Below are 51,063 nucleotides of genomic sequence, written 5' to 3'. Positions count from 1 at the left end.
GGGGACTCTTACCCAAGATTCGTCTACCACAAAGGACCTTCTCTGTATTTTATTGTATTTTAAAACAGTCGTAGAGCAGTTACCCCAATTTTTTTGTGTTCTTGACTACCAATGTGCTGTAATGTAATGTTACTAACTCAGTAGTTTTCTAATTTTTAATTAAATCCAGAAGACAAGGGAACTCCTATGACTAGTATTGGGAGATATTTGTCTTCATGGAGGACTTTTTAATGGAACTAACCCGCATTTGCATTAGAGAGGAAAACCACGAACACCTTCGATGGTTAGCCTGACGGCAAGGGGACTCTAACCCATGATTCGTCTACCACAGAGGACCTTCTCTGTATTTTATTGTATTTTAAAACAGTCTTAGAGCAGTTACCCTAATTTTTTTGGGTTCTTGACTGCCAATGTGCTGCAATGTAATGTAACTAACTCAGTAGTTTTCTAATTTTTAATCAAATCCAGAAGACAAGGGAACTCCTATGACTAGTATTGAGAGATATTTGTCTTCGTGGAGGACTTTTTAATGGAACTATCCCGCATTTGCATTAGAGAGGAAAACCTCCGATGATTAACCTGACGGCAAGGGGACTCTAACCCATGATTCGTCTACCACAGAGGACCTTCTCTGTTTTTTATTGTATTTTAAAACAGTCGTAGAGCAGTTACCCCAATTTTTTTGTGTTCTTGACTACCAATGTGCTGTAATGTAATGTAACTTGCTCAGTAGTTTTCTAATTTTTAATCAAATCCAAAAGACAAGGTAAGTCCTATGACTAGTATTGGGAGATATTTGTCTTCGTGGAGGACTTTTTAATGGAACTAACCCGCATTTGCATTAGAGAGGAAAACCTCCGATGGTTAGCCTGACGCCAAGGGGACTCTTACCCAAGATTCGTCTACCACAGAGGACCTTCTCTGTTTTTTATTGTATTTTAAAACAGTCGTAGAGCAGTTACCCCAATTTTTTTGTGTTCTTGACTACCAATGTGCTGTAATGTAATGTTACTAACTCAGTAGTTTTCTAATTTTTAATTAAATCCAGAAGACAAGGGAACTCCTATGACTAGTATTGGGAGATATTTGTCTTCATGGAGGACTTTTTAATGGAACTAACCCGCATTTGCATTAGAGAGGAAAACCACAAAAACCTCCGATGGTTAGCCTGACGGCAAGGGGACTCTAATCCATGATTCGTCTACCACAGAGGACCTTCTCTGTATTTTATTGTATTTTAAAACAGTCGTAGTGCAGTTACCCCCATTTTTTTGGGTTCTTGACTACCAATGTGCTGTAATGTAATGTAACTAACTCAGTAGTTTTCTAATTTTTGATCAAATCCAGAAGACAAGGGAACTCCTATGACTAGTATTGGGAGATATTTGTCTTTGTGGAGAACTTTTTAATGGAACTAACCCGCATTTGCATTAGAGAGGAAGACCTCCGATGGTTAGCCTGACGGCAAGGGGACTCTTACCCAAGATTCGTCTACCACAAAGGACCTTCTCTGTATTTTATTGTATTTTAAAACAGTCGTAGAGCAGTTACCCCAATTTTTTTGGGTTCTTGACTACCAATGTGCTGTAATGTAATGTAACTAACTCAGTAGTTTTCTAATTTTTGATCAAATCCAGAAGACAAGGGAACTCCTATGACTAGTATTGGGAGATATTTGTCTTCATGGAAGACTTTTTAATGGAACTAACCCGCATTTGCATTAGAGAGGAAAACCACAAAAACCTCCGTTGGTTAGCCTGACGGCAAGGGGACTCTAATCCATGATTCGTCTACCACAGAGGACCTTCTCTGTATTTTATTGTATTTTAAAACAGTCGTAGTGCAGTTACCCCCATTTTTTTGGGTTCTTGACTACCAATGTGCTGTAATGTAATGTAACTAACTCAGTAGTTTTCTAATTTTTAATCAAATCCAGAAGACAAGGGAACTCCTATGACTAGTATTGGGGGATATTTGTCTTCGTGGTGGACTTTTTAATGGAACTAACCCGCATTTGCATTAGAGAGGAAAACCACGAAAACCTCCGATTTTTTAAAACCATAACATCGTAAGAAAAATCTTTCTCGATCAATTCGCGAACGCAGCGCTCGAGTACGCCCTCTAGCGGGAGCCTTTAAACATCACCATTTATTTATTAGCATTTCATTTAGTTCCATGCAGATCACCGAAGTCAAGCATCACTGGCTGTGGTCAGTGTGCGGGTGGGTGACCACTTGGATCAGTCTGCGTAGGGACCGAGGGTGTGCGGTATAGGTCCTCGATAAACTGTTCTACCGTAAAGTGCTCGACTTCGCGTGCAGGTCGTCGGGCTACCGAAGCGGGGGTCCATCCCCTCTGCAGAGAATCAAAATTGTGATGGCATGTCTTCGGATCATCCTTCGGGATGTTTCCCAGACCGTCGCCAATAGCCCATTGAGCAGCTCTAGTGCGACGTAAATTAACAAGAATAATCATTTAGTTCCATCAAAATCATTGACCGAATCAGACGCCATTTTTTAGCAGCAAATAAGAAGCCGAATTTCCCTAAGGAGACGGCCGAAGAACTTGAACAAACTCTCCAGAATATCAGTAAATCTTTCAGAAACAGAACACGCCAAACATATGAAGAAAAATTCCTCAATAATTTTTAATTTCTAATATCAACAAACTTGCAACTGATGGCTTCCGATTTCGGATACTGCTACATACGTATGTTATTTTCATTTCATGAATATAGACAGATGTTTTTGATATATGATTAATTATATTAATTTATAAATGATAGCAAATAGTTAAAAAATAAGCAACAGTGTGGTCTATTCAAAGTGTTTTTACGGTAAATGAAGAACAGTGCTTAAAAGGTGTTAAAATTTATATTTATGAAGTTTTTAAAAAAAATGTGAACATTTCCTATTGGCTCTATGATCTTATACAATGTACAAAAATATTTTAATAATTAAGTGTCATTGTATTTAATCTTTAAAAAAAATTAAAAAGTATTGAATTTGATATATTTTTGTAACTGTATATATACTTGAATATTCACTTCAATTGAAAATGGCTTAAGCATTTTGAACTATAATTTCTTCTTTTTTTAAAAAATAATAATTAAGAAAAAATAAAATTCTTCTTTGAAAGCAGTTTTAAGTGAATTATTTTTCTATTCTTGCTTGGTGATACTGAGATTTTTTGGTGCAGGTATTGTTATGGAAATCTATCCATTAAATTGTAAACATTTTCAAATGAAATGATTTAAGTTTTAAAGAAATATTCAATGTTTATTAGTTTTAAATTTACTTTAACTAATTTAATGTTTTCAATATAAAGTAATGTAGAGGTTCAAATTTAGTGTTTTCAATGTAAAGTTTACTTTTTTCTCTTATAATTTTATCTTCGTCTTCTGGATTTGAGATTTTTTGGTGCAGGTATTGTTACGGAAATCTATCCAAAAACATTTTTAAATGAAATGATTTAAGTTTTAAAGAAATATTCAATGTTTATTAGTTTTAAATTTACTTTAACTAATTTAATGTTTTCAATATAAAGTAATGTAGAGGTTTAAATTTAGTGTTTTCAATGTAAAATTTACTTTTTTCTCTTATAATTTTAGCTTCGTCTGCTGGATAAACAAGCGTATCTACCAGGAAGGAGCCATTCATTTTTGAGCTTGGGTGCTGTACAATGCAAATGGAAATTAATTTCTGGTAGAAAACTGGGAGCCATATGTTCGATCCTGACAGAAAACAAAATGACTGGAGGTTCTCTTTAAATCTGCCGGAGCTGAAAGTTTGAAGAAAAGTGCATCCCTGTGCGATTCATCCCTGCTGTGTGTTTGTGTGATATGCAGAAATGTTACTGACCATTTTATAAAATCTTTCAATAAAAGAAAGATTTTCAGTTTATTGCTCTGAAATATAGTTGAGTTGCACAAAAAGTAATTGAATTGAAGAAAAACTTTAAACTGTACGAAATGACTGTAAAGTTTTGGAATCTTTTTTAATTTAAAAATAATAATAATTAAAATGATAACTCATGGTCCTACTGTTGCTTTTTGAAATAAAAATAAAAATAATTTTATTTAATTACAAATATGTGTTCTTAACTCATATTTTAACAAAAGAATATCGATAAGCTTTATATTAAACAATGATGGTAAGAGTGTATTGCTTTTATAGTTGAGTGAATCCAAGTGGTCACCCACCTGCACACTGGCCGTAGCCAGTGATGCTTGATCTGCTGGGAACCGTGTCTTAACGATGAGTCCACTGAGGGACTTTTTGCTTGCAAAAAATGATAACTGGGACCAGGGCCGTAACTACGCCGGGGCAGTCGGGGCACCGCCCCGGGGCCCCGACGGTCAAGGGGGCCCCATATGAAGGGACCACGCGACATTTTTTCTATTTAGTTTATATATATATATGAAAGAGATTGTGTGAAGATTTGCTAAAATCTTCTTTTTCGTAGTTACAATCGACTTTAACATAGGGTGAAAGACTCTTTCCGAGAATTATTTCCCTTCCTCAAAAGAGCAAAAACGCTTCACAGAAAAGAGGAACGGAAAGGCATTTTTGAAGCTATACCCCTAATAAGAAACTTTATGTTGTTCTGAAATTAACTTGAATGGGTAAATAAGGTGCCTTTTGAAATTTGGGAAAGTAAAGTGAAAGTGGAAAAATATCTTTATTTTCACTCTATTTTTTGAGGGTAGAAAACTTTATTTTGTTTCAAAAGTGTAAAGAAGTGCTTCACCCCTTCTGAAATTTAGACATTCTCAAAAGTAAGTTCTAGTAGAATTAGTACATTCAGAAAGAGAAAAAAGCTATTTTTTTCAACATTTAAGTTATTTTCCGAATAGAAAACTTAATTTTCCTCCAAATAAAAAAGAGAAATCTGCTTAAATTTTTTTTTTAAGGAAAAGCAAATTTAAAGATATTTTCCAAGTCGAAAATTTTATTTTCCTCTTAAATAAAAACGAGGGAGCTAAGAAAGTACTTTGCTTCACAAAAATAAAGTAAAATTGCTATTTAACTCATTTTTTCCTACTTTTAAGCTTTTTTTCAAGTAACAAACTTTATTTTCCTCGTAAATTTAATTGATGAGCGTCATTCCTTCTGAAACATTGACATTCACTACAATAAAGTAATTTTTGTTTATAAAATAGAATTAGCAATTTCAGAAAAAGAAACTACTATTTGTTTCACCTTTTGAAGCTATTTTTTAAATAAAAAAATAAAATAAAACTCCCCCTCCCCAACCGAGACAAATACGTCTGTTTTGTTTGAATTTTCTTCCACATATGACAATTTCTAATTTATTAAGAAAAAATTTTAAAATTTAACCAAAAGAAGGGCTCAGCATAAAAAAATAAAACAAGTGTTTAGGAAACTAAAATAGTTGCCTCTCTTTTACCCTTCCCTGGTGTAATAAAATGCATCCTTCACTGACATATATTTTAAAGCATTCCTTGACTCTCAACACCTGCAGATCACCAACCGAGACAGTTATCTGACCCCTCAAAATATAGGCATCTCCTTTTACACCATGGGAAAATGTCCTTCCTTTGACTTCTTTAAATTGCCCTGGGCTTTACGACCCTAGGCTTTTTGTCCTTTTATAAAATATCATATATTTCCAGAACCAGGCATTTGTCGGTTAGTCACAGTTGTCTTAAACAAGCAATTATCTAGATGTTCAAGGAAAACAGAATCAAGCTTTTAAGGGATCGCAGGGGATTACTTTTGTTGACATATTTTTTCTGAAAGAAACGCGGGAATCACTCTCTGTTAAACTTCAATTTTTAGCTACTTTAATTGCTTCATTGAAATTGACTATTTTTAATTCAAATATAGATTTTTTGTTAACTTTTATTTTCTTCCATCTTTCAAATTAAAATTTAACTTTAATTGATACTAATTAAAATTATTTGCAACTTTTTTTTAAAAATATAAATGTCATTACTTTGGTTTACAACAAAACGAAAAGGAAATTGATTTCTAAGGAGGTAAGCAATTGTTTACATTAAATTATTTAATACATTCAAAACTGCGTATTAATGTACTGTTGGAATTGTTTTTTTTATATTCCTATATCAAATTGCTTTTATGTAATACATTTTGTTCTTATTTTATATTTTTAAAATTAAGACCATTAAATTTTTAAAATTGGAAATTCGATTTTTTATGCTTTTTAACAATTTTGCTTTCATTCAAAATTAAAAAGCAAACTTTGATTTTGTTTAAAAAAATCATATTTAATTTAATTAAAAAATCGCATTTAATTTAATAAAACGCTATAAACATTGTTTCGTTGAGAATAACTGAAAATATGTCATCATTTAAAGTATTTTGGTTTAAATAAACCATTGTTTTTCAATCAATAAAAGAAAGTTCTTCGAAGAAAATATTTTATTAGGTTGTTTTGATAATTCTTTCTACTTTTATGAGAGACTTTAGTCTTTAGTAGATTCTTTGAGATCAGCATTATCTACATTGCATTAAAATTAAACTAATTTCAAATTCCTTGGTTTCACTGACAAAAATGGTACATGTTGTAGTTTTATATACTTAAGAGAGAAAAAAAAAGAAAATATGTTAATTCAAAAAGCAAGGAAATATCACGATTGGGTTGAGAATGCAATTAATCTTCTTTTAAATTTACTATTTCATTCTTATCTTATATGATAACCACATTATATTGAGCGGAACTAAGACATCAAACCCATTGCACATTTATTCTGTCTTATTTATTTGACTATCTCTGTTGTTTTTGCAGCACTAATTTATATAAACAAAAGTAATCTTTATTCTAATACAAAAAATTAACCTTAACTGATACTTCAAATATTAAAATAACGAATAAATATATTTGATACAAACGTTTAACTAAAATATTATTATTAAAAACAGCTTTAATTAGAAAAAAAAATCTTATTTTCAAAAATGGCACAATTTTTTTCCATAACAATTGAGGAAGGAGGTAGTGTTGAGCGCAATGAGCGTTTTAAATAAAACTGTTATAGGATCATCAAAGTAATTATCTTGTGATAACTTTCTGAGAACTTTTTTCATGCATTATTTTTCTCAGTTTATAGTATACATTTTTGAAAATTTTAATACTGAAACTATAAATATTGCTGATGTAGGAAAGGAATTTATCCGACCATCAGAATTACATTTAATCATTTCTTTAAAATGTGCGAACATTTCTGTTTATCAATGAATTACTTTATTTTCCGTTTTCAATATTGGAACAAGACGTGTAATACATTACACTTAAGATTCTAGTTTTGAGACTTATTATTTTTTTTTTCCATTGTGAATATGATTTTCACTGCAACCAATGTTTAAGATATTCATTGAAATATTTTCAAAGCTATTGTATTTTTCAATATAGAAATCCAAATCACATAAAATTCAGTGTCATTACAAACCATTTAAAAGGTTTTCTTCTTATTTTTTGTTTTGGAAAAATTAGAAAAAAACTTTTTGAAATATTAAAAAATATTAGTTTCTTATCATAATTTTTTTATCATATATAATTACATGCCATCATAAATACATATATTTATTTGCCATTTTGTCTGTTCAGAAGTTTCGATAGGCAAAATATTCATGAATGAATTCTGCTCTAAATATTACTATATTTTTAGGACCCTGTACAACAAGTACAATTTTTACTTGAACTTATTTATCTTACATTGCTATGCTATACAGACAAATGAGGTAGTATTTCGTCTGTATTTTAAATCACTGAACCAAATAAGACAAAATACGAAACACAGTGCTTATATTTGAAAAGTTGAAATGTTTCTTTTTTTCATGTGTGTGTACAAAAAGTACTGTCTTCGAAATGCACTCATTATGAAGAAGACCATCATAACTTCAAAACTATTTATCCTATCAGCTTGAATTACATCTCATTTAATTATGTATTAAAACTTTGATCGAAAATCTTTCCTTACGTGATCTACTACTTAATTCTAGAAATATCTACAAGCTTTTCTTGAAACATTCGAAATGTAAATTAATTTGCATTGCATCACAAAAGTTTATTTTTTAATTCGATAAAACAAATGTTATCAAGCAATTTTGCATAAATATATCAATAAATAATCGTCAAAATGAAACTATCCATTTAAAACTATCTAGCTTGTTATGTATGAAGGAATACATGTGAACTTAAATTATGTAATGAAAAAATATTTTAACTTATTAATTAAAGATGATCGAAATTCATGATACGTTATTGAAATAACCAAAAATAAATTATAAAAGTTTTATTTCCTTGTAATCATATGTTTAAAATCTTGGTTACAATAAATTAGATGACAAGAATATGTAAAAAGCGAAAATACGTAAAAATGTCTTAATATGCAGACAAAACGTTAAAATTCAAACTTAGGATCTTTTTCTAAAAGCCCTGTTTGTTCGTTTCTCAAAATGTAAAAAATCTTAGTCAAATCGAGATATTTTGTTTCTTCTTTCTTTTCCTCATTTTAATAATGTCTTAAAATTAATATATCCTACCCTTTAACATTTGAAAGAAAATTCTAAAGTAACTATACTATACTAGTATATCATAAAAATTTCTTGTTATGCTTATTCCTAGTATTCTAATGTAACACTTGAAAAAATTGACTTTTACACTTGGAAGTTCTGAAACTTTATTTTATATCTAAAATGATGAACCTATATGATGATAAACGACTGGTTTAGGAGGAAAGGAAAGTCTAAAATATAAATAGTTGTTAAACATCTCTTTTAAATGTAATTGCTTATCTATAAAATGTGTATGAGATTATTAATTGTTCGCCCCTTGGTCATTGTTCACCCCTTGGCTCGCCAAGGTTCGCCCATTTGAACTAAAATTGAAAGAAATTTTTGTATGAAAATCTCACTGAATTAAGAAATTAACAGAGAAGTTAATGATTTTGAGTATTTACATTTAGATTACGACAATAAAATTTGAAATAAGAAAAGAAAAAACATTAAAAATTGTCAGTTACTAACAAAAATCACTATAATGGATTAAGGATGTATGTGTGACAGTGTGTAGAGATTATACTTGTTGTTATACTTTCTCAAAATTGAAACTTATAAAAAATTATTTGAGAAGTTCGATGAAACAGGATCGATTGAATGGACTTGCTCTACTGTCTATTGAAAACGAAAGAGCACGAAATATTGATTTCAGCGATATAATTGATGAATTTGAGGCAACAAAGGCCAGGAGAAATTAATTTTAAGTTTTGAAATTTTTTATTTCTGATTTTAGAAAGATTTATGTTCAGCAATTTTAAAATTGTTATAATTTATTATTTAATTTTTATTAATTAATAATAGATTAGCAAATTTAGTGGACTGTGTTTCAAATTATGGATGGATTTATATTTTGTACTAATAATTATAAATATTAATTTTATGACTTTTTTTTTATTTTACATAAAAAAAAATTTTCTTTTCACCTTTTTTAAAAAAATTTTTTACTATGAAATCTATTTTACAATTAACTTTAAATATTTTTCAAAAACTGAAAATAATCTAAAATTTTAAATATGAAATCTTTATTCTAGACATTTATTTTAATGCAAACTGATGTAAATCTCTCTCAACAAACTTAAGTGTATAAATCTATCTACCAAACTAGAACCATTAAATACATTTAAAATCTGTATTTAGTATGCGTTTTTTAATTATTTTTAGATGTCTTGAAGTCTTAAACACTTATTTGTGTTTTGTAATTAAAAATTAATTTTTTTAAATATAACATTTTACATTCTAGTGTTAAATTTACAACTTACAATATTTTGTAATCCCATTTCTATGTGAACAAGTGGGTTATTTTCGTAAATATATTAATCAACATGATACATAAATAGCTAAAATGACGATTAGAGATGGAGTACACAAAGTTTTAGAAAGGGCCCCGGCAAAAATTTGAGCCCCAGGGCCCCGAAGGGTGAAGTTACGGCACTGACTGGGACTTGATGAGAACTGGGTCAGAGCAAAATTTTCTCATATGGAAAACCTGCTGATCTTTTTCGTATACAGCGAGAATGACCTTTAAACATCTGCAAGCGTGTTTGCAGCAATCATGTAGAATGTGATCCAATTAAGAGCCATTCTCACTGTATGTGATTCATAAACTAATCAATTTTGAGAAAAATAAAGAAACAGATTTGTGAATTTCTCAAAAGAAAACATTTTCCACTAATCAGATTCTTATTCTCCTTTGAAAGCGATCAGGCGTAAAACACATACAGTGAGAACTACCCGAAAAGTACAGAAAAAAAGCCCTAACTACCGGTTTACAGTCTATTAAAGTCCCGCAGTGGACTGATCGTTAAGACACGGTTCCCATCAGATCACCGAAGTCAAGCATCACTGGCTACGGTCAGTGTGCGGGTGGGTGACCACTTGGATCAGTCTGCGTAGGGACCGAGGGTGTACGGTATTGGTCCTCGTTAAACTGTGCTACCGTAAAGTGCTCGACTTCGCACGCAGGTCGTCGGGCTACCAAAGCGGGGGTGCCATCCCCTCCGCAGAGGATCAAAATTGTGATGGCATGTCTTCGGATCATCCTCCGGGAAGTTTCCCAGACCGTCGCCAATAGCCCATTGTGCAGCTCTAGTGCGACGTAAATTAACAGCAACAATCCATTAAATCTACATTATAAATTGAGTTTGGCAACAGACATTCTACCCAATGAACGTTATGCATAAACATTTGATTTGAAACTTTTTAGCGGTGAAGTATAACAGTTTTTATAAATAAATCATTATTAATTGTTTTTGTTTGGTAAGTTGGGCTGAAAATAAACGATGAACTCTTTAAATGAGGAGTCTCTTCGAAAATTATCTAACTCTGAACTGAAGAAAGGAGCCAAAAGAAAGAGTGTCAAAGTTAATATGACGGTAAATAGTATTATTTAATTTCAACGCGATCTCACAATAAGTTTATAAAATAATTACCATTAATCAAATGCCTTTAAATACCAAATCAGTGCTCATTGTAATATGTACAAAGCATTAATTCAACTTGGAATTTATTTTCGGTTACTATATATTATAATACATATTTTTAGATTTCTTTTTGCTGTAATTTTACCTTTATTAACTGAGTTATTATGTTATAATTAACTACATTGTCACTGTAAAATCGTTGATAAAATGTGTGTTACTTAAAAATGTTAATACGAATGGAATTTCGAAATAACATGATAGTTTTCCCTCATGGAAACAGTTTTCTAGTTTATCATCGTTACCGTTTATCATCGGTCTCCCATATAATTTTAAAACTAACGCAAAGGCTAAATTCTTAGTAATTCGTATTCATTCAAGAATTTCTTTTTTTATCATAAGCTAAACAATAGACTTGAATGCTAAATTTCAGATTTCTACAATATAAAAACCCATTTCGGTGTTACAAAATATGATTAAAATATTACATACAACATTAAAAAATATATATTTCCATAAAATGAAATTTTCAAAAATGTACTAAACATTTTTTGCTCAGCTTTTTAGCATGTAATCAAGATTCTATTCTTTAAAATGATATAATATTAAAAAATGTGTTCAGTTATATTAACTGGGAAAAAGTAAAAAGGTTGGCAAACCATTTTTTTTTTTGTCATCTCTTAAAAAATCTGGGGTACTTTTCTCACCAGTTATTGCTTAACATGCCTCACTACTCAACTAGAGGAAAAAAATTATCTTTCCCCTCCTGCAAACTATATTAATAGTCTGAGGCTGTTTTGTGAACAGGCATCGTTTATGAACAAAGAAGAAACTGAATTCTACCAAAAATCGCTAAACAATTACTATTTTTGCATCACAATTTATTGATTTTCAAAACTGGCAACATTTCTTGAAGTTTTTTATTTAAACAGTTTCTCCATGCTTTCTATACAATTGATATAGTTAGAAGTTAAGTTGATTTAACGACATTGTTATTTAATAATCAGAATCATAATTGCATAGAATATAAGATCATGATTAAAATATTTTTTATTATTAGACCCATGTGCAGGGGTCTGTCCAAGTCAAATTTACTATTGTTTAGCGGTACCTTCACAAATTCAACTTTGGAAAAAACGGTATTATCACAAAATAATTTTTCTTAAAATTTTATTTTTGTATCCTGTAAGAAACAATGAATCAATATTTTTGCCACATTTTTGTGTTGATTTTTTAATACACTGCCCGCCGTTTATTAAAATCACTTTCGTTTTATGCTCTTTTGATTTTATTAAGCGGCTGATTTTATTAAGAGGTGATTCAACATTTGAAAAAAAAAATAATAATAATATTACGATATATTCTAAATGCACACACTTTAAAAGGTGAAATAATGACCACATTAATGCTTTATTTTAACTAATTTAATTATTTTAATAAAGTAAAACCCTACATAAAATTAAATTTACAAAAGTTTTGCAAAAAACCGATCAATGGTTGCTTGAGTTGCGGTATTTAAAATTAACTTTTCCACTTCATTTGAGAGTTTATAGAAGTTTTTAAAGTTTTCGATATTCCTCCTCTTTGTTCTAAAGCTTGCCGCAATACATTAAGTGCTTTTCTGACTTCCATTGAAGATGGCACTGATGAGTTTATTTCATCTTCTGAGTCTGATACCTCCATTTCTTGATGGGAAAATAACTTTGCAATTTTTGATGTCTGTAACAATTTTAGAATCAGATTTTTCTCCTGATGTTTGCAGGTTATCGTCAATAGCTACGTAACGTGAAAAATTCTCGTCCATTTCATTTTCTTCATTGCTGATCATTTCTTCGAAACAGTTAGGAGCCCCATCTCCATTGAAGCTTCACATTGACTACTTTTAGAAAGCTTATCATAATTTTGCGTCACAAAACCTTCCTTTTCGGCATTCTGAGAGAATTTAACACCAAACGAACTTAAAAATGATATGTGCAGGGCTGATTGTGCTCCGGAAAAAATCTGGATTTCCGGAATTTTCACTAACAGTGATCCGGAAGTTTCCGGAAATCGAAGGCCCTGACGTTTCAAAAAACCATTGATCACAGAAGTTTCCGGAAATCAAATTTTCAAAGGTGGAACTTAGAAACAAAGTTTATTTTATTTGTTTGTAAGGGAGAGCCAGAGAGATACTTTAAAACTTATATTCATGATTAATATTAATTTTCTATCAGTAAATAGTTGTTATAATCATAAACTGAAGAAAGAAAGAAATATTTGTAAATTTTAATTACTTCCCCAGGTTATCCTAGGTATGTTAAAATGGTATAGGTATGTGTAAAATTTTAAATATAGTTTAAGTAAACTAAGAAATATTGAGAAAAAGGAAAAAAAAACCTTGTTTAAATTTTTTTCTAACTTTTCAATTTAAACTTTTTTTTTTAACTCAAGAAATTTTCCGGAATTTTAACTTGGGCTCACAATCACCCCTGTATGTGCTCTAACTATAATTTACTCAAACGGCTTAAATAATATGGAACATGTGCACAGACAGTTTTTGGAGATCTATTCATGTTCTCTGTTAAGATAGATAACAAAGGAAACTTCTCTCCCTTCTATGGTTCATTCAATGAAAAGTAAGATAAGAATTCGACCCCCTGTTGAGTGAGATAGGTTTCTCCAAACTTCATTCAAGTCAAGGAATTAACATTGATTTCTATGAACTCGCCGCTTACCACCCACATTTTCCCTTAACTCTTACACTATGTGTGTAGCAGGAAAGTGCTAACCACACCTGTTTCACAAGTTTGTGAGTAACTGTTGCTTCTTCTAAAAATATCTTTAAACTTTGAAAAAATAAAATTTTATAAATAAGAACAAAAAAAGCTGAAATAGTGCACCTTTGATTTATTATGTAGTCAAAATTTTGATTTTAAAAACCGGCGGCATTGATTTTATTAAAGGATGTTTTTAACATGTATTAATATTGTAACGATTCGGTTCTTGCCGATTTGATTTTATAAAGCGGCTGATTTTATTATCCGGTGATTTTATTAGTGGCGGGCACTGTATAATTTTTAATATTCACATTTTAATTTTAATTAGGTACCTCATAGAAAAACCTAGACAGACCCCTGATGTGTAATTTAATTTTTAAATTTCCCCTGTACAAGAATTGTAGAAAATGCACAAAAATATATTGTTATTCAAATAAATTTGATATTTATCACATTTGATATCAGTCTCAGTAATTTGTTATATTGGTATAGCTATAAAAATTTCCTTACTGCAATATTTGTGTGATGACATAACTGCCAACCATGCTGATTTTTCTTGTAATGAAATTAAATAAATGCGTGTAATTATAATTATTTCTTAGTAAATAAATTTTTATTTGATAAGATTTCTGATTTTATTTAAGTACCACAATAGTAGACCGTAAGTACCACAATATGGTTTTCAAAAATATAATATAAATAGCAATATGATTTTCAAAGGTTTTGACTTCTTAATATTGATTTTACTTTTTGTGTGTTAGACCATATCTTGGGAGTTTTTAAGGGAATTGAAACATTTATCTTACGATCATAAAATTCGTTTATCAAAATATAATTAATAATAATGTATATCAATATTGTATATAAACTAAATATAGTAAATAAATAGTTTATATTTATTAATAATATTTTTTAATTATTATTTTTTTACAAATTATATTTTATTTAATATTAGTTTTAAAAGTTTAATAGTAAGGAATGCAAATTTTTACATAATTTTAAAGAATATAATATTGTCAGGCAAAATAAATAAATTTGAATGAAATAGGTCGAATAAAAAAATCTAAATTGTATGCATTACTCTTTTTTTTCTCCAGGCTGAAAAAGTTATAGCTTCACTGTTGGAGAAATCTAATGCTGGTGAAGATAGTTTTGTTGCTATGGAACGAAGTATTTTGAATTCTTGTAAAAAGGTTGGTCAGTTTTTCCAATTTGTTTTTATTGCAACAGTGTTTTCAATACAGTGCGAGAATTTCACATATTTTTTTCTTTTCTCACAATAAAAAATTATTAACACGAGAAGTTCACGCACTCTATTAATCAATTTCAAAATGCACGAATTTTGGAAAAAATTTCGTTTTTTTGCCATTTTGAATAAAATCCATTTCACTCTTCTTCCTTGATCTTTCATTATTTTGAACATTGATCCTTATTATCTAGCTTCCCTATATATCAGTATTGTTCAGAACCGGTGCAAACAGCAAAACACATTTCTCTGGAACCCGTGTTTCTTCCTGTAAGACGTTTACATTTTTTGTGCATGAATGTAAGATGGACAAATACCTTGTTAAGGTGACATCTTCTACTCCGTAACGGACAAATGAAAATGAAACAAATGTTGGTAGAAACGGTCAAAACAATGTGCATAATACTTAATTAGAAGATGTGAAAAATGTATTATAATTAAAGAAATAATTTTTTTCCAAGTCTATTCATGTTTTTTTTTTTTTTTTAATTTTTAGAAATCTCACTTAACATTTTGAAATCTCACCCTGTTTTTGAGAAAGGGTGAGAAATTCTCTCCCATTTTTTTTCTGTAATGAATACACTGTTACAATATTTAACTGTGCCAAAACTATAATTCTTATTTATTACCGAGTTTTTGTATTAATTTCACCTTTGTTTTTTGTAATATTTCAGAATAAGGAGGCGCTTTTTGATAGAGATAGCCAAATATTAAGTGAGACTCCCAAAAGAGACACATATATTGTTGATACTCCTTCATTAAACATTCAGGTATGGACACAGTCATTGATTATAAAATGGTTACTTTTTTGTTTTTTAAACTTCGTGCTAATATTTTACTGTATTTATAGCAGTCTATTATCCAAGCTGGGCTTTTTGACTCATTATTGAAGAAAATTTTGTTTATAAACTCGGAGTTCTATACTAAATTTCTAGGAACTTCAAAAATATTTCGATTTTTAAAGAATAAAATAGGTTGATTTTAAGGAAATATTAGGTGCAATCAGTGACTATAATGTTTTTTATTCAAAAATTTTTTCAATGTATATTTTATTTTTGCCTTTATATTTTGCCAAACAATGGTCGGCTTTTTATCACATTGCCAAAGAAAGTTTATGTGCTAAAAGAGTTAAGTTTTGTTAATGTATGCCCCCGTGGCAGAATCGCAGTGACATTTTCATAGAACGTTACACAGTTCTTGCAGAAGGATTTTTCTTTTGAAAAGTGAAACAAGAATTGTTTTTTCTACAGAAATTTACACACAATATTTGAACCATGCATTTAGATAATCACTTTTTGACTAGCTTAATTTACGCCAATGGTATCGTAAATCTCATGCAATGTTACAGTTGTATTTTCGACAGTTATTGATATTGATTTTTCACATGGTTTTTAAATATCTCAATATATGGAAAATTCGAATCGTGCATTTGACAGCTATTGATTTCTCAAAAAATTTTAAATCCAATTTTTTTTATACGATATTACAATTATTTATTATGCATTTGAGTAACCCCTTTTTGAGGAGTCCTATTTGCGTAATTTCGTCGTCAATCTCCCCCCCCCCATAACGTATAACATTATTTTTTTATTGTGATCAGGGTTTTTAAAAGTGCTTATTTTTGATTTACATTTTTTAAAAGCCCTTAAAGGTACTTTTTTAATTTGGGGTTTGTAAAGAGTGCTTAATTTTTTACTTTTTAGAAAGAGATTTTTTCTTTGCCATGTGGATTGTCGTTCTAAATTACAAAGAAAATGCACAATTTTCTCTGCAATATTTATCAGAAACTAGTCGCTTTATCATGATTATGATAAGTTTTTGAGTTTTATAGATTTCAGGTTTATAAATTAAGAACTTTAAACGATAGAAGAAAAAAAAATATATCACTCCACAGATCCTAATTATGAATTTTTTTTTTTTTTTTTTGAAAAGTGCCCCCCCCCCCAATGCAAGAATATTACTCATAATATTAGAATGAAAAATTTTGACATGTTCGATTTTAAGAAATTTCTTTTTTTTGAGGGGGGGGGGAAACGCTTATGCTATTTTAAATTAGTAACATGCATGCTGTTATTATTGAAAATATCTTGCAGAAAGATATTATTGCTAAACAGTTTTGTCGCAGTAAGCTCGAAAAGATTCTACCACAGGGATGTATGCAAGGGTCTTCAAAATGTTTAGGAGCCAGCTACTCAAATTTTTTTAGATTAAAAAAAAAAAAAAAAAATAGTTTCATTTTAATGATGTACTGCAAGATTTTTTGAGTAACCAGATTTAGTAGACCTTTATCTTTGGAAATGTTTTGGTTTTCTTATTTATTGTTATATTTAGGCTATCACTACTTCAATGATTATGGCATCTGCATCACCAGAGCTGAAACAATCTAAGGACGAATCTTTAAATGTCACTGTAAATCGTGGGTCTGAAAGAAAGAATCGAAAGTCCAAGAGGAAAGTCAGTTTTGTGACACCTCTTCGACGAAGTACTAGAGTAAGTGTTGCAACTCCTCAATATAACAGTGTTAAAGGCAGACCAAAAACTCCAATGCCATCTCGACTGTCATCAGCAAAGAAGCGTTTGTCTGTGACCAGTGAAGGAACAGATTCCATTTCTTGCAACTTAAATTTAGACATTTCTGAAACGTCATGCACTAAGAAAAGTGGTATGTTTTTTTTAACTTTTTTTTTTTTTTTTTTTTTTTTTTTTTTTTTTTTTTTTTTTTTTTTTTTTTTTTTTAATTGGTTTATTTTCAATTTGTGCTTATATTTCTTTTAAAAAAATTAATTAATGTATGAATCTTTCATGGTGCTTAGCGTTTTTTAAAGGTGCTTTTTTTCCGATTTTTGTATTTTAAAAACCCTTAAAGGTACTTATTGCATTGGGTGTTTTTAAAAAGTGCTTAATTTTCTCCTTTTTTTTAGTGTCTCGATTTTCGGCACATATTAAGCAAAAAGCATATTTTTAACATTGTTCTATCCAGCGTTTTCGCAATTCATTCAACCACGATCCATTTCAGCGTACCGTCGGTCCATAGCTGATGAAAGCGCCAATTATTTTACATGTTCGATGTAATACTTGCAAGTCCACTTGTGTGTCGACTGAGCTGGGTTCAGTGAGGTTCTTGCACTCTCATGTGCAGCTCTGCTGCATTTTGCAAGATATTCTCCATTTTCCACCCTCTGAAATCGAACCAATAAATATCTCTTGTTCTTTTTATGACCTTGTATAAACAAGAAAAGGGTTATTTGACGAAAACTAGTTATTTTATCAAGATCATAACTATTTTGCATTTTGTTTATGCTTAAAAAGTACTTAAAAGGTGCTTATTTTTTGTTGAAAGATTTGGCTATGCACCCTGTGTCTTTGTTATCAATTTTCAATAACCATCCCTGATTCATAAGAAAACCAACAAACGTCTCTCTTCATTTATGTAATCTGTGGTATGATTTATTTCATATTTGCCTGCTTGCATTCGTTATTGTATCTGTCTGATTTTAAGTTGTGATAAAAAGCACCATGTTACTGTTTGTCTACGATAGGTACTCTGACCGCCGCAAAGTCTGCGGCTGTCTGGTGCTATGGAAACAAGAAGAGGGCATTTTAGGGAGGGTAGCTTTGATGACTGCTTGTATGGGAAGTATACCAGATTGGCTGACTCAGCCACCAGCAGGAGACTTATTTAATCTGATTCAAGAACTTTTTTAAGATTCGCATGAATATTTCTTTCTTACTTAAAATGATTCTCTCTACTCAATCGGTTATTTTTTAGATACAAGGTGGGGGGGAAGTTAACAAATTCTGACATTAAGGGTAGTACAGGTTTTTTTAATTTTACGATATTTGTTATGAATGTTCATTGATTGTTAGATGGTTTAATTTCTAAACTTGTACATTTTTTAAAGCAGTTAATTTCTTTTATTTCTTTGAATTTTCTGGAAAAAGTAAAGAGCTTAAACTTAATAACTCCGATTTTAAAAGGAGATAAAACTTTTGCTGAATATAAAAATGGTTCATGTTATCTGTGCCAGAGAAATATTAAATATCTTTGTTTCTTTTATTTATTTTTTAATTTTTTATTTATTTTTTTGAAACTGAAAGCGAGTTACCGCAACTAGGATGAAATCTAAAACTATCAACGATGATTTTTATCAGCACCCATCAAACCATCTGAAATTATCTAAGTTTTTTTTTTGTGTGCTTAAATTACATTTTTTTATTCGTATTTTATTGTAACCTGTATAGTTTTTCTCACTATTTATTAAAAACAGTTTTTATTAGCACATTTATTTTTTTCTTAATAACCAATTTACTATGTATGATAAATTTATAGATGAGTTATTCTTATTTAAGTATAGTATTGTTTTATCCAAATTAGTTTATTAGTTTCTTAATTATGACTAATAATTTATTGCATTTTTGTTAGGATGTCTATTAACTGTGTAAAATTTAGGTTTCGCATGTAATTATTAATACAATAGCAGCCATTTGTCATGCTCTTTGAGCTGGTTGATGGAGAGGTAATTTAAGGGCTTTTTCCTTAGCTTCAGTAGCAAAACACTCAAGCACATTGTGCAGAATTTACATGCTTGTGATTTTAAAACTTCACCTTTTTTAAATATAAAAGGCATTTCTCAAAATTCAAAAACGTTAAAAGAGGAAAAATAAAATATACAATTTCCAACACAAGTAAATGTGTAGAATTTTTTTCTAAAACAGAAGCTTTTGAAAAAGAGAAAAGATTATTAAAAAAAGGAATCGAACGCTCGAAACGATGTTTCAGGCGCGAATGCTCATTTCTCTTCACTCTAGGGCTAATACAATAGACCAAAGAAAGAAGTCTCCTTTTCTCCCACCGAAACCAGTCCTAAAGTCCCCGCACCCCTATTTGAAATAATCATACCTCGTTACCATAGTCACCGCCACACCCCCAGACGAATGTCTATTAGAGTACCTATCGTAGACAAACAGTAGTTAATGTATAGTTCTAAAAGAATGTTACATGTGTTATGTAAATAAATGTTAAATGTGTTATTTTGCTAAAGTAATTTATTCATCACTTAGTTTTTTTCCATTATTATTATTATTTCAACCAGATTTGAGTTTATGATAAATTGCAGCAATAGTTTAATCGAAAATATTGGTTCAACTTAATAAAAATAAATAAAATGAGAAACAACAAAGAATAATGTAATAAAGGTGTGCCATTTTGTGCCAAAATCACCTTTAAAAAAATCTCTTTGCACTCTGTTATAACGCTGATTGGTTGTTGATCCATGTTAACCAGACCCTCTTAATTTCTGGTCCTGTTCCTATTGCTGAAGCTTTAAAAAGCAGCTTAATTTTGCTTCTTTTTTTTTGTCATTTATTTGTTTGTTTTTTATAGCTATTGAATTTAGGATAAGTCTAATAATTCATTCAATTTATTAACACTAATTAGTTTTTAATTTTCCTAGTTGGAAAGGTAAGACGACCTTCCACACCTATGCCCTTTTCCAAGCAAAAAGGAAAGAAATCAAACTCTTTTGGTAAGTTATGTAAATGTTTCTATTTAATAGCATTGATTAGTTATTTTAGTCCTTTGTTAGTTTAATTTACTATTCTGAACAATATAAATTTAAAATTGCTCTTGTTTCAATTGAGTGACTTTTTACTTAGTCAAAAAAAATTTTCTAGGTGATCCTCATGATTCCCTTAAACGACGCTCACGTCCTAGTCCGAGGATAGTTCTTCGCAGACTTAAGGAGGAGGATTTAAAGAAATTTTCTGCTAGTAAGATTTTGTCAGTTTTCTAAAATTACTGAAGAAGTGGAAAAATTACTGAAATGATCTTTTGTTCACAAAATAGTTTTAGAAACAAATCTAAGATAGAAAGCAGAACCATGATTGCGCAACTCAGTGACAGCCATCAAAAATTTTCTGGCACTTGTTTTTATCATTATTACAAATCATGTTACGTGGTTATTGCTGTGAATTTTAAGTAGCATTGATTTTTGGAATGTAGCATTGATTTTTTTCATGATATTATATCATTCTTTATAATTGAATAATAAAACGCAAATGTATCTTTTATATGTATATATATTATCGTCGCTACTTATTTTGAGTAATTTTGCTCAAAGTTTGATGGTTATTCAGAGCTCATTCTAGGCAGAAAAAAGGGCAGGGTGCAAAAGTTTAAAAAAGGGGCATTATTATTCCAAAAGGGCAATAATTTCTTTCTATGGGCCTTACACATTCTATTAAAAAGCGCCAATTAGTAAAAGAATTTTTTTTTAATTTTACTAAAAGTAGCAAAGCAATCATATTAGTTACTAATTTTTATTAATAAATTAACACATATATCGAGTAAATGAGCTAATTATCTTAGTAATTTATTTAAAATGCATGCATGCGTTTTATGTGTCTGTAGTTATGATTTAATAATTAAAATGATTAATAATTATGATTTAATGATAGTGGAAGTAACTGCAAACTTTCAAAGATAAGTGCAATAAGGGAGTGTGATGGCTATTTTTCCTTTCCCATATAAATCTATGTATTGACAAGAACGACAAACTAAATAAAAAGCGTTGAAAAGTTTAAGAAATCCATTGTAGAGTTTGGTGGAAAAATAAAGAAGGGTTGAGGAAAGAAAGGGTATGGACTCTATTACATCAGGGCACTAATTTACTTCAGGAGCAACAGGGTGGATTCTTTTGACTAAAAAGGCAGCAGGGTGCTGCGCCCTATTTATCCTGCCTAGTATGAGGTCTGGGTTATTTGTATGAAAATGTCCTAATGACAACCCAACAATTTGAATTTTCCTCCGTACCCCTCGACCTCAAGGGTTTCAGATAATCTGTTATTAATTAATTAGTACCAATACAATAAAGATTTAACATGATTTAATTAACTATATTATGTTATTTCTTTCAATAATTATTTGAATCTAAAGTTTTTGCTAGTGATTCGATTAATAATTTTTAATAAAAGGCTTATATTTGGGAAAATTCAATTTCTCGTGGGGAAAAAATCTACTTGGAAAAAAAATTATTAAAATGAGTAAGAATAGGAACTGTTTAATTAATCATTTTTTCTTATTGTACCATTATTATACTTGATTATGGTCAAAAGGTTTAGGTGTTATTGGAAGCAAGTTAGAAAATCAAAATGAAAACTTTTTGTTGATTTATATTATGATCAAATTGTAATCACTGATATTTTGGTATTACATTTATATTTTCTTGAATAATCAGTAATACACACATTTTTTCTCCAGAATCCACAACTGCCACCCCGATCGCCCTGCCAGATATCAAAAGGACACCATGTGGTAAGTTTATTACAAATATCTGTAATGGAGCTACAATAATTGATGATTTTAAAATATAAACTTAATGTTTATTAAGATGAGTATTCTTAAAGAATTTAATTAAAGTTGTGATTAAAATCTTTTAGAACAATTTAAATCTTATGATTAATAAAAATTTGGTTTTTAAACAAAATCATTTTTCTCAGTTTCTAGCTTATGTAAAAAGATATGTTAACTCACAGAAGGTTCATTCTGGACACATGGACATTAGTACCCTGTAAAAAATTTCTTTATCAAAGAAAACATATTTCTGCTCGCATATTTGCTTTTTATTCTTATCATAGCCCCTCATTAAGTAATGATTTATTAAACAAATGCCAGTCATTGACTATTAGGTCATTAGGCTTCTAGCTCTCCAGTACTTCTTAACAATACAGTCAAAGTCTTTTAGTGCAGAGCATGTGTCCAAATGCGCAGCAGTCGTGGCTTGTCCGGAGTTACATGAAAGACTGAAAAGATTAAGTAGTCAGCTCGAGGCGAAAAAAATGAGAATGTAGACAATCATGTCTGGTCAAAAGTCTAAACATGGCTACTTCAGTAGCACTGGGAGAATCCGGAACACTGTGAGTTCCACGGAGCACTTTCCAGGACTTATCTGTAGCAGCGTAAGATGCAGAATAATGAAATGATTGTTTGAAGATTCTTTTAATTTCAAGTTTTCATTAAGTAATGAAACAGATTTATTTCTGTTTGCTGTTAACACCCACCTTCAACATTTTTACTTGTTTTTAAAAAGATATTTTGTTCAATAGTGATGAAATACTTGTTTTAAATTATAAAAAATTAGGTTTGAACTAAATGTTGAATTATACTTAGCTAATAAAAAGAAATTTATCAAATTCAAGCCTGAATGAATTTTTTATTGCAAACTGCAACATTTTTAACTGCTAGTTCAGAAACAATTGTGTTTCAAAAAATTTTTTTTATTGTATCACAATTTTAGGAGGTATCTTTAAGCATATCTTTATACACTAATGCTATTGTCTTAATTTTTGTTTGTATCTGTATACCTTTCTATAATGTGAATAATCAGAATATAACTTAATATTGTTGAATTACACTAATATTTTGAATTTTTAGAAAATCACCGTTATTTTTTTAGCATTGGTTCTGAAACTTTGTTACTGTTGAATCTGTTTAATGATACTGTGTAAGAGTCCCTATTTAAAGATAGTATTTTGCAGAGTTGGAATAAAAATGATATCTCTATTTTAGGACAGCAGTGTCTCTGATTAAAGATAATTATTTTTAGGGGGAGGATTTTATTTCAATAAGGAGATTTTCTAAGAGAGAAAACATGTTTGGTTGTAATGGGGTTGTGAAAAACAAGGGAAATGTTTGTCTGAAAGATAACTTAGCTGTGATAAAGATATTTTAACTAGTGCTTTAAAAGATTCTGTTGAAATTTATGAAGACATAAATAAAAATGACAAAGAGGAAAGTGGTGTTCAAAATGAAGTTGATGAATGAATCAACACTGTCTTAAACAGGTGTAAAAACTGCTTTTGATGGAGTAAGATAATAATTTCTTTGAATATATTGGCTTGTTTAATAGGCATGCTTAAAGAAAATTCATTAAAATAAGACATCAATTGAAGTAATCAATATTTTTTTAAAAAAAGATTGATTTCATTCTTGAACTATTTTGGTAATGCTTTTTTTGTTCTTGTATTATTTATTTGTTTACATTAATTAAATTTTTTCAATGAAAAGTGTAATTTAAACGTTTTTACGCATGGTTATTTATTACAAAATGAACAAACAGTCCTAAACCTGCAAGAAAATGAGGGGAAAATATTGTCATAAGTTATTTTTTTACAAATTCTGTTTAAAAAAATAACTTTACTTGAGTGCCATTTTTTAAAAACCAATACCTTCAAAGTTGCTAAACTGTAAGCATACTGTGCTTTTAAGAAACATTTGTCCTATTGATGCTCTAAAATCAAAACTCCTTTTTAATTATGACTCATCATGTTATTTATTCCAACATTTGTGAAAATTTAGAAATAATGAACCATAATTCAATTATGTTCTAGCCAATGAAAATGCTGAAGCTACACCGATGCCATCTTCAAATAAAGCTTCTGTTTTGAGTAAGAATATTTTGCTTTACAAATTATTATTCTTTTAAAGAAATTCTAAACATCAATGTAACTTCACCACATCTGTAGTGTGGCTCTTTCCTATTTTCTTGTATTCAAAAAATTTTTGGATGTAATTTTTTTTTTTTATTATTGTTTCAGGGTTCCCACGGTCCTTGAGAGTCCTTGAAAGTCCTTGAATTTTTTTTTGCTAAATTTAGGTCCTTGAAAGTGCTTGAAAAACATCTTAGGTCCTTGAAAAACTTGATAGGTCCTTGAATTTGTCTAATACTGCCGACGGCCCTTTTTATAAAACACCCGCGGATCTTTCTCGTTCTTCCTGTTTTGTTCCCGAGCTCTCGCACGTGGTTTTTAACGCCACCGTTTCTAACCAGGCTTAGCGTCTTGGTGTCTGCCAAGCGCGCGGAGCACAGCAGACAATCAATGCGTTCGGGGCGAGACTCCACTTCATCTTCTGTCGCATATGCTTAGATCTTCTTTTTTCTTATCGAAACTGGAATACTCTCGAATTTCGTAACAATATGTACCTTGTAGTTTTCAATAAATTTGCCGTTTTACCATCCGCACTTGTCCTTATACGTTTGCGTCATTTCAAAACTTTATTGTAAAGCGTATTCGCAAAGGCACGGCTTCGTATTTGTGTTATGTAGTTTAGACTAGTTATGCCTGGGAAGTGCTATTTTAATCCCCAATGGATGGATAATCAAGCTTATAAAGAATGGATTTTATCGATGCCCGAAAAGAAGTTCAGAGCCAAGTGCCGATTATGCATGAAGGAGATCGATATCGCTAAAATGGAAGAATCTGCTCTGAAATCACACATGAAAGAAAGGTAAAACAAAAAAGCAGTCTCATGCCCTGAGTTCTCTTTTTCCAGAGACATCAACATCTAATTCATCTGGTGTAAATACTCCTTCAACATCGTGTGCCCCATGTGAAACAGAAACTTTAGTGGCCGAGGTAACATTGTCTTCTTATCTGGTCAAAAGGAATGTGCTTGATGCTGAAATTCTCTGGAGTCTGAAGTGCATCACTAGTAATTATTCATGTAACTCCTGTGAAGGGATTAGTAAATTGTTCTCCAAAATGTTTGCTGATAGCTGTATAGCGAGACAATTTTTTTGTAGTGCCACAAAGTGAGCCTATTTGGGCTCCTTTGGATTGGCACTATACTTCAAAGGGATTCTTATAAATGAGCTGAAGAATGTTGATTGCTACACTGTACTCTTTGATGAGACGTTAAATCAGTCTCTACAATCTAAGCAGATAGACATTATGGTAAGGAATTGATAATAAAGTTTGCACTAAGTATCTTACCTCCCAATTTATGGGTCATGGAACTGCAGAAAATATTTTGTCCTCTTTTTACAAATGCATGGATGATGGTTAAAAGCTCTCTAAAATACATCAATTATCCATGGATGGACCCTATGTCAATTGGAAATTCTATTAGAAGCTTCAGTGTGAATTAAAAGAGAAATATTCCCACCAGGTCATATTCATTGGCAGTTGTGGATTACACATAACGAATAATGCTTTTAAACATGGTGAAAATGGGATATGTTCCTTCTAAGTTTTATTTTCAGAAAGAATTGTTGCTGCATAACATTTAGAGAAGGTTGTGTAAAATATGGATGAATAATTTCAGAAACGATGTTTAATAGAGGAGAGGAGGGGGTTATGGAATAGTCATGGAATATGGAATACCTAAGATTTAGCTCTGTCTTTCATGCAGCCTTCACATGGAAATACACAGGATTAAAGGATTTCACCATTAACACCTCATTACCATTATAGTTATAGATTGTGCTGAAAATGATTTTGTGAATTAATATGTAAAACCAGTATGGTTGTTTTTAAAAAGATATAAATTTTAGTCCATAATACATATACTCTATTCTCTCTATATAGGCAAAGCATTTAGGTATTATATTTGAAATTAATTACTGCCACAACAAGCATTGTTGCTTCTAGTAAAATAGAAGAGAATAATTTTTAAAATTGGTCTTAGATTAAGGTCCTTGAAAATTTTGTTGAGGTCCTTGAAAAGTCCTGGAAAGTCCTTGAATTTCAATCTCATCATAGAGTGGGAACCCTGTGTTTGTAATATTTTATAACTTTGCTTTTTCTTTTAAGATCTAAGCTTTTAAAAGTGTTGAGATTAAATATAACAAAGGTGAAAAAATTTATGTCAGGGAAAACTAAGACTAGAAGCTTTGAATTTAGGTTTCGTTTCACAGATCAAAAAGAAATTGATTCTTGAATAAAGTTACAGACATATTATGCAGTTTGTAGTTGTAACTTATGGGTAATAGTCAATTTCTTCCCCACTTATAATTTAACCAGAAGCACAACTGTTCTAAGTTGTAGTAAACGTTTACAGTTTAAGTAAGGAATATGATAAATGTTCTCTGATAAATCATCTGATAGCATATGCATTATGTTAATTATGTGCATAAAATGCTTCCTAATTCAACTGAAAATGGCATAAAATTAACTGTCTACAATTTTACAAAATGCTAATTGCTTTCAAATCCTGCCTCTATCCCATGACTCTAGCTATTGGAGATGAATTTCAACAATCGTTTGGGGGTCCAAGCCTGAGTTACATAGAATTACCTAGAGCCCAAATCTGCTTGAGCCCGCAATATACTAAGGCTAAATTTTAAAAGTGCCAACTAAATCTCCAAGATGACTAAAACAAAATATATAACATTCTGAAAAAGAAATTCTATTATTCATTCTGTCAAAATCTAAGACATTCTAATTTGTACCTTTGCGATACATATCTTATTTAAGTTTTCTGTATTCAAAAATCATTTTATACATTAAAAATGTCTTAGACTATGATTAAGTTAATTGTATATGGTTCTACAATCATTAAAGCAATTAAGCATGACTATGTATAAATATGCATCTCTTTCCTATTAAGTCACTTTAAAAGCAATAATCTGTGATTTCATTATTTTCTAGCTACTGAAAGTAATGTTGAAGTTACACCAAATAAAGTTGCTGCTTTGCGTAAGAATGTTCAACTTATTTTGAAAGAAATTCTTGATATAAATTTGGAAGAAGCTAATTTATTGTTTTAAAATATTACTTTTATAGCTCCAGGATTTAAAAAGATGGTTACTCCATTTCCAGCAAGTGACAAACCCAAATCCATCTCCTCAGGTAAGGAGTTAAATTATTTTCTTTTCAACCTGTTAATTTGTAATTGTAGAGTATAAAATTTTTTACCTTAGATACAATGAATAATTACACCATTGTTGAGATGTAACTTAAAAAAAATTATATGTATTTAATTCACTCTCCTGAAGAATAACTGTAACTATTCATTCCTTTCTATTGTTTTTGTGGAATTTTTTGAAATTAGCTCGTGCTGCATTTAAATAGGAATTAATGGTCAATTATAGTAATTATTATTATTTATTTTTTAATCTTGACGCTTTCAGAATCACTCATTATGATGCAATCATTAATCAGATTTTTTTTTTTTCTTCTCTCTCTCCCTTCTCAGCAAATGTGTCTCACCTACTCTCAGGAACAATAACAAATTCTCGCAGATATGAATTTGAATTTCCATTCAAACTTTGTGTCTTTTCCTTGTTTTTTTTTTTTTTATCATTACGTGATTGTTTAAATAAAAAGCACATTTTTTTTCTGAAAACACGAATTCGTTTTATGGCAGTACCAACTAAATTGTCAAATAATGTATCCTATTTCTAATCTGCCACTAATTTTAATTAGGCTATAATTAAGCATTATTTTAGCTTAAAAATTAATGAAGTGAAATACTTTTTTCTTTAAACTTTCGCACTTCAACTGGAAAAAAATTTTGATTTTCTGTGAGTAGTTGAAACTTAGACTATGTCTTAAACTATTTTAGTAAAAGTATACCGTCTGGATCTTTGTTCTATTTTGCATAAACTCTCAAAGGCATAAATTCAATTCACGAAATCAGTAGCTAATAGTATAAGATTAACAATCATAAGATATAAGCAGGACTTGGGCTAAACATTTGACACCTTGCAATAAAATCATAAATTTGACTCAAAATTTTATTTTGGCTAATAATTTTTTCCACGGGAACGAAAAAAATTTATATTTAACTCAAAATTACATTGGCTGATGCGCTGCATAACCAATTAGAATTAGGTCGAAATAATATAAGTTCGAAACGTATTACCGTAAAACATTTTTCTATGGGCATTTGGCAAAGACTTTCAAAAATTAGCAAATACATTTGATATTTGGTTACTGTACTGTCTAATAATTTGAAATCCTTATCATAGGCTTTTATAAGTGATATCGAAACTAAACCCGCATCAAAATAAGCGTACCGGGTGACAGAGGCGTGTTTCCATTTGGCACCTGTGACATCATAACCAGTCAAATGTCATTTTTTATTGCATCACTTACTAACACTTTTTAAGACAATTGAAATGTTAAATAAATAAATAAACATTTGTAGGGGAGAATCTGACTATAAAACATAATGGCACATGCTTTTAGGAAAGAAATTAAGTCCCAAGAAAAATAACAAAAGCATTTTTGAACTCAAGTATGTAACGAAAACTATTTCTAAAAAATTTTAAGAACTGAATGTGAATCATATCTCAATGTGTAATTGATAATTTTTTTAAAAAGCAGTAACATTTCTTTAAATTCCCATTTTTAAACAGTTCTATAATAAATGCAATGTCAGTGCTTTTATTATAAATATTTTATTTTATTTTTTTAAATATTGCCACTGTATTTTAGGACAAACAATTATTATACTATTTTTAAGATCCTTAATTTAAGGCTTTTTTTTTATTTTAATAAACTCATAACTACCTTTTTAAATTCTGATTGTTTATCTTTATCTAATTAAATATTTTAATAAAGCTTATATTATGCTTAAACAGTTCGAATTACAAAAGGAATATTAATTCAATATTTATATTTTAAAATCATTGATGAAATTGAACCTAGGAAATAGCTTCTGGCTTATGAAAAGGTATGCAACAGGAAAACATCCCTGCTAATGCAATATATCCTTTACTTGCATATACTGTATGATAATATGTATTACTTGTTATTTAAATATACTTAAAAAATTATAAATTCTCTCATAGTCCACAGAAGCAACCAGAAAACACCTCGACCCCAATCTTCAAAATCTAATGCTCTTAGTAAGGTTTTTTTTTTTTAAACAAATTTAAGGAATTGCTGTGCTTGGTGTAGTTAACTTATGTTGATTTTGTACCTTTATAGCTCCAGGCTTCAAAAAGACTCCTTTTTCATCATCCACAAAGACAAACACCCCAAGTAAGTCTTTTTTTATTTTATTTTTTTATAATTATATAATAGCTTGTATCATTTACTGAAAATTATTTCAATTCATAAATCAACATTTTTCTTCTTTCGATTCCTACGCTAATATCTCAGTTTTAAAAGAGTTAGAGTAGCCTCAGAATAGGAATAAGTCAAGAAATTTTATCTTAAAAAATTAGATAATACGAAGTCTAGGAAAAAGAATTTGCTCTTGAAAATTTTAAATTTGTGAATTGTTTGAATTTGTGCTTTAAAAAGGAACTATAATTCAAAAATACAAATCAAGAAAGCAAACTCCTTTAACAGGGTGCATAGCGTTTTTAAAAAGTGCTTAAAGGTGCTTATTTTCGTTTTTTAAAAGCTATTAAAGGTGCTTTTTTCATTGGATGTTTTTAAAAAGTACTTAATTTTCCCTTTTTCAAAATGAGATTTTTCCTTTACTATGTTTACTACGTTTTCACAACTAATTCAACCCCAATCTATTTCGGCGTATTGTCAGTCCGTAGTGTATGAAAACAACATCCGTTTTACATGATTCAAAAGTTCATAGTTTTTGACTGTTGTCAAGACAATGCCAAAAGTTTTTTTTTTTTTTTTTTTTTTTTGACATGCTAGTTAAAACAAGATAAAACCGTTAATTGTCAAAAACTTTCCACCCATGCCTAATTATGATGTTTTTTAAAGCGCTTAAAAATATTTTTTGAGTGCTTAAAAGGTGCTTATTTTTTGTTGAATAATTTGGCTATGCACCCTGTTCAATAATACTCTCTTGTTGCTTTTTTTTTTTTCTTTCTATAATTAGTTATTCTTAAAAGTAATGTCAAAAGTTTTTTTTTTCTAATGTACTAGAAGTAATTACTTTCTTATTAAAATTAAGGTCTCACTTTGTAAAAAAGATGCCAATGAATGAAGAAAACTTTTCTCTGCTAGAAACTTAACATCGTGTTAGCTCAAATATTTGACTTGCAATAATGCATTTTTTCGCATTTAGATATTGTTGTCTTCACTTTCAGTACAAATCAGTCAATTGCCAAAGTGACAAAAAGCCAAGCAAGGGCATTCTCTCCAACATATTTTGAGAAGGAAAATTAACCAAAATAAAATACAAAAGCTAGGATATGAAGCAAAACAATCTGAGCAAACAATTGCAAAGTTATCTGAGAAAAATTCTGTGTGAGGTTCCAGGGGTTGTCGAGAATTAGAGAGTAGTGGGGGGCTTCTGGAACTTAGTTTTTGACAAAAATATTTTTTACAAAATTCTAAAACCGTGCAGCAAGTTTTAACCTGGCAGGAAATTTTTTATATACAGGGCTGATTGTGCTCTGGAAAAAATCCAGATTTTTCGCTAGCAGTAATCCGGAAGTTTCCGGAGATCGAAGGTCCAGACGTTTAAAAAAATCATTGATCGCAGAAGTTTCCGAAAATCAAATTTTCAAAGGTGGAACTTAAAAACACAGTTTATTTGTTTGTAAGGGAGAGCCAGATACTTTATAAGCTTATATTCATGATTAATATTCATTTTTTATCAGTAAATAGTTATTATAATCATAAACTCAAGAAAGAAAGACATATTTGTAAATTTTAATTACTTCTCCAGGTCATCATAGGTATATGTAAATGGTATAGACATGTGTAAAATTTTAAATCTATTTTAAGTAAACCAAGAAATATTAAGAAAAAGGAGAAACTGTTCAATTTAAACTGTTTTTTTTTTTTTTTAACTCAAGAAATTTTCCGGAATTTTGACTTGGGCTCACAATTGCCCCTGAATATACCACATACTATGTGGTTCCTTATGGATAAATGTAATGAGATTAAACTGTTAATGAACTCTAACAGTTTATTTTCAAAGTTAATTGTGCAAAATTTTGGTGAAACTGCACACACTTACTCCTCAAATGTTTTTCGATTATCATAGTTTTACTTCAGTGTCAGCAATATTGTATACATTAATTGATTGAATTCTGGTGTTTGTATTACGTACTAATAAGTCAAGCTTCTCTTAGTTAAATAATTTAAATACTTAGTTCCAAATTTGTTTAAAAAATTCATGTTTTTAATAGGATCTTTGATAAAATCAGCATTGACCCCTGGACTTACTTCTAGTGCAGTGAGAAAATCACCTAGTATGTCTTAATTTTTTTTTTTTTTTTTTTTTCAATTTTTTTTTTTTTTTTTGTGTTTGAAAATAATGTATAAATATTTACTTTAAATAGGATCCAACATTAAATCAACTCCGACATCTAAACTTACATCCAGCGCTGTGAAGAAAACTCCTAGTGAGTATTTTTATTTTTAAAATGTTTCGTATTATGTACTTCAATTTTCTCATAGAATAACTTCTAACATAAATCTCAATTTTAAATATTTGTTTCTTTAGTTTTCTGCAAGCATTTTCAGGAAAAAGTATGGTCAAAAAAATTTTTATCCTTAAGTAGTAAATGTGTTTTAATTGTAGGAAATTAAAATGTCTGTTATAAACAATTTAAACTCATATTCTTTCACCAAATAGTTTTTAATAATTTAATTTCCCTTTTGCATTTAAATTTCTATCAAATGAAGTATTAGCAAACAGAATGAAGATTTTTAAATATAATATATATATTCCTTGTACTCACAAGAATGCAAAATAAAACCTTAATCTCCAATATCTTGATAAATTTATTTAACTAAATATTCAAAATAACACAAGTTTTCTTTCTTTGTACTGAAATATTTAAACATAAAAGAAAGTTTTCTCTGCTTCTTTATTCTATTGTTCAGTTTGGGACTAAAATATTCTTTCTAGTACAGCTGTCAGAAAAACAGCTTGACTTGATGTTTTGTCAGTCATCTGACATTCCAAAATTCATCTTCAAACATTTTTTTTATTGTAAGGGGGTGGTATTGGGTAAAATAGGAACTGGTAAAATACGTAGTAAAAATATTAATGTGAAATAGGGATTTTTCGCTCCCCTTGAACTACTTATTTACAGAAAAGGTTTTTTTAGCTGAAATTTTTATTTACACACTGTTTGTCTGGAAATAATTAAAACATCTATCAGTGAATCCTGTTGAAAATCACAATATTTATAATTGAAAACTTGAGAATGAATTATTATAAAATTATGGTTATTATAAAATTTATTGGCAATTCATTTTTACTGTATAAATTTACATTGCTTGTTATTCCATATGCTGTACTGTATATGAGAAATTATTTTTCTGCAAAAGATTTCTAACTGATACCTAAATTCAATTTAATGTTTTCCTAAAATTTTATAATCTTTGTTTAGTTGTGAGCAAATATTTATATAATACTCAATATTTGAAATCCTCCTTTTATATTTGTAATAGACTAATTGTTAAGTTGAAAACTACTTATAAAGTAGATAATATAGTCTAAATATTATTGTGTTTAATGATCACTTTGTTTTATTATTGCATTGCTTCGAAGATATTTAGAATTAACTTTGTAACACATTGGTTAAAAAAAAAAAGTCCATGCATTAGCTCCCAATTTACATAGCTATAAAACGACCCATGTGTGTATTGGGTAGTTCAGGCTAAACAGCTACCTGTCTAAGTTTAATAACAATTAGACCATTATTAAATACATCAAAGTTTCAGTTCCACTTTGAACGGTAAAAAGAGGAGAGGAAGAACAATTATTGAAACAAAATGTTTAGAATTTTATTTACTATTATTATTTTTTTAATGGACAAAGGTGCTGTGAAGTTTAACAGCCACTTGAAAAGTGTTATAAGGAACCCTAAAATTAAAGAAGACATTCCAATTTTTTAATTCCTTATTTTTTAGTTTCTTTTATTACCTTTTGTTTCTAAATTCCTATTTATTTTTGAAGCCTCTCAATAAGCTTGTGTTACAAGATTAAATTAAATACTGGATTAAATTTGTAAAAAATTTGAGAATTGTAAATAGTTTTCTAGCTCATTTAACAAAGTGATCATAAGAATTGCCAGGAAATTTAATTGAAATTTTTTTAAAAAAATTTAAAAGTTGGAGTTATTTGAGTTTGAAATACCTGAAAGTTTAATATTTTTTCCAGAAAGAAAGAAAAGATGAGTACAAACTAAGAGAGAGATTTTTAATGCTTCAGTTATGGCTTTATTTACACCAATAAGAAGATATCTACAAAAGTTTTACTTTCTCTTTTTTAAATAAAATGAAATAAGACTTATTAATTTTAAAACATATTTTTTACAAAAAGTTGATTTCACATTTATTAAAAGATACTACACTGTCAAAATCTAAAAATAGCAATGCTTACTGCATGACTGCAACAAATACTCTCTCTTTTTATTTGTCAAATATAAGCAGCATAAAATAAAATGTGTATATTTACCATCCATTATGTTTTTTTATACTGCCATTTATCTGAATCTTTGGTAATATATTTACTTTACTCTTATAATAATTTTTGATTTTAAAAAAAAATTTAAACTTTAATAGAAAGTAAAAGTTATTTATATTTTTTTTTTCTTGTGCCCGAATAAAACAGTTGAAAATTTATTACATGGAATTTCATCATTACATTTATTACATCAGTTACAAAAGTCAGAGAAATAAAGATTAATTAAAAAGTGAGGGATTTTTCAATGTTTAAAACGTGTGTAAAATGTCACTTATTAGTTTTTAGAATTTTCAATCGCTTATTCTGTTTTTATTTGTTTACCATTGATTTTGTAAGAAATTTATAATGCTTTTTTATAAATTATTTAGATTTCAGTAAGTTGCATCAGAGAGCTTTTGAAAAAATGGAATCAATTTCTGATTATCATCAAAGAAAAATAACATATTCGCAGAAGAAAAAGGACGAACAAAATAAGATTCTAAAAGCAAATTCCAATGTTTCAAAGGTATTTAAATACTTAATATTTCTACTGTTAAGTCTTTTCTTTATATTGTATTGATTGTAATCTTTTAATATTCAAATATACTTACTGTTTTTAACTCTTTGTCTAATGTTCCCTTTAGTCTCTTTGATTTATCATATCCTTCAGACCAAAATCTGATTTTTTTTTCTATTGCATTTAAATTATTAATTTTGACCTAGCTTAATTATAACATCCAATAACATCTTAATTTCAATTGTATGCTTACTACTCTAAAATAAATATTTATGTGAACCATTATTCGGAAACTAATTAACCACTTTCCTGATTATCTCGAGTTAACTTGAGTATGTTTATATTGCAAATATTTATTATCCAAGAAAATTCGAACGTAGCAGAATTTTTCCATATTATTTGTTTTATCACGTTTTTACTTGCCCAAAAGCAAAAAATAAATTAACTGCTGTAGTTGGAAGTTTGCCAAGTTTTATTTGGAGGTTTTGCTGTTGGATTGTGAGACTGCACACGTATTTTGTGGAATCGTATTTGCGATGCTGAATTTATATCGAAAAAAGAGTTTTAAACAAAATGGCATGTCACTTTGCTGGCATTTGAAAAGAATTACTTTGTGTTGTCCCTTGTTTTGAAAACTATCAAAGTCGAATATTTTACTTTTTTCACTTGTCCGAACTCATGATAGTAAACTAATATTAAATTAAATGATTTTTACACTCAAATTTCAAATTAAAACTTTTGTATTGTGTTTTGTTTTAGTTCCTTGTATTTATTAATAAAATGAAAATATAGATTTTTTTTTTTTTTCAAAAGAAATTGGTAAGGGAAGCTGTTAACCAAAATTTTTTCCCACCTTCTGAATTTATCATGAAAGTCTGCCTCTTATTTCAGACTTTCTGGAGTGAATTGAATTTTTTTGTAGAAGGAGACGGATTGTTTATCCTTGCAAGCATTTGTTCTACCCATTTTCTCCTGTAATAAAACAATGATTTTTTTTTTTTTTAAGTTTCATATAACTTGTCTTAAAAACAAAAAGGAGTTGTGCCATAGCCATTTTCTTAAGTTGTTTTATTACCTAGATTTCTGATAATCGAACAGGTACAAATAATGGACACTCCATTGTAAATTATTAAGTCACAAATTTGCTGTTTAAAATTTAGTCCTAGAGACTAAAAATATCCTATCACATCAACTTAATTACTGCATTTATTTTTCGTTTGATATGAAAAAATGAGTTTTTTTTTAAAAAAAAAAAAAACTTTACATTTTTGCCTAAAACGTCTGAAATCAAAGAATTATTACATTTGGTTTTTTTTATTAATTGTTTTTAGCCAATGAAGGCTTCAATGGATACGAAATTAAAGAAGACATCAAAAGTATTTAGTGGCATTTCTTTCATACCCTCTGCTGCTACTACAAAACCATTGAGGAAGTCTGATCTCAAAATGAAAATCGAAGCTAAGAAAACTACTAAGGCAACGAAAGGTATAAATGGAAAGTTTCTAGCTAAAGCAGGTTAGTTGTGTTTTTTTTTCTATTAATAAAATTATTGTCATAATAATTTTGTTATAATACCTGCCAAGTCTCCTGTTTTTAACGAAGACACCCTTATATTTTGCGACTATCTCATGTTAATCCGTATTTTTTAAAATTTTACGGCAACGTTTTTTTAGTGATAAATATCCGCTAATAGCAAAAATACTTTTCTTATTCCTCAACAGATGGCACTATTGCCAGTACTGCAGTTCCTGCTCTGCCACATAGACCAAACTGAATGTAGTAGAAATACTGCTATGAATGTTTATTCAGGGAATTGTTTTTCTCCGATAAGAAACTTTTATTTACCTACAGGAATCTGACAATAACTTAGTTTGTTTGCATTGCATTTTTAATGATCGTCAAAACATAAATATGTTTCTTTTTTTAGAATCATTTACTGTGGGTGTCAATTGGGCGGCAATTAGAAAATTAACTGTATATAAAAATTTTAAAAAAAGAAAGAAACAGTTCCAATTCTGAGCGCAAGAGAATTTTACTTTCTGATGAAAAGCTTGAAATCTTACTTTTAATGAAAAGTGATTTCTCTGGTAACAGTTATGAACAGAGCTTTGATAAAAAAAATAATAATAATTTCTATGCAAAACCAAATCTGCTACTTATGTTTGAAATATGAATATGTAAAAGTTCTGTTAAATAAGGATAATTACTTAGAGTTGTGAAAAATTTTTTAATGTTGAGTGTTTATAGTATAAATAATAATGAATAATTGTTGTTGTTGTTCATTTACGTCGCACTACAGCTGCACAATGGGCTATTGGCGACGGTCTGGGAAACATCCCTGAGGATGATCCGAAGACATGCCATCACAATTTTGATCCTCTGCGGAGGGGGTGGCACCCCCGCTTCGGTAGCCCGACGACCTGCACGCGAAGTCGAGCACTTTACGGTAGAGCAGTTTAAAGAGGACCAATACCGCACACCCTCGGTCCCTACGCCGGCTGATCCAAGTGGTCACCCACCCGCACACTGACCGCAGCCAGTGATGCTTGACTTCGGTGATCTGCTGGGAACCGTGTCTTAACGATCAGTCCACTGCGCGAATGAATAATTGTATAAAGGAAATATTTTTTTTTGGATTAAAATTTATTTACATATTTCTTACTTCACTAAATAAAAAAGCTCATATTATTTCCAATTTTGAATTTCTCTTTTTGACTTACGTGATTATGCATAATGTACCAAAAATGTCGCTTGTAAAATCTCTGTTATTTTATTTCTCCAATGTTGGCAGGTATGATATTTTTAATGCTTTTCTTGTTTAAAAAAGAGGAGTGCATAAACTCTTATATCTTTTTCTCCAGTTGTTATCGAGTATAGCGCCAAAGTTGTTTCGTAGGACCTTCCTTTCAAAGGTTGCTAATAACTTCTCTTCCCTTTTTGTTAAAGTCCGTGTCTCTGAAGCATAAGTCAAAACTGACTTGATTAATACCTTATAAAGTAAAATCTTCGTCTTTCTTTTTATTAAGTGAGATTTCAACAATGATCTTAAATCATAGCAGCGATTGGCTGCGATTATTCTTTTTCTGATTTCAGGATTAATGTCATTTTGATAGTTTATTTCTGATCCTAGATAAGTAAAATTTTTTACAGATTCGAATTTAAAAGAATATATTTCAAGCAATTTAGGGATGGTTTCCATTGTACCACAATACATATATTTTGTTTTCTCCACATTCACTCTTAAGTTCATTTTTCTAGCTAATTTTCCAGTGCCAAAAAATTTTCACTCAGTGCAGTCCTAGATCTTGCGATGATGTAGATGGACTTTTACCGTGCCCTTAAGTTTTTTGCTTTCACCAAAAGTGAAAACTTTAAGTGCACTCATACTTATATTGTGGGGCTGGGACATTTTTATCTATCCAAAAATGATGAAATTGAAAATATGCTAAATGGCTAAGTAAAAAAGCCAAATGATTTAAATATGTACTATGAAAATATGGTAAGCCATAGCCGCCTTAAACAAATTTCTACCGCATCTCTTTTCAGCTGGAAAAGAATCGTGTGAATATAAAGAGGCGTGTTTAAAATTTCTTCAATTTTTGTATGTACTGTAAATATTATAATTTTGTTAAGTTTAAATAAAAGTCAGTATAAATAGTTATTATAGATTATTTAGTTATTTCTGTATCATTGCAGTTGGTCTAAGAACAATTTATGACATGAGCTTTGTAATAAGTGTACCCTTCCCGTAAACTAACAATTTTTTCAATCCTAAGAGTGTCTGCTTAATCCAGATTTCACTTCATGTATACACCATTAGATTTTGTATCATAGTGTGTGTGTGTTATGTCATTTGCATTTGGTTCAGTCTTGCTTATACCAGTTTATCAATTGATAATAACTTAATTATTTCTACTTAACTTCCAATGCTACTAAATTATATAGTACATTACTGAATTGTGCCATTTTTGATTTCTTTATATTTAAAAAAAATTCTTTAAAAGGGAGATTAGTTTCCCTACCAAAATTAATTTTTGCCCATTTTTTTGCTTACCATTTTTACCCATTTTATTTCAATAAGTAATTAATGCTTAATTATGAAGTGACCTTCATTTGCAGTTTACAATTTCTGTTTTTAAATTAATTGATATAGATCCTAGCATGATATCCATACAGAAACTTTAACAGCCACATGTAACAACTGTTGACTGTGAATATCACTTTGCGTTTCAGGGAGGAATTTAGAGTTAGCCAGTTATGGCTTTGTATCTAAAGTGAATTAAGTATCTATTACTCTTTGAAATTATTAGTAAACATGATAATGTAATAAAAATTGTAAAGATATTTTATATTCAAATTCATTTAATGCCAATCATAAAAAGAAACTATTACTGTCAATTTGAATTTATTATTATTTGACTGATAGAGATTGTGAATTTAATGGGCCATAAAAATGCCTCAACTGCCTATTTGAAATATTTTAGATATTAAGCTAAGTGAGCCTTGAATTTATATTATGTGAAATCTATTGAATTTTTTCCTTTTTATGTTTGCTTTGTTCCTGAGCATGAAAAAATAATAATAGTTTGACTCAAGTTAAAAAAATATATATTTTTTTTTTAAATATTTTTTATATTAGGCTTTTAGCAAGAAATTTAATTTTTAAATAAATCAATAATTTCTTTCAATGTTTTTTTTTTTTTTTTTTGAAAATTTTAGTTTTTAAAAATTTGAATCTTTCAACTCAATAAATTTATGAAAAGAATATGCCTTTATAAAAAAGTTAAAATTAGTATTTTCCATCGAATTTTCAAAGTAATGAAACTCAACTAAAGAGAAATAGATTTTCCTGAAAACTATTCTCAACATTACATTTCTTATTTGTTTTTATTTCAGCAAAAAAAAAATTTAGTTTATTTTATTCATTTCCAAGCTATGCATGTATCTCAAATAAATTCATAAATTGACTAGACACTAATCTCATCTAAAAAATCATAAAATCCAATTTCAAGACTATTATTAATGAATGAAAAAGTTCTTTTTCCACATTAAATATGTTCAAATTTGTAAGTTGTAGCCTTTCATATGCTGAACCTCCAATGATTTTTATTTATGAAGTTCAGGCACCCCAAAAGGAAGTCTATATTCTAGGGTTCTATAACAGAAAAAATATTGGGAACTGCTGATCTAAATCAGGGCAGTTACTGAATAATAATCTCTTGTCTAGAATTTATTTGATTTCTCTGAATAAAGAGATTAATCCAACATTTTTGGAGAGATCAGGTCCTGTTTTTAGAATTTTAGGAAAGAAAAATGTAGCTTTTTGTAAAAAGTATTTTTATTATTCAAAGGATGTATTTCTATAAAATATATAATTTTATGGAAAACTTTTTTTTTTTTTCATTTAAAAGTTATTAGCAATATATAAACCTTTAATTGCAAAAATAATTCAAATGGACTGGGTCTGAAATTTCATTTCCCTAAACAAACCAAATTTTTTTGCTGGATTAATTCCTGTAATTTTGTAGTCTATTAATCTGTTTTCAATTTAAATTTCATTGAATTATGAAATATTTAATTTTTGAAATAAAAGGAGCTGTTTGGATGTTTTTGTTTTTTTTAAAAATTCAGTATGTTCTTGATTTTGATGAATGTTTCAATTTCCTTTTATTTCTTAGGTAAAGTGAAAGCAATCAAATCTGCGTCTATTGAAAATACTCCACTGATGCAGAGGCGCAAGTTTGATCTTAGAGCAAGTCTTGCTAGGAAGCTGCCCTACAAACCTCACTCTGGACCCCTGAGACCATTAAATGAAATAAATTTGAACAGTACTGTTGCTAATTCTTCAGTGCGTGCTGCACAGAAGGTTGAAACAAAAAATGTAGTTTTAGCTAAAGCTAGGTAAGAAAATCAAGCATTTTTATTTCCTTTTAAGCATAACAGAAGGTGGTTTTAGTGCATTACAAGCATATGTTAACAAGAAGTCAATTTATCAGGCTTATGAAATGGTGTTAAACACTTAAATGCTGTTCTTGCTTGTCAAGATGTGCTAACTTTGTAAATTACTGATTTAGCAACCATTGTAGAAACTTGTATCAGAAACGTTTTAAATTACTTTCCTTCGGTTAAATATATTAACTTTACCTGTAGAATCATATCTACTTTTAAAAAGCTGTTTTTATCATTGTTTAACCTGGTCATTAAAATAGATAAATTGATATATTTTCAATTAATTAGTGGTTTAGTTTTGTCAATATATATGTTTAAAGCAGGGTTGGGTTTTTGACGTCAAAAACTGGTTTTTGACATGACAGTGGTAAAAACCATCAAAAACCTACTGTTTTCTTTAATTTATGGCATATAGCAGACAATATATTATTTTCACTTAATTGCCTTTATAAATGAATGGTGTAAATGATTGCTATTGATTTTGCAACTATATACATGTATTCTTATAGAAGGATATACATTCATACAGAAATATTGTAATATAATTATTGAAAATAGTAATATTTAACTTTTATCTTTATAGCTTGATTTGCAAAGGATTCAAAATTTTGCACTTCTTAATTGTTAGAAATAAACAAAAAAAAACTTGGGAATATTAATAAATTCAAGAACTAAAAAGAAGAATTTAAAATTTTGCATTTCTTAAATATTAGAAATAAGCTAAACAAAACTTTCAAAACTTGTAACTACTACTAACAAACTCTAAGTCAGGAATGACTTGATATTCTTCAGTAATGTAATATGCCAAACAAAATGATGCTTGGAAATGTTGAAAATTTTGTTTAGTATCCTAATATTTTACTTCAAATAGTATGATTTGATATAATCATGTTGGGAAAATGCAAAAATCTGTTCTTAAATATCTTTTAACAACTTTTTTTCTAATTTTATTGCCCAAAAATGAATTAATTTTAATTCATAAGCAGTTAAACTCAAATTAAAATACAGTTTTATCCATATGGGTTTTTGACATGACGGTAAAAACCGTCATGTGTCAAAAACCTGCCAACCCTGGTTTAAAAGTACTACTTTGTCTACTTAATTGAAATTTAACAAACTACATAAAATGTAATAAATGATATTATAACAAGAAGGTTAATAAAATTTTTTATTTCTGAATTCTAAACAGAAAGCTGGTAAATTGAATTCTGCTTTGCAAAAAATTTACTTATTTTTTTATATATAAAAGAGCATTATTAACTATTTATATTCCAGTAATTGTTGAGTTAAATGACAATAAAAATTTAGTGACACTGAGGAAAATTTATCATGAGGGGGGGGGGGACTTATGAAACATCACGCTCAAACACAAGAGTTATTCAAATGAAACGAAGAATAATTTTGAAAAAGTAGCTGACAAATTTAATGTGTTTGATAGTTGTTGCGGAAAAAGTGCTTGGAGATTTTAATTCTTAAATTGAGCAATATTAGAAGATCAATTTCTTATTATTGTGTTGTTCATAATAAGGAATTTTTATTAATTTGAGTATATTGTGAATTATTTAGTTTACAAAAGAAGCTTCACAAATTGTTTTTTAATGCTAATGATCTGTTAATTTTTTTTTTATTCAGGGCTCAATCCAGAGAAGTCTTGCACGGTGTACGAAAAAATAAAAGATTCATGCTGCAAATGAATAATCGCAATCTTAATGTCAGCAATGTGTAGTGTTCTGTTTCATTGTAGATTTTGTGAATATATTTTTCAAGTTGTAATTAGCAAGCTGAATTCGATTTCTTTTGTAATCGCTTTTGTGTCATATTTTACTACTGTATTTAAAGTGGCATTAGCTGTGTAGATTTAGTAGAGTAACACATGTTTGATCTTTGTACTTTGCTTATATTTTAACTTCTTTATATAGTATTTTTCTGTTGTTGGGAAACTTACGGGGGAAAAAAAACTGTGTCATAAACTTTTTTAATTTTCTTTTATGTAATACAGCAAATATTACCAGTTTCTTGGAAAAGTTTTGTATATATTTTCAATAAAAATATGTATGGCTTTTTACTTAGATTTCTTTTGTGTTACATTTTGTCATGATTAATAAATTTTAAAATTGAACTTGCGAAATCAAATTCCTTATTTCAATTTTAAAGTTTGAATTATTTTATTCTCAATCTCTTAATGATAAATAGATAAAAATAATAGAATATTTTAATCTGTATTCTTGAGAACTCTTCACTGTTTTTCTAATGAATTGAAAAGTAAAATTTAATTTTACAAATACAATATTTATCTATGATTATCTTACTCTTATAATCCTTGTTATAAAGTATAAATAGATGTTCATAAATACTTATTTGGAAATAATTTACATCGCAAGTTACTGTAAACTTTTTTATAGAAAGTATAAATGCGTAGTTTGTCTTTATATTTTATGGGCAGAGGACAGCAGCTTAAAAACTATGATACAGAACCAGGTTATTAATTTTGCTTCAGTCAAATTTATATTGTTTTTGTTTTACGTCGACATTGATTATCATAATTGTGTAAATTTATATTGAAATAGATGAAAAGAATACTTTTTCCTCTTAATTTTTCATGTTATATTCTACAAAAACATTATATTCTACCTTTTTTATGTAACATCTTAGCTGTTAAAAAAAAAAATAGGTAGTATTGTCTGGTTGGAATGTCAATTTTAAAGCACTGATCTTGTTTTACAACAAATCAAAGGCAAGGGTCATGATACGTTAACTAATTTTACTTGACAAATCTATAGTCAATAAAAAATATATCACTGAAGCATGCTTCTGCAAAAGTCAAGTTATAGAAAGCGATAAATATTGTGTGAGATATTCCTGGAAAAAAATTTATGATCTTGACTGTTTTTTTATAAGCAAGCCTCTTTTTAAAAGTATGTACCCAAATTGTTTCTGATCTTTCCAATTTGTGATAGTCTGTTGAAGTCTATTTATTTATCAAATTACATTTGCAATCGTGAATTATTCTTGTGAGTGCTAATGGCTAGTTGTATAAAACCTATTTTTTAACTGGTAGTGATTGCACTATCTAAATGTGAGTCTTTCAGTTTTGGTTCTGATGTTAATTAAAAGTTTCTAGTGATATTTTTACCATATGAGCTATCTTGTAATGGCTAGAAATATTGACAAACAAAAATCGGTGTTTTCCTTAGCATCACTTTTGAGCTTGTTATGGTGTTTCTTTTCATTAGTATTGAAATGAATGTTTTTAAAGATAAACAGAAGTTTTTTTTATGGATATAAGTGGCCAAAATGGTATAATTATACTTTTAGTATACTTTTTCTAGGAACTTTAACCACTAAAGTATTTATAAAACTATTCATTAAAATAAGCATATTTAATCAGAAACGGTAGATATTGAACTGTTGCTTTATGTTCTAGGCTGCCGTATATATTAATCAAATTACAGGACAAAAGTTTCATTATTCGTTAAAAGTTCATTATTTTTTTTAAATAGATGATTGTTTAAATACAAACAGCTGCAAAATAAACATAACATTTGAAGGTTTTTAAAAAATAAAAATTCATCACATTGTTTTACTTTTTCATAAGAAAGACTTGTTCACTTTTTATTAGAAATAATTAAAAAAAAAAACACATTTTTTATTAACTATATACCGGAATTTGCTTAATTCATTCAAGAAAGAGATGCATGTAATTCTCGTCATAAAGAGAAGCTGGTAATTTAGTTGACTTAATGCAAACTGCTTAAATGCCTTCATATAATGACTACCTCGAAGCATGTCGAGTAATTATGTGTTTTATGTGCATAATTTTCACTTACACCATTGGATTTCTCTTTTCTTGATAAGTATATTTCAGAACATTTTCAAGACATCAAATTCCTTACAAGCAAATTAAAGGAGTACCCTATACTTTTTAGCCGGTTAAACATGTACTGATCATGCAGCATTCTAATATGTTGCTATGGCTTTCATAGTCCATGGATTAAGAGTCAGACAGAAAGTAAAGGTTTATTAACAAAAAGCAGACATATACATACAAATTTAAAAAGACTTCATAGCAATCCTTCCCTGGGAATGACAGCAGCTTTTTTTATTATTATCATTACAGGTAGAAATAAAAATATAATGCTGTTTGCTTCTTTTAAATATTCTTGTAAAAAAAATCAGTATTTTACTGCACTAACATATAAACTGGCATACTTTTTTATTTGCAATATTAAAATTTTTATTTGATTAATCTTTGGAAAAAGATATGAAAATTGTAAACTTTAATGCTATTCATATCTGCTAAGTATTTGCATTAACGTTGTTTTTTTTTTCCTATAATGATACTTTATTAAATTTGCTGGTCCAAAGTAAGATAATTTTCAAATCAATCTGTTCTTTTGCTCTTAAATTCACCAAAAATATATCTTATTAAATTATACAAATCATTATATTATCAAGTAGCAGCTGTTCAAAGATTTAAAAAAATTGTTCTTTACCCAACTGTCAATAAAACAAGAAATTTTTTTTTATTTAGATAATGGAATGAAAATAAAAACAATGATTATACATTGAATGCTTCTCTATGAAAGAACGTATTGAACCATGTAGCTATTGTTTATGTATATTTTTATGTTTCCTATTGATTAATGAGTGTTTCCAGTTCTAAAAGGTAGTATAAATATAACTTCATTCTTAGATAAGTTATAAAATTAAAAAACACCATGAAGGTTTTTGTTCTTATCTGTTGTGTAGCACTCTTTACTTTTGTTAAGAATATTTAATTATGATTTTTAACACTATTTAAGCATTTTTTTAATGTAATCTTAGATTCAATTTTTTTAGTGGAATGGTATTAAAGAACAAATGGGGAAAAAAACTTTGTTACTATAACACAGTGGAAGGTTTTTTACAATTTCAACCTCTTCTCTAACTTGCTTTATTCTTTAGAAAACGAGGATTAATAAAAGAAAGTTTTTTTAATGCAGAACATGGGGGGAAAAAAACTTTTCCTTTCCTTTTTTATAATTTAGAAATATAATTACTGTCAATCAGAAAATAATATAAATATTATATATTTAAAAAAATATCTACATTATATATTTTTTTAAATAATAATACTTTTTTATTTCCAAGATGCAATATTGCTACTAAATAAATATAATTGTCTGATTTTTACCTAAATAATTGAAAAAAGTACTAATGGGTTCTATCTAAATTTCATTCCATCAGAGGTAATGTTTCATGATGTCAACATTGACTATTGATATAGAAGACATTCATTACTTGCTTACAACAGTTTATCATTATTTGTTGTGAGAAAATAGTATTAAATTTTCATTACTTTAATTTATTTTAGTCGAAGAAACCTTCATGATACATAATAAGCATACCCTTTAAATATTAATTAGATTTTTTTGTTGTTTGGGGAATGTCAAACCTCTTGTTAAATACAATAGGAAACTTATCTACATCAGCATGTAGCCATAAAACTACTGTAAATATGTATAATACAGTCAAATTAGGGTTTGAAGTAGGTATTCAAATTAACAAGCCAGGATCTATTGAAATTTGTTTATGAGGGTCTTTGGATGCTGAATGTGAAAATTTCATGAAATCTTGCCCGAGGGATAAGAACTTAAATACTAATATATTTTTTAAAAAATTAGGTATTGGTTTTGATGCATTTTTCACTCTGAATCAAATGAAACCTAACTCAGAACAATAGTTCAGAAAGTATAAGGGTTTTACTAGTACAGTACAGCACCCGTTATCCGGAAATCAAAAAACCAGAACGAATTTCGATAAATTTTCCCGCCATTTAAAAAAAAAATTATTTTTTTCCTCATTAGATTTTAGAATTTTCTTTCTTTTTTGAAAGATGTTTACCTTACCATCATTTTGGAAATAATCATTAGTGTATTTCTTCGTCGTTTTTTCTTCTTTTTAAGATTATTTCCAAATTTTTTTTAGTTCGATTTAACAATAAAAAAACGGCTTTTTGTAGCGATTCAGAAAACCGGAAAAATCAATTATCCGGAATAGCGATGATTCCGGATAATCAATTCCCTACTGTACATATTTATACATCTGACTGCTATCTGAACAAGTAAAATATTGTCTCTTGTGTATTTTTTCACACTAATTTGAATAAAACTATACTCAAGTCAATAAAACAAATATTTCAAAAGTTCGGAAGAATCTGACGAAATTTTCACGGAGTTCGACTATTTTAATTTTTGAAACTTCCATTAAATCTTGTTAATGAGACGTTGACATACATGTGGCTATTAGCGGAAATCATTGAATTTGATACTTATGGTTTCGCGGAATTCACCATTCTGCGCCAGTATCCGCTAATATCGCGATTGATATTCATTGATTTCCGTATTTATACATGATTTAAAAGTTACGCATTGCGATTCGTATTCACGCGATCTAAAGGCCATGCATCTCGATTCGTATTCGATTTAAAAATTCAATATCATGATTTGTATTTTCGTTGTTTCAAAATTCAATATCGCGATTCATATTAACGCACTTTTTAAATCCAATATCACGATTCTTGTAAGAAAGTATGTTTTTTTCTTAAATTAATTGCTTTAAAGATGTGATATTCTTTATTTGTAGGTATTTAATTATAAATCTTATTTCAAAAAACATGTCTGGTATCTTCATATCGAATTTCCGCACATAAAAGTTTCAGGGTTTTTCACTTAATGTCACTATCACCTATGCCGTACCTATATACAGAATTTTATTCACCCAAACAGTGTGCTCCCCAGAAAGTCATATATCGGCAAAGTTATTCATGATTACACTCTATTGGAGATCGAAATGGGCTATATGTGGCGTAGAACAGAACTCTTTACCTATGACAACACTCTTTACCATGCTTTCACCATTAGCGTGTGGAGAATCATAGAAGAAGGATGTACGTTAGTTTCTGTCTTGATTTTCAAATATAGATTAAAATCTTTAATGTTAGGAAACTATATGGAACTGAAGACTACAATAAACATAGTTCTAAAAGAAAGTGTCATGGAAAATTTTAAAAATATTTTTAATAATTAAATAATAAAAATAGTAAGAAACGGAAAAATATCGTAGTACATTCCTATACTACTGAAAAGAGGAGGAGAGGGAAGGGCAAAAGGCATGAAACTGACCTTCTCCCCAGATGGCGTATTTCAGCTTTGCGATCGTCTCGCCTCTATCCATTTGTATAAACCTATACGTTTTTTATAATTTTGTACCTACAGACAAAAATAAACAAATTATGAATACCATTTTGAAAAAAATCTGTAGCTTTTGGAGCAAAATTAATTTTATATTCGGTATCACCACACCCGAACTTGGTAAGATCAAGAACTTACATTAATGCAACAGGAACTCTATTCATCAGTGTTGTCTAAAAATACCATTAGTTGCCGTGAGGGTTTATTTTCTTGTCTTAATTCATTTTCGATTCACGATGTCTTAATTCATTTTCGAAGACAGGAATGTGCAAGGCCCTCTTCCTCTTTCCATAGATATTTCTACTTTGCAGACTTAGGAAAATGCGCACAATTTGTTTATGGTGGATGCGGAGGAAACGGTAATAACTTCAACACTGAAGAAGAATGTGAGAAAGCTTGTGGTAAGTTGAAATAGTTCTAATTCACTCACGATTCAAAAATAATGTTTATTAAACCTTTTCACGTCTAGGATTGCTTCTGCAACAAACCATTAATTGATGGATTCTCCTAGATCTCATTTTTAATTTAATATTTCATTTAACTCCCCCTATCCGACTAGGATATTCAAAGACATATGATGCGTCTTCGCAACCGCACGAGATCCCAAACAATTTTGGACTCAAGGCCTCGAGCCACGCGTGATTATTAGCGCTACACTTGGATAGATGGACAAAAGAAAAACATCCCTTTTCGTTTCAGTAGAATCTTTTCGTGTTAAATTTTTATTGGGTAAAATTTTATTTATCAAATTAATACGCTTCCCTGATAGCAAAATTTTGTTTATTTTAACTCAGCAAAAACCTTTTAATATAAGCATAAAAAGGTTTGTTATGCGGTTTGCGTGTAAACCTAAAACGAGATATGTGACAATCTGCTCTATTCTAAGCACATTGCCCTAATCCAGTGGTCGGCAAAGTGCGGCTCTGTGGATAAGAGCCGACTTTGTGTGTGAAGAGCCGCATGTGGCCCCTAAGTGCGGCTCTGGCACAAATATCCACGGAAAGAGCAATAATATTTTCATTTAAAAAAAAAAAAACTTGGTAAGAAAAAAATTACATCTTATTTTGATAAATTAATCCGAAGAGCTATTTCGGGATTTTAAGAACAAAGCAGATATTCTGCAAAGAATCAAAGAGGTACCATTGTCTGCCAACCATTAAAGATAGGATAATTAAATTGTGTTCGAATATAACCACCCAGCATATCGACGAAGATCTGAATTTGGTTTCGGCTTTATCAATAGCAGTTGACGAGTCTTGTGACATAAATGATACAGCACAAGTTTCACTTTTTGCAAGATTTATGTCTCATTCAGGCCCTAACGAAGAACTTTTAGGATTATTGCCACTCAAAGGTCAGACACGTTAATCATCGCCAATTCAAAGAATTTTTTATTTGAAATAGAGAGTGAGTACGTTGATCTTCTATTCCATAACAAGGTACGTTTTGGGTTATCAAGAGGGAACGTTTTAAAACGTTTCGCGTCCCTTTCTCCGGAAATTTAAGCATTTCTCCTTGAGAAGGGAGTTCACTATCCAGAACTAACAGACGATCAGTGGATCCAAAACTTTTATTTCATGGTAGACGTTAAGTCTCATCTAAATCAGCTTAATCGTAAACTACAGGGAAAAGGAAACTTAATTTTTTCGATGTTAAAAGAAGTAATAACATTCGAAAACAAATTATCCATTTTTGCTCAGGATTTTGAAAGGGAAACATTGTTTCACTTTCCGAGCCTGCTGAAGCATCGCCAAGAAAATAGTTCCTCGATTCATAAGCACCATTTTAATACAATAATTTTAAATATGAGGGTTCTCAGCAGGTTTCAGGAATTTAAAAATAGCAGAGCAACTTTAGCATTTGTCAAAAATCCTCTTAATGCTACGATAACCGAGTTGAAATTTTCTCCTTTTGAAATTGGCATTGGTAGCTTTGAAATACAATTGCTGGATTTAAAAAACAAGGAGATATGGCTCTCTAAATTCGAACGTCTTTGCGTTAAGGGGTCTAAGGGGTATTCGCAATGCAAGAATTTTACTCAAGAGTAGGTAATTTTCGACTGAATGTTACTTTTGGAATATTTAACTGAGAACTCCAATTATTTTACAGTAGATAAGGAGATAATCAAATTTTAACATTCTTTAACAACATTCTTTTTAAAGCTGAAAATTATTTTTTAATTTTAAAATGAAAATAGACATATATTTCAATATTTCGAAAATTGTGAGTTTTACGGTGCGCAACATTTTGTCCAAATATCAAACACTAAATACATAATATTAATTTTGACTAACTCAAAATTAAATGTTCTTAACAGCAAACACAAAATTTGTGTTAAAAATAAGAAATTTTTATTTTTTAAAAAATTAAAACTTCAAATTTTTTAAAAATTTTCAAAATACGCACAATATTTGTATAAAATCAACATTTTACCTTTATGAAAGTAATAAAACTTGTGTTTAATTCAGATATCATCCCATAACGAGCATTTTTGAAAAATTTGAACACAATTAGACAATTAGTTTTGAAAATATCATGCGCGCAAGCTCAAAATACACAATCTGAGAAAAAAGCGTTTAAAGTCAAAATTTCATTTTCCCATTAGAAAGTCATTTATTTCATAAATAAAAATATCCAGAAATGCAAATTTTGCCATTATATTAGTAACACAATCATTTTACAGTAATTTTGCACAATTTATTTTGTACAATTGTCTTCCATATGTATTTATCATAATATTTCATAAAACTGTCAAACTGTGATTTACAGTAGGACTGGGCTTTATACCGATGTAAGACAATATATCGATTTAACTCCAACATCGTAATACCGATTTATCCATTTCATCTTCAACAAAATTCCGGAGTGAGCATTTCGACTCTACTAAATCGATTTATTCATGAGAGCAAACGCTAAATCGCCGTTACTCTCTCCGATATAGTGAAACACCGGTTTAATCATTGCGAGAATGTACAGAACAGAGTCCAATCTGCCGTAGCATAAGGGAAAGATTCAAGGCCAACTATCAACTCATTCTCCCGGTAACACGTGCATTCAACTTCTTTGGCTATTTGCCAAAATCACATCTGGTGCAGGGGTTGGTATAGTTAAATCGGAATGGGCTATTGAATCTCTTCATTCAAAACTAATTCACTAGGTTATATCGATATTTGGCGGTTGAAAAAGAAACTCCGATATAGCAGGGATCGGTGCAGTTGAATCTCCTCATTCAGATTTCAAGTTTATATCGATATTTGAGGAGGATTTTTTGCCACCAAGTGAATGTGATTGTCTTCTCTTT

The 51,063-nt window shown here is 29.3% G+C and overlaps 1 protein-coding gene across 3 annotated transcripts; it reads left to right on the top strand.

Annotated features, from left to right (window-relative positions):
* Positions 1-10,602: 10,602 nt before the first annotated feature.
* LOC107454953 (uncharacterized) lies at positions 10,603-42,595 on the top strand. Of its 3 annotated transcripts, XM_043057920.3 has the most exons (18): positions 10,603-10,912; positions 14,811-14,906; positions 15,634-15,729; positions 17,291-17,621; positions 20,413-20,484; positions 20,633-20,728; positions 22,218-22,271; positions 24,347-24,403; positions 27,386-27,433; positions 27,521-27,586; positions 29,533-29,589; positions 29,672-29,725; positions 31,795-31,857; positions 31,948-32,010; positions 34,454-34,590; positions 35,913-36,096; positions 40,260-40,482; positions 42,163-42,595. In XM_043057920.3, exons 1-18 carry the CDS (start codon positions 10,820-10,822, stop codon positions 42,254-42,256), a joined length of 1,884 nt encoding a protein of 627 aa, XP_042913854.2. In that variant the 5' UTR covers positions 10,603-10,819; the 3' UTR covers positions 42,257-42,595. The 3 variants fall into 3 exon arrangements, with proteins under 3 accessions (XP_042913854.2, XP_042913861.2, XP_042913857.2); XM_043057927.3 differs by lacking the exon at positions 31,795-31,857 and having other exon boundaries at positions 10,702-10,912; XM_043057923.3 differs by lacking the exon at positions 27,386-27,433 and having other exon boundaries at positions 10,711-10,912.
* Positions 42,596-51,063: the final 8,468 nt, after the last annotated feature.

The sequence above is a fragment of the Parasteatoda tepidariorum genome, chromosome 6 (genome assembly GCF_982258835.1).
Source record: "Parasteatoda tepidariorum strain Cologne lab strain chromosome 6, Ptep-v5.0, whole genome shotgun sequence".
NCBI classification, from domain to species: domain Eukaryota; kingdom Metazoa; phylum Arthropoda; class Arachnida; order Araneae; family Theridiidae; genus Parasteatoda; species Parasteatoda tepidariorum.
This window is presented reverse-complemented; position numbering and strand designations above follow the sequence as displayed.

Bases quoted from the DNA above. Each gene is read 5' to 3' on its own strand.
- LOC107454953 (XM_043057920.3), top strand. From the start codon at position 10,820: ATGAACTCTTTAAATGAGGAGTCTCTTCGAAAATTATCTAACTCTGAA. The intron at 27,587-29,532 runs GTAAGGAGTTAA...ATTCTCTCATAG, and splicing joins ACCCAAATCCATCTCCTCAG to TCCACAGAAGCAACCAGAAA. The intron at 34,591-35,912 runs GTATTTAAATAC...AATTGTTTTTAG, and splicing joins CAAATTCCAATGTTTCAAAG to CCAATGAAGGCTTCAATGGA.